General features: G+C 46.8%; 1 protein-coding gene across 1 annotated transcript; it reads right to left on the bottom strand.

Annotated features, from left to right (window-relative positions):
- Positions 1-43,768: 43,768 nt before the first annotated feature.
- On the bottom strand, positions 43,769-70,238 carry LOC141206953 (uncharacterized). Its single transcript, XM_073664319.1, has 7 exons — positions 70,146-70,238; positions 51,866-51,985; positions 51,560-51,736; positions 51,353-51,476; positions 51,172-51,269; positions 50,885-50,975; positions 43,769-46,668 (listed from the first exon to the last, which is right to left on the bottom strand). The coding sequence occupies exons 1-7, from the start codon at positions 70,236-70,238 to the stop codon at positions 45,392-45,394; spliced, it is 1,980 nt and encodes a 659-aa protein (XP_073520420.1). The 3' UTR covers positions 43,769-45,391.
- Positions 70,239-72,089: the final 1,851 nt, after the last annotated feature.

Here is a 72,089-nt window from a genome sequence, read left to right as displayed (position 1 = left end):
GCGGCACCCGACAATTTAGAATAGAAGGAATAGAGCATCACACATGGATTAGATAGATAGAAACATGTCAGTCACATATATAAGAAGTACAGTGATAGTGTTGATTACTGTACTTGTCATTTAGTGTTAAAATAAAGGATTTATTTAAAAAAAAATTGGCGTGGGGTTCCCCGTAATTTTAGGCTCTAGCGGAGGTTAAGCAGACGGCTGGGGCAGATGTTTGAAGCCTGGGAAGGGGGTAATACTCATGGAGCTTCCCAGGCTACTAATATCAGCCCCCAGCTGAATACCTAGCCTTTACTAGCTATTAAAATGGGGGACCCCCCCAAAAAAATGACGTGGGGTCCCCCCTATTTTAATAGCTAGCAAAGGCTAGGCAGACAGCTGGGGGCTGATATTAATAGCCCAGGAAGGATGCCATGAATATTGGCCCCCTCCCAGGCTAGAAACACCAGCCATCAGCCGCCCCAGAAATGGCGCATCCATAGGATGCGCCAATTCTGGCACTTAGCCTCGCTCTTCCCACTGCCCTGTAGCGGTGGCAGTGGGGTAATAGGGCTGGGGTTGATGTCAGCTTATAATGCCAGCTGACATCAAGCCCAGGTTAGTAATGGAGAGGCGTCTATAAGACACCCCCATTACTAACCCCATAGTCAAAGTTAAAAGAAAACACAAACACCCAGAATAAAGTCCTTTAATTGAAATAAAGACACAATCCTTTATTGTTCTAAATTAAACCATACTTACCACCACGCCCATTCCAGCTGAAGCCACCGATCTCCTGCAATAAAAGTAAAATAATAAAGCAACGTCATCCTTACCTTTCCATGGTTCCCACGACAGCTTCAGGTCTGCTACATCGAGATGACAGGCTGGACCGCAGCAGAACGCTGCCATCCAGCCTGTCATCCCGCAGACACTCAGTGTCTCGCTGTGACGGCATCCAGATGAGCCGACAATGAACTCGGCTCACCTCATGCACGTCACTGACAGCGTGGGAGAATTCTCCTGCACTCAGCGCTTCAGCGTGAGAATTTTCCCACGCTGTCAGTGACGTGCATGAGGTGAGCCGAGTTCATTGGACATGAATGAGCTCACCTCATGCACGTCACTGACAGCGTGGGAAAATTCTCACGCTGAAGCGCTGAGTGCAGGAGAATTTTTCCACGCTGTCAGTGACGTGCATGAGGTGAGCTCATTCATGTCCATTGAACTCAGCTGACCTCATGTACGTCACTGACAGCGTGGGAGAATTCTCACACTGAAGCGCTGAGTGCAGGAGAATTCTTCCACGCTGTCAGTGATGTACATGTGGTGAGCTGAGTTCATTGGACATGACCTCGGCTCATCTGGATGCCGTCACAGCCAGACACTGAGGAGCGCAAGCAAGCCTGCGCTTCTCAGTGTCTGCGGGATGACAGGCTGGATGGCAGCGTTCTCCTGCGGTCCAGCCTGTCATCTCGATGTAGCAGAGCTGAAGCTGTCGTGGGAACCATGGAAAGGTAAGGATGAGGTTGCTTTATTATTTTACTTTTATTGCAGGAGATCGTTGGCTTCAGCTGGAATGGGCGTGACGGTAAGTATGGTTTAATTTAGAACAATAAAGAATTGTGTGTTTATTTCAATTAAAGGACTTTTTTTTGGGTGTTGTGTTTTTTTTAAATACTTTACTAGAAATTCATAGTGGTCATGTCTAATATTGGCGTGACCCCATGAATTTCGGGCTTAGGGCCAGCTGATAATGCCAAGCTGGCCCTAACCCCTTTATTACCCAGTGAGCCACCGCACCAAGGCCCTGGATGAGTTGGGTACAGCGCCAGAAGATGGCGCTTCTATGAACGCGCCATTTTCCGGGGTGGCTGCGGACTGCAATTTGCAGCGGGTGGGGCCCAGAAAGCTTGGGCCTCCCTGCGCTGCAGATTCCAGCCCCCAGCTGCCTAGTTGTACCTGGCTGGACACAAAAATAGGGCGAAGCTCCACGTATTTTTTTTTTAAATTATTTCATGAAATTCATGAAATAATTAAGGAAAAAAGGGCTTCCCTATATTGTTGTGTCCGGCCAGGTACAAATAGGCAGCTGGTGGTTGGGGGCAGCCCGTTCCTGCCTGCTGTACCTGGCTGGACACAAATATAGTGCGAAGCCCCACGTCAATTTTTTTTTAAATTATTTCATGAAACTAGATGGTGGCCCAATTCTAACGCATCGGGTATTCTAGAATATGTATGCGGCAGACCCGGCGCAATCAGCAGAGTGGTGTTTAAATTTGGCGCCAAAATCGCTGACTGGTCGCGGCCAGCAACCGCGACCAATCAGCAAAGCGGTGTTGAAATTTGGCGACTATATCACTGATTGGTCACGGCCAATAATGCTGATAGGTTGTGGTCGCGACCAATCAGCAAAGCGGTGTTTAAATTTGGCGCCAATAATGGTGATTGGTCACGACCTCGACCATTCAGCAGAGCGGTGTTTAAATTTGGCGCCAATAATGCTGATTGGTCGCAATCGCCAGCCGCGACCAATCAGCAGAGCGGTGTTTAAATTTGGCATCAAAATCGCTGATTGGTCGCGGAAGGCAACTGTGACCAATCAGCCGAGCAGGGTTTAAATTTGGCGCCAATACTACTGATTGGTCGCGGACGGCGACCGCGATCAATCAGCAGAGGGGTGTTTAAATTTGGCGCCAATAATGCTGATTAGTCGCGGCCGGCATCCGCGACCAATTAGCAGAGCGGGGTTTAAATTTGGCGCCAATCTCGCTGATTGGTCGCGGCTGGAGTCCGCGACCAATCAGCAGAGCGTTGTTTAAATTTGGCGCCAATCTCACTGATTGGACGCGTCTGGCGTCCGCGACCAATCAGCAGAGCGTTGTTTAAATTTGGCGCCAAGCTCGCTGATTGGTCGCGGCCGCTATTTAAATGTGGCGCCCAAATCGGTGATTGGTCGCGGGCAGCGTCGGCGACCAATCAGCAGAGCGGTATTTAACTTTAGCGCCAAGATCACTGATTGGTCGCGTGCGGAGAGCGCGACCAATCAGCTAATCGTATTGGTGAGGACCGGGGAGCGCCGCTGCCTGGTCGGATACTTCCGTTGCGAGAAGCCGGGAGATGAGCGACTGCTCGCAGCAGAAGTATCCCGACCCGCAGCGCCGCTCCCCGGTCCTCCCTTGACACCCTAGCCGCTGATGTCCCCACAGTATCCGCATGGTGTTACAAAGATCCGGACATTTGTGTTAAAAATCGCTGATTGGTCGCTGGCGCTGCCCGCGACCAGTCACCGATTTGGGCGCCAAATTTAAATATCGGCCGCAACCAATCACCAATCTTGGCTCCACATTTAAACACCGCTGTGCTGATTGGTCGCCGACGCTGGGCGCGACCAATCACCGGTTTTGGCGCCACATTTAAATAGCGTCCGCGACCAATCAGTACAGCGGTGTTTAAATGTGGAGCCAAGATGGGTGATTGGTCGCGGAGGATATTTAAATTTGGCGCCCAAATCGGTGATTGGTCGCGGCTGATATTTAAATTTGGCGCCCAAATTGGTGATTGGTCGCGGGCAGCGCCAGCGACCAATCAGCGATTTTTAGCACAAATGTCCGGACCTTTGTAACACCATGCGGATACTGTGGGGACATCAGCGGCTAGGGTATGAAGGGAGGACCGGGGAGCGGCGCTGCGGATCGGGATACTTCTGCTGCGAGCGCCCGCTCATGTCCCGGGTTCTCGCAGCGGAAGTATCCGCACAGGCAGCGCCGCTGACATCCATGCGGCTAGGGTGTGAAGGGAGGACTGGGTAGCGGCGCTGACATCCAATTGGTCGCGGCCGCTATTTAAATGTGCCGCACAAATCGGTGATCTTGCCGCCAAAGTTAAACACTACTGTGCTGATTGGTCGCGGACGCTGCCCGCGACCAATCACAGATTTGTGCGCCAAATTTAAATATCGGCCAAGACCAATCACCGATCTTAGATCCACATTTAAACAACGCTGTGCTGATTGGTCGCGGCCGATATTTAAATGTGGCGCCCAAATCGGTGATTGGTCGCGGTCTTGGCGCGCGACCAATCATTGATCTTGCCGCCAAAGTTAAACACTACTGTGCTGATTGGTCGCGGACGCTGCCCGCGACCAATCACTGATTTGTGCGCCAAATTTAAATATCAGCCTCATGCACGTCACTGACAGCGTGGGAAAATTCTCCTGCACTCAGCGCTTCAGCGTGAGAATTCTCCCACGCTGTCAGTGACGTACATGAGGTGAGCTGAGTTCATTGGACATGACCTCACCTCATGCACGTCACTGACAGCGTGGGAAAATTCTCACGCTGAAGCGCTGAGTGCAGGAGAATTCTCCCACGCTGTCAGTGACGTGCATGAGATGCGCCGAGTTCATTGGACATGAACTAGGCTCATCTTTATGCCGTCACAGCCAGACACTGAGGAGCGCAAGCATGCCTGCGCTTCTCAGTGTCTGCGGGACGACAGGCTGGATGGCAGAGTTCTGCTGCACTCCAGCCTGTCATCTCGATGTAGCAGAGCTGAAGCAGTCGTGGGAACCATGGAAAGGTAAGGATGAGGTTGCTTTATTATTTTTCTTTTATTGCAGGAGATCGTTGGCTTCAGCTGGAATGGGCGTGGTGGTAAGTATGGTTTAATTTAGAACAATAAAAAATTGTGTGTTTATTTCAATTAAAGGATTTTATTCTGGGTGTTGTGTTTTTTTGTAACTTTGATTATGGGGTTAGTAATGGGGGTGTCTTATAGACGCCTCTCCATTACTAACCTGGGCTTGATGTCAGCTGGCATTATAAGCTGACATCAACCCCAGCCCTATTACCCCCTGCCACCGCTACAGGGCAGTGGGAAGAGCGAAGGCTAAGTGCCAGAATTGGCGCATCCTATGGATGCGCCATTTCTGGGGCGGCTGACGGCTGGTGTTTCCAGCCTGGGAGGGGGCCAATATTCATGGTACCCTTCCTGGGCTATTAATATCAGCCCCCAGCTGTCTGCCTAGCCTTTGCTAGCTATTAAAATAGGGGGGACCCCACGTAATTTTTTTGGGGGGTCCCCCATTTTAATAGCTAGTAAAGGCTAGGTATTCAGCTGGGGGCTCATATTAGTAGCCTGGGAAGCTCCGTGGGTATTACCCCCTTCCCAGGCTTCAAACATCTGCCCCAGCCGTCTGCTTAACCTCCGCTAGAGCCTAAAATTACGGGGACCCCCACGCCAATTTTTTTTTTAATAAATCCTTTATTTTAACACTAAATGACAAGTACAGTAATCAACACTGTCACTGTACTTCTTATATATGTGACTGACATGTTTCTATCTATCTAATCTATGTGTGATGCTCTATCTTTCTGTTCTAAATTGTCGGGTACAGATGCTGAATTGCCGGCCGGCTTTTTTAAAGAGACGGTGCATGAAAACACTATTATTTTTTTTAATAAATCCTTTACACTAAATGACAAGTACAGTAAGCAACACTGTCACTGTACTTCATATATATGTGACTCACACGTTTCTATCTATCTAATCTATGTGTGATTCTCTATTCCTTCTATTCTAAATTATCGGGTACAGATACTGAATTGCCGGCCGGCTTTTTTAAAGAGATAGTGCATGAAAACACTATTATTTTTTTTAATAAATCCTTTACACTAAATGACAAGTACAGTAAGCAACACTGTCACTGTACTTCATATATATGTGACTGACATGTTTCTATCTATCTAATCTATGTGTGATTCTCTATTCTTTCTATTCTAAATTATCGGGTACAGATACTGAATTGCCGGCCGGCTTTTTTAAAGAGATGGTGCATGAAAACACTATTATTTTTTTAAATAAATCCTTTACACTAAATGTCAAGTACAGTAACCAACACTGTCACTGTACTTATTATATATGTGATTGGCATGTTTATATCTATCTATGTGTGATGCTCTATCTTTCTGTTATAAATTGGCGGGTACCGCTGCTGAATTGCCAGCCGGCTTTTTTAAAGAGACGGTGCACGAAAACACTATTATTTTTTTAAATAAATCCTTTACACTAAATGACAAGTACAGTAAGCAACACTGTCACTGTGCTTCTTATATGTGTGACTGACATGTTTCTATCTATCTAATCTATGTGTGATGCTCTATTCCTTCTTGTCTAAATTGTCGGGTACCGGTGTATGCCGCTGCTGAATTGCTGGCCGGCTTTTTTAAAGAGAGCATCTTCTAAGCAGTTTGTCAGCTTTTGGACACCTTTGAAGGTGTTTTCTATGTGTTTCTATATGTTTTTGTTTGCCTGCCATTGGTTTTAACGGTGTTCGACGGTGTTCTAAGGTGTTCGACGAACAGTTCGACGAACAGTTCCTCGAACATCCCGGTGTTCGACGAACCGAACCGAACCCGAACACTACGGGGGTGGCTCAACACTAATGAAGACTGATTTCAAAACTGTTTTGTTCACGGATGAGTGCCGTGCAACGCTCGATGGTCCAGATGGTTGGAGTGGAGGATGGCTGGTTGATGGACACCCCACGCAAACACGGCTACAGCGCCAACAAGGAGGAGGTGGAGTAATGTTTTGGGCTGGAATCATGATGAGAGAGATTGTCGGCCCCTTTAGGATCCCTGAAGGGGTAAAGGTGAACTCCATAATGTATGTGGAGTTTCTCAAACAGCACTTCCTGCCATGGTTCAAGAAGAAGAACCGTGTATTCCACAGCAAGATCATTTTCATGCATGATAATACACCGTCTCATGCTGCACATAACACATCTGCATCTCTGGCTGATATGGGCATGAAAGGGGACAAACTTATGGTGTGACTCCCATGCTCCCCTGACCTCTACCCATTCAGAACCTCTGGAGCATCATCAAAAGGAGTGTCTATGATGGCGGGAGGCAGTTCACATCTAAGCAACAGCTCTGGGAGGGTATTCTGTCCTCATGCAAAACAATTGAAGCAGAAACCATCCAAAACCTGACAAATTCAATGGACGAGAGAGTTCATTGTGCAAATGTAACATCACCTAGAATAAAGTTTTGAGTTGAAAACTGTTTGATTTCAGTTTCTAATAACCTGCTAATGCTTATAATTTCAAAAATGACCATTTTTTTGGTCTTTATTAAAATGAAAAGGTTGATCGAAGAGTGTGGGGGATCTAAGAGTGTGGCAACCCAGTAGTCAGGATTACTTCAAATTCTGACAATCTGAGGGTCATGTTGCAGGTAGTGCAGCAAGAAGGCACTTATGTGTCTTGCACATCTCGGAGCCCCAAAATTATTTTCCGGGCTAGATGCAGCTAAAAATTATTATTAATTTTAAATCTGGTGGAGCTTAGTATAGATGGCCTAATAGAATCAGTACTGCACACTGCTACAAAGCCCAAATTATTTTCCAGCCAAGATACAGATAAACATGATTAGTAATTTGAAAGCTTAAAACGGTTGGTGAGGTGATTTTAACCAATCATCAAGCTTTTACTCTCCCCAGGATGACACAGGGGTAGAAAAGTCATTTCGGATCCATGATTTGTTCATCTTTATGAGAGTGAGTCTGTCTACATTATCAGTGGAGAGCCACGTGCGCTTATCTGTCAGAACACCACCAGCAGCGCTGAACACACGTTCAGACAGAACACTGGCTGCGGGGCATGACAAGATCTCCAAGGCGTAAGTGGCTAGCTCCGGCCATTTATCCAGATTGGAAGCCCAAAAAGAGCAAGCGTCCAGTGACACAGTCATGGCTTCAATGTTTACTTGGAGATACTCCTGTACCATCGTCTCTAGGCGTTGACTATGTGTCAGACTTATTGGCTCCTGTGGCCTTGCAAAGGATGGGCTAAAAAAGTGGTGAAATGATTCCGCAAAATTGATGTTACCAGCAGATACTGTGTTTCTGTTACGGTTTGAGTGCTGAACACTCGACGGTCCTACGGTTGGCAAGTTGGAACTGTGAGATTCACTACGTGCACCACTGGTGTTTTGTGGAAAAGCACATGTAAGATTCTGCAACAGTCTCTGCTGATACTCCTGCATGCGTGCATCCCTTTCTATGACAGGAATAATTTCTGCAAATTTACTTTTGTATTGGGGATCTAACAGTGTGGCAACCCAGTAGTCAGGATTATTTCTAATTCTCACAATTCGAGGGTCATGTTGCAGGTAGTGCAGCAAGAAGGCACTCATGTGTCTTGGGCATCCAGGATCACCAAGTCCCTGTTGTGTTGGTGGCGAGGTAACAATCATGCTTCCTTCCTCTTTCCTCTCCCCCCAACCTCGCACAACAGAAATGTGATCAAGGTCTCCCTCATCTGATGAGTCTTCTTTCAGTTCGTCCTCCACTTCTTCCTGGGCTCCTGCACCTTCCTCACTAGTTTGGCTGCTACCATGCGCCCTGGTAAAACCATCTCCCCCACCCTCACATGCCTGCCGCCTTGGTGCTGCCGACCGTCTGGACCTTGCAGATGTTAGCCCTTTCGCATACAACTCCTCCTCCTCTACTTCCTCCACCTCCTCTTGTGCCACCACCTGACTCCAAATTCTGTTTAACATGTGCTCCAGCATGTAAATCACCGGAATAGTCATGCTGATAATGGCATCGTCAGCACTAAACATCTTCGTCGCCATTTCAAAACTGTGCAGAAGGGTGCATAGGTCCCTGATCTGAGACCACTCCTCCAGCGTGATTTGCCCCACCTCTGGATCTCGTTGGCCCAGGCTATACGTCAGAACGTATTGCACCAGGGCTTGTCGGTGCTGCCACAGTTGCTGCAACATGTGCAGAGTTGAATTCCACCGGGTAGGCACATCGCATTTTAGCCGTTGAAGTGGCAGGCCCAACGACTTCTGTAGAGATGTAAGTCGCTGAGCTGCGGGATGCGAACGGCGGAAGTGAGCACACAGCGACCGTGCCCTCTGCAGAAGGCCATCTAGTCCGGGATAGTGGGCTAAAAATTGCTGGACAACAGGTTCAACACGTGAGCCATACAAGGCACGTGTGTGACATTGCCCCGGCGAAGGGCCGCACCCAGGTTTGCAGCATTGTCGCACACGGCCTTCCCTGGTTTCAGGTCCAGTGGAGACAACCATTCATGAAATTGGCTCTCCAGAGCTGACCACAACTCCTCAGCTGTGTGACTCACATTTCCCAGACATTTCAAAGTAAAAACCGCCTGATGACGTTGAGCCCTACTGCCAGCATAGTAAGGAGGTGTGCAGGATCCCTTCTGCGCAGTTAGAAAGCTTGTGGCATGACCAGACAGGCTTTGGGTGCAGGTGGAGGACCGAGAGGAGGTTGAGGAGGCAGAAGCAGTGGAGGAACTTTGAGATAAAGAGGATTGACCCACAACTCGTGGGGACGGCAAGACTTGGACAGCAGCCCCTTGTCCTGCTGTCACCATAGTTACCCAGTGCCCAGTCAGCGACATGTAACGCCCCTGTCCATGCCTACTCGTCCAAGTGTCTGTGGTGAAATGCACCCTGTCACACACAGAGTTTCTCAAAGAAGCGGTGATGTTGTGTGCGACATGCTGGTGGAGCGCATGCACACCTTTCTTTGAGAAGTAGTGCCGACTGGGCATCTGGTACTGGGGCACTGCGACCGACATAAGGTCTCGAAAATCCTCTGTGTCCACCAGGCGGAAAGGCAGCATTTCTGTAGCCAAGAGCTTGCAGATGGTGAAATTCAACCTCTTAGCTTTCTCATGGCTAGGAGGAAATGGCCTTTTACTTGTCCACATCTGAGGGACCGAGGGCTGGCTGTTGTGCTTAGACGGGTTTGATAAGGGTGTCCCCGGCAAACTGCCGGTCAGTGAGGAAGATGCAGGCGGACATGTTAGGTTGCATTGATCCAAAGGTGGTGCTATCGATGTCGGACAGCGCTCAACACCAGCTGGTGTTACCACCTCCAAAGAAAATGATGACCTGCCAATCACGCTGGCTGTTGCGGGTAAAGAGGTGGCAGGTCTGCGTCCCAAAACAGGTGTGACTGCTGTCCCCCCAGTCACAGAGGATGAAGAGGCCGCGGATGCACAAGATGTGGCAGACGGCGGTTGGCCCGGCCGGCTAGGCCGCATTGTAGCACAGTGAGCTTCCCACTGCAACTTATGCTTCATGTCCATGTGCCGGTTCATGCATGAAGTACTCAAACTATGTATTTTTTGGCCTCTACTTAGCTTTTGCTGACAAATGTTACAGATAACACGAGTTGGGTCATCTTTATCGATCTGAAAAAATGCCCAGGCTATGCAAGGCTTAGCACCCATGCGACATGAAGAGCCACCACGACTTGTGGTCAGAGGCAGAGTTGTGTTTGAGGATGCAGTTGTTGACGTGCTTCCAGTACTACGTCTCTGTCCAGGAAGGCGCAACCTGACCTCGTCTTCACTAGCATCCTCCTCCACCTCCTCTGCTGACCTCATCTCTTGGCTGACTGTGGGTTGACAGTAAGTGGTATCTCCAACCTCATCATCATCACCCTGTGTGTTATCACACCCGTCGTCCTCAGAGCCAACCTGTTCCTGCCCTGACAAAAAACTAAAGTTGTCGCTCCAATCAGGTATTTGAGTCTCATCATCGTCTTCCTCATTGTCTCCACCAACAGGAGTTAGTTTGGGAATGAGGGTCTACATTATGGTCAGAACCTTCTGCGTCTGGTCCTGGATCCGACTCATAAAGATTCTGGGCATCAGTGCAGATCATTTCCTCATCTGGATTCACAGAAGCGCTGGAGTCGACCTCTGATTCCCAGGCTATAGTATGAGTAAACAGCTCTGCAGACTCAACCATCTGTTCTACCCCATACTCAGACGGGCAGCTGGATATTTGGGAGCTGTGAGGAAGCAAGTGCGATTGGGGTGACACCTCTGAGGACTGGAGTATTTGTGATGTTGAAGTTGAGGTGGAGGAGAGCCCACTTAAAGGAGCACTTGATATCCGTTGAAGCACCTGCTGTTTTTGTGCCTCATCTGGAATTTGTAGCGATTGGCGTGGCCGTAAGAAAGGGATCTTATCACATTGTCCACTAAAAGAAGTAGACATCTTAGTTTGGCTGGAAGATGGTCTTTCTTCTGCAGATGTTACTGTTGCTTTAACACCTACCCCATGGACACAACCTTTTTTCCCCTTCCCAATACGCCTATTCCCCTTTCCACCAGCAGCAGGCCTTTTTCCACTCATTTTGGTGGTTAACTAATTCACAACTCTGGAGTTGTTTGCACAAAAAAACAATGGATGGGAACCGAGCAGAGCTGAGTGGCCAAACTGTGGTATTAGGCCAAAAGTATTGGCTTGGTTTAATGCAGATAAAAATGATATTGAATTTGCAACCTGATGGAGGTCAGTATAGATGGACTAATAGAATAAGTCCCACACACTGCTACAAGCTGAAATATTTTTTCAGAGCTAGATGCAGAAAAAAATTATATTGAATTTGCAACCTGATGGAGGTCAGTATAGATGGACTAATAGAACAAGTCCCACAAACTGCTACAAGCTGAAATATTTTTTCAGAGCTAGATGCAGATAAAAATTATTTTTAATTTGCAACCTGATGGAGGTCAGTATAGATGGACTAATAGACCAAGTCCCACACACTGCTACAAGCTGAAATATTTTTTCAGAGCTAGATGCAGATAAAAATTATTTTTAATTTGCAACCTGATGGAGGTCAGTATAGATGGACTAATAGACCAAGTCCCACACACTGCTACAAGCTGAAATATTTTTTCAGAGCTAGATGCAGAAAAAATTATATTGAATTTGCAACCTGATGGAGGTCAGTATAGATGGACTAATAGACCAAGTCCCACACACTGCTAGAAGCCCAAATATTTTTTCAGAGCTAAATGCAGAAAAAAATTATATTCAATTTGCAACCTGATGGAGGTCAGTATAGATGGACTAATAGAACAAGTCCCACACACTGCTAGAAGCCCAAATATTTTTTCAGAGCTAGATGCAGATAAAAAAAAAATTTCATTTGCAACCTGATGGAGGTCAGTACAGATGGACTAATGGACCAAGTCCCACACACTGCTAGAAGGCCAAATATTTTTTCAGAGCTAGATGCAGATAAAAATTATATTCAATTTGCAACCTGGTGGAGGTCAGTATAGATGCACTAATAGAACAAGTCCCACACACTGCTAGAAGCCCAAATATTTTTTCAGAGCTAGATGCAGAAAAAAATTATATTCAATTTGCAACCTGGTGGAGGTTAGTATAGATGGACTAATAGAATGATGCTATGCCCAAAAGGTTTTACTTCACTAGGTGCAGTAAAAAAAGTTGGTATTCTATACACAGGTGGTGTAGCTTGCAACACAGATAGGCTACTCCACTGACTAACACATTCTGCAATAGGCCAAAAAGGATTTGCTTTGCTAGATTTAGCCAAATGCTGTGAAAAAAACTTGCACAGCACTGGCACAGACCTGCCTGGCAAAAACTGATAGGAACTGATGTAACTTAGTCCTGAAAAGGACTGCAATTATAATTAGTCTTTATGACTCGCCCCCTGGGCCGTGGGGCACTTGGATCCGGGCAATAGGGGAACGATGGGGGTAGTAGTGGCTACCTGGTTCCGTGGCTCAGGGTGGTCAGACCAGTGGTAGTCTGCGATGCGCTGTTGGTGTGTCCGACTACGCCACCCGTGGATTGCGGTCAGTGCGGACCGCCGCTGCCGGGTAGACCGCTGGGGCTGATGATGTATGCAGCTGGGATAGTGTGACTCCCTACGGGAACAGTGCGGCCCCAGGGCAGTATAATTGAAGATGGGGGTGATGGTGTAGGGCGTCCCAGTACCGTTAGTGCTGGAGGAGCAAGGAGCACACAGACAACAGGTTGCAGTCCAGGGTCTTTACTAGAACAGGTGAACTGACCCACAAACAGTCCCGGCCAGGAGGGGACCTGGATATCTGAGAGCAATTGGGAAATTGGCCCTGGTCAGGGTGAGGGTGTAGGCCTACCGTGCTCTCTGCGCTCCTTCTGGCTATCTCCTCCTGGTAGGGTAACAGCCCACGGTCCCGAGCTCACCGTGTCCTCTCGCCCGTATGGTTTGCAACGTGGGTTCCTTTCTACTCCTGGCCTGGTACGGCTTTGCTGGTCCCTTCTGGTGTGGCGGAACCTCCGGGCTTCTTAGGCCAAGGAACGTGCAGTCCCCTGCGGACTGGTTATCTGCTGTAGGACGTGGAATCCTCACAGCCTCAGACACCAAAGTCTGGTAAATTTGGTTCTTTATCTGCCAGGACAGGCGTACTTCACCTCTTGTCCCTGGCTTGTGGCTCTCCTACTGCCACACGTCCTCTTAGGGTGCAATACAACTGTCCCTCACTGCTCTGGGACACCTCTCAATCCAGAGACAGGTCGTCCAGTTCTCCCTAACCCTGCCCCCAGTTCCAGCTTTTATAGGGGCAGCCTGCTCCCCCTACTGACCTGTGACAGGAGGTATTGTATGCTAATGTTCCCCTGACCAGAGAACCTACCCCTTGCTCTCAGACACAGCTTTATTATATTTGTTGTATCCAGGCCAGGGTGACACATTCCCCCCTAGTAAAATTTAGTACTCCGGGACTAAACAGTAAACAAAGATAATATACATGATCAGGAAAGTGACGCACAGATTGAGTTCTTAAGGTCACAGTGTGGTCTGTGACCGGGTGTCCATATCACCAATACAACGGGGAGCCTTAACCAGGTGGGGGTCTGTCCTAGCCCCAAGTCCTTTACAGTCTTAGTTCATTCCTTGGTTAGGCTCCGAACGCAGTCCATACAAAGTCCCGGTTATTAAAAGTCCATAACCTTCGAGTCCGTACGGTAACTGCAAGAAACTGAAATACACTATTAATAATCATGCAGGTAACTTGGAAAACATTTCAACATTTGGCAACAGGGTTATTTACAATTTTAGTGCACCCTACTTTCTCCAGCGAGCGGGTATCTGCCCCTTTGTGCTCCTGGTTGACCTCCTTAACCCACTGTCTGGTGGTGGACCGACCTGGCTTTCCCCACTAGCGTTAGGGATACAGCTACCAGCTGGACTTACAGGCAGGGCAGGTAGCTGTCTGCGGGTCCTTTGGCTTACCGCAGGCATGGCAGGCTCACTGTCAGCAGAGGGTTGACTCTCCTGGGCTGCTGGTACAGGCTCTTCTGCCTCTGGAACTGCTTGCTCTTCTTCACCTTCCGGCTCTGGTGTAGGTTGTTGCTGAGCCAGTTGCAGGAAATGCAGGACGGGTACCACTATTGCATCGTTTATTCGAGTCCAGGACTGAGGGAACTCTCCGAGAACAGTGCTGATCATTTCTTCCTTGTCCTCTGCGGGTTCAAGGTCACTTTGATCCTCTTCTGCACTACGGAGTTGCTCGAGGGCATCTTTTGAGGTGGTCTCTGGAGACGGTACTAGTGGTTTCTCCTCCATCCTTGGTGATCACGCACACCTTCGGGTTGTCGTGATCAGACTGCAGTACAGTGTAGGGTTCCCTTTCTCATGGTCGTCCAACTTGTGAAGCCTTCTCTTTCGCTTCAGGACCGGCTCACCAGGTTCTAGGGGACCAGCAGGGGCGTGTTGGTTGAAGAGTTTTTCTTGCCTCTCTCTCACCTGGGCCAGGCTCTTCTCCACACTCTCCTGTACCTTCTTGTACTGAAGTTGCCTTTCCGTATCCCAGTCCGCATACGGGGAGGTGTCCTCAGGTGTTAGGACTCCCATCTCCAGGTCTACGGGCAGCTTACCTGGTCTAGCTCGCATCAGGTAAGCCGGGGTGCAGTTTGTAGCATTCACCGGGATATGGTTGTATAAGTCTATTAGATCCGGCAGTTTTTCTGGCCACAGGCTGTGTTCCTCCAGGGGCAACGTCTTCAGGAGATCAAGGACTATATTGTTCATTTTCTCACACATCCCGTTGGTTTGTGGGTGGTAAGGCGTTGTCCGAATTTTCTTACAGCCATAGAGGTTGCAGAACTCTTGGAAGATTTCGGCCTCGAACGCTGGACCCTGGTCTGTCAGAACTTGTTCTGGATACCCGTGTGGACGGCAGAAGTATTGCTGGAAGGCTCTGGCCGCCGTTTGGGCTGTCAAGTCTTTTACTGGGACCACCACTAGAAAACGGGAATAGTGGTCCATGATTGTCAGGGCATAGATGTATCCTGACCGGCTTGGAGCCAATTTGACGTGGTCCAGAGCTACCAGCTCAAGAGGCTGCGTGGTGACGATGGGCCTCAAGGGTGTCTTCTGGCTGGCACGATCCTTCCTCCTTAGGTTACAAGGGCCACAGGCTCTGCACCACTTCTCTACAGCCCCTCTCATGCCGACCCAAAAGAACCGTCCTCTTAGCAGGAACTCCAGTTTCTTCCAACCGAAATGCCCCGCTCTGTTATGGTAAGCCCCCAGGACCATAGCTGCATCCCGCCTTGGGACCACGACTTGCCAGGTCAGCTCGTGCGTCTGGTGGTTGACAAGCCTTCTGCACAGCTTGTCTTCGTAGAGGAACAGCTTGCTCTTCCCTTTCCACAGCTGCTTGGCTTCCTCCGGAGCATCCGGATCTATGCGGGCATCTTCCTGGGTCAGCAGATCTTTCACCAGGCGGATTGCAGGGTCACTCTCTTGGGTCTCGGCCCAGCTGTGGTGAGGTAGGGGATTGATCATAAGGGTGGTAAAATCTTCCTCCTTCACGCGGTGGGAGTATTGAGTGGCTCCGTACCGGTGAAACGCGGGGAGTTCTACCTCCTCCAGCTCTTCTGGGTCTTCGTCACCTTCAGATAAGTGAGGCATTCTTGATAGGACATCAGCGTTGGCATTGGTTTTGCCTGCCCGGTACTTGATCACGAAGTCATAATTGGAGAGACGGGCCATCCACCGCTGTTCCAGGGCACCCAGTCTTGCATTGTCCAGGTGTGTCAACGGGTTGTTGTCCGTGTACACGGTGAACTTTGCGGAGGCCAGGTAATGCTTGAAGCGTTCCGTTACTGCCCACACCACCGCCAAGAATTCTAGCTTAAAGGAGCTGTAATTCTCCGACTTCCTCTCGGTGGGCCTCAGCTTCCGGCTGGCGTACGCGAGTACCCTTTCTCTGCCCTGCTGGTTTTGTGACAGTACGGCTCCCAGTCCCACATTACTGGCGTCTGTGTGGAGAGTAAAAGGCTGGCCATAATCAGGGTAGGCCAGGATCTCATCCCCTGTGAGGGCCATCTTCAACTGGCGGAAGGACTCCTCTTCCGGTTTATCCCACTTGAAGGGTGGCTTTTGACTTCTGGACTTAGACTGTCCTATCAGAAGGTCCTGCATAGGAGCTGCCATCTTAGTGAACCCGGGGATGAACCTTCGGTAGTAGCCTACCAACCCGAGGAACTGCCTTCTTTGATGTTCGAGGGGCTGGGCCAGCTCTTGATTGCCGTGACCTTGTCAGGGTCGGGGGCTACTCCTTCCGCACTTACCACGTGCCCTAGGTACTGGACCTTTGGTTTCAGCAGGTGACACTTCGATGGTTTCACCTTCAGGCCATAGCCTGCCAGGGCTTCGAACACCTCAGCCAGGTGCTTTAGATGATCCTCGTAAGTCTTCGAATAGACGATCACGTCGTCCAGGTAAAGGAGGACAGTCTCGAAGTTTCGGTGCCCTAGATAGCATTCCATCAGCCTCTGGAAGGTCCCTGGCGCGTTGCAGAGCCCGAAGGGCATACAGTTGAACTCACTCAGTCCCATCGGGGTGGTGAAGGCGGTCTTCTCCTTGTCAGCCTCTGCCACAGGAGCCTGCCAGTACCCGCTAGTAAGGTCCAAAGTAGAAAAGAAGTTAGCTGATTTTAGTGCGGCTAAAGACTCCTCTATTCTAGGCAGCGGATATGCGTCTTTGTGGGTGATACGGTTGATTTGTCTATAGTCCACGCACATTCTCATGGTGCCGTCATTCTTTTTTACCAGAACCAGGGGGGCTGCCCAGGGGCTACAGCTATCTCTAATGACCCCAGCTTCTTTCATTTCTCTTAGCATGCCCTTGGCTTTCTGATAATGTGCAGGGGGTACAGGCCTGTGTCTCTCTTTTATCGGTGGGTGGCTCCCCATGGGGATATGGTGTTCTATCCCTTTTACTCTGCCGAAGTCTAGCGGGTGCTTACTAAAAATTCTCTCGTACTCCTGGACCACCCGGTAGACTCCTTGTTTTTGGTGCAGGGGAGTGGAGTCAGCACCCACATGGAGTTTCTGGCACCAGTCCTCCTTTTGTTTCTGGGAGCCATTACCCTCCGCCTGAGGAGATGGAGGCAAGGGCTCCACGGCCCTGATAGCTTTGTGCTCAACAGCAAACAGTTTGGCAAGTGTAGCGTACCTGGGTAAATGTACCTCCCTCTCCCCAATGTTGAGAATGCGAACGGGCACCCTCCCATGATGGACATCAACCACCCCCCGGGCTGTCAAAATGGTGGGCCTGCTGTCTGAGTACACGGGTTCTACCATGGCTTGGTAGTCTCTACCTCTCAACCCGATTGCAGTCCGACACCAGATCATCATTTCACTTTTGGGAGGCATGGAAATGGGGAATGGGTCACTCATTCTTACACTACCGATCTCACCACCAGACAGTTCTACCTGCTGCCGTCTCATCAGGGCTTTTATCTCCTTGTTGGGGACTCTCTGTTGGCTGGAACTAGCATTCACCGCCACCTGTTGTAGAATTACAATTACCTCTGAAAGACAATTTTCAATCACGTTAGTACCCACAGTTATTTTAGGGTGACTTTCACGACGGTCAATGTCCACAATAATCACTCCCTGTGCCGGTAGTTCAACTTTACCAATTTTAATGGTCATCTCCTTGAACCCCATCTGCGGCACGGGCAAGCCATTACTGGTGATGATGCTCAAGTTACTGTCTGGATACCGTGTGATATCAGCATCAGTCCAATACTGCTTAAAAAGTACATAAGGGATAGTGGTTACTTGCGACACAGTATCCAGCCAGGCGCTCATGGGGATACCGTCCAGCACCACGGGTAAAACTGGGCGCCCCCCAACGTACTTATCACGCCAATTATAACGGCCTGGTGATCTTATGCCTGGGGGTCGGTCCTCTGCCCCAGGTTGGACCCGTTTAAATTACAGTACCTGGAAATGTGTCCGGGCTGGTTGCATCGACGGCAAATGGGCTGTCCATCCTCTGCGTAGCGGTCTGTGGGCCTCCCTCTGAGCGACGGGGTCCTCCTCTGTCGACGCCACGGGACATCCTCCGGACTTGAAGCCAACTCGATGGGTCTTGACGGGTCCACTTGTAACGCCTGGACGGTCCTGGTCAACGCCGCGACGCTCCTGGTCAGCTCCTGGACTTGGTGGTGCAGATCTTTCGACGGGGCTTGGTTCAGGGCCTGTGCGTCAGCCCCCACAGAGTCCATAGAGGAGGGTGCCGCCTCCTGGTGGTAGGTGAGAGCAGGGCACCGGGGGTTTATAGCGCCACTTGTTGCGGGTTCATGGAGCACCCTTATGGCCCTGTCCTTAAATTGGGCAAAGGTCAGATCAGGGTTCTGAAAGAACATGAGGCGCAGTTGGGCCCTGTGGGCTTTAGACAGCAGACCTTCTATGAATTGTTCTGTTAGCAGCTTGTCCGTTTCCTGCACGCTGCCAGGGTCAGTTTGTTTGATGGCCCTCAAGGCTTCCTGCAAATTTAGGGCATAGTCTCTGATGCTGTCCTGTGCCCGCTGATTACATCCATAGAACCGCATTTTAATTTCTGCTGAGGTACGGGTATCAAAGGTACCTCGCAGCCGGGCCAGAATGTCCTTCACAGTCCTTTTCTCCTCAGCGGGCCACGGCTTTACCTCCCGCTGGGCTGCGCCAGTTAACTGCCCCGTCAGTATGCTGACCTTCTGTTCCTCTGTCAGGGGGTAAACTTGGAACAAACTGTACAGCCTTTCCTTAAAATCAGTCAGGGCATGGGGCTCCCCTGAGTACTTAGGCAGCCAGGCCGCTCCTGGGATGTAGGGCAGGGAAAATGCCATCACCGCTGCTGCAGCTGCGCTGGTGGTAGTGGGCGCCTCTGTGTCCGACATCTTCCTCCCCCCTAGTTAAGCGTGGCCTACCTTCCGACGATCCTCTTCTGTAGGACGCGGCTCCGCTGATGCTGCTCTGGACGAGGACCTTGTGTCGCGTCCTGGTGACGTCAGCGTCGTTCTCTCTTCCTTCCAGGACCTTGTGCAGCGTCGGTGCGTGGGGCCGAGCTTCGGGTCTCGCGCGGTTTGGACGTCCACGCCCCTCTTCTTCCCGCGCGGCGTCCTGAAGATGGCGTCCGATGGCGGGAAAATGGCTGAAGATGGTGGGAACCGACAGAAGATGGCGGGAGACGGCTGAAAATGGCGGAAAACGGCTCCGGATGGCGGGAAACCTCTTTTCAGGTGCGTGTATAGTCTTTTTCAGGCACGCAATACCCGTTTGTTGCGGGTTGGTTACTATCCTGCCGACTACACCAAAGCTGACTCGCCCCCTGGGCCGTGGGGCACTCGGATCCGGGCAATAGGGGAACGATGGGGGTAGTAGTGGTTACCCGGTTCCGTGGCTCAGGGTGGTCAGACCAGTGGCAGTCTGTGATGCGCTGTTGGTGTGTCCGACTGCGCCACCCGTGGATTGCGGTCAGTGCGGACCGCCGCTGCCAGGTAGACCGCTGGGGCTGATGATGTATGCAGCTGGGATAGTATGACTCCCCACGGGAAGAGTGCGGCCCCAGGGCAGTATAATTGAAGATGGGGGTGATGGTGTAGGGCGTCCCAGTATCGTTAGTGCTGGAGGAGCAAGGAGCACACAGACAACAGGTTGCAGTCCAGGGTCTTTACTAGAACAGGTGAACTGACCCACAAACAGTCCCGGCCAGGAGGGGACCTGGATGTCTGAGAGCAATTGGGAAATTGGCCCTGGTCAGGGTGAGGGTGTAGGCCTACCGTGCTCTCTGCGCTCCTTCTGGCTATCTCCTCCTGGTAGGGTAACAGCCCACAGTCCCGAGCTCACCGTGTCCTCTCGCCCGTATGGTTTGCAACGTGGGTTCCTTTCTACTCCTGGCCTGGTATGGCTTTGCTGGTCCCTTCTGGTGTGGCGGAACCTCCGGGCTTCTTAGGCCAAGGAACGTGCAGTCCCCTGCGGACTGGTTATCTGCTGTAGGACGTGGAATCCTCACAGCCTCAGACACCAAAGTTGGTAAATTTGGTTCTTTATCTGCCAGGACAGGCGTACTTCACCTCTTGTCCCTGGCTTGTGGCTCTCCTACTGCCACACGTCCTCTTAGGGTGCAATACAACTGTCCCTCACTGCTCTGGGACACCTCTCAATCCAGAGACAGGTCGTCCAGTTCTCCCTAACCCTGCCCCCAGTTCCAGCTTTTATAGGGGCAGCCTGCTCCCCCTACTGGCCTGTGACAGGAGGTATTGCATGCTAATGTTCCCCTGACCAGAGAACCTCCCCCTTGCTCTCAGACACAGCTTTATTATATTTGTGGCATCCAGGCCAGGGTGACACATTTACTCCCAACCTATCTATTTAAGAGCACAGACCTGCCTGATAAAAGTCGTAGGAAATGCTGTAACCTAGTCCTTAAAATGACTGCAATCACAACTCTTCCCTACTCAAAAAAGCTATCTGTAGATTTGTGCGAAAATTGGCTTGAAATTAACAAGGTATAGCGCACACAGCAACAGCGGTGCCGTCTAACATGCAGCTGCAGCAGTGAGAAAATGGTGGCGACGGGGAAAATGGCTTGGTCTTATAGGGCAAGGACATGTGACATACACTGCCAATCACACATGCCCTTGCTTGTGTGGAAAAAAGCAGTTCGCTCCGTGTGTGCGCTGCTGATAGGCTGACAGATTGCACCTCCCCACTGTAAATGTGGGAAAGAGAAAAAAAAATGGAGATCTTCATTATTTATGCAGATATCCATCCCCTGCCCCTCCCCCCGCCCCGCTGTACACTCAAACTGTGTATTAACATTAATTTTCAGCATTACTGAGAAAAAATCCAGTTATGATTTTGGTGCACGAACAGTTATCGAACATAACCTCGAACAGCCTAATTTTTTTCAAATCGTTCGTGTTCGCCAAACAGCTCGAACACCGCCCAAAACAGCTCGAATTTGAGATTGGCGAACAGTTCGAGTTGAACACCGCTCATCTCTAATCCTAAACCACAACTCTTTTCAGTATGAGGAAAGACACTACAGGCAGAGATGGGGCACCGCAAAGGACACGCGCTTCGCGCCCAGTTACGCTAATCTGTATGTAGGCATGTGGGAACACCACAATATCTTCACCAATGGTAGTCTACACCCGGACTTGATTTTTTGGCGCCGCTTCATTGATGATATCCTTTTTATTTGGTCTGGTAGCCAGGACTCCCTTAAACAATTTTTGGCTGACCTAAATAATAATGAATTTTATCTTCATTTCACCTCAACAATAAGTACTAATCAGGTAAACTTTCTGGATTTAAATATATATATTAATGAAAGCCAAATATGCACCCGTACTTTTTTCAAACCCACTGACACCAACAGTTTTATACACACAAATAGCTGCCACCTCCCAAGCTGGCTCTTAAATGTACCCAATAGTCAATACAGGAGACTATATCGAAACTGCTCAAAACCAAAGGATTTTGAGGAGGAAGCAAACCTCATGACGGAAAAATTTCTAAATAAAGGTTATGATCCAATACTTCTGGACAATGCCAAGGTCCAGACACGTAAAATTGTCCGAGCAGAACTCCTGGACAACAAAGAAGAAACAACTAATCAAAACACAAATGGTTCCACTATCGATATCCCAATAATAACCACATACAACTCTAATACTTACCTCCTAAGGAAAATTATTCAACGGCACTGGAACATTCTTAGAGACGATAATTTAGTAGGGGACCAGATCCCCCTAAAACCAAGATTCATATTTAGGAAAGCCAGAAACCTTGGCAACCTAGTAGCCCCATCTATTAAAAACCCTCCATCCACCACTCTACCGAAAAGCCTATTTCCAAATCCTGCCGGCTTCTATCCATGCAACAAATATTCAGTCTGCAGGAATTTACATACAAAAAAACAAAATAAAATATCCCATGGTGATATTGAATTCCCGATCAAAGATTTCATCACTTGTACCACCAAGGGGGTAATCTATGGACTAAAATGCCCTTGCGAGAAGTTATATGTGGGACGTACTATGCGTCCCCTAAATAGGAGAGTGGGTGAACATCTAAGGAATATACGGACAAAATTTCCGAAACACCCCCTCTCCAAACACTTTGCGGACAAACATGAAGGCTCAATCAAAGGTATAAAAATCACAGGGATTCAAATTGTCCAGAAACACTGGAGACAAGGTCATTACATCAACCAAATGTCCCGAATTGAAAGTAACTGGATCTTCAAATTAAATTCACTGAGACCAAAAGGTCTTAACAGTGAAATAGAACTCTTTGCGTTCAACTGAACAATGGAACTAATTACAATAATTCACTGATCCCAGACTACAATTAATTAACTACATCTGTTAGGAGACTTTAGCAACACATTGGAACCTCCTAGGGTGTGTTGTATTAACCACAAGTAAATACTGTTTTTTGTCAACAACTAAACAACTACGACAATCAGCTCCACCCTGTATCATCTGTCTCCAATTAAATGTAGCACTAGGAGGACCGAGTACTTACGTATATAAGGAAGCACTCAGCACTGAAGGACCATCCCTGACGAAGGATTCCATGCAATCCGAAACGCGTAGGAAAGGTCCTCAGTGCTACCCGTACCCAATCCACCGCGAGACCCCACGTGACCCTACGTCACGTACACTAGACGTCCCGCAGGTCCTCGCGAACAGGAAGAAGGTATCGCTACCTCTGAGCGCCCGCCACTACCGGAGCCTCCGGCTGGGACTCCGAGTGTGGCGTGACCCTCACACAATCAAGCGCAACAGCTCTCATCTACAGGTCAGTAATATACAGACCTTCACAACGCCGCCAGCGGACTGAACTATCAGAAGGTACGTGCTTGCACTGTCAACTGCCGCCTCAACTGTACGGTCTCCAGCATACGGTATACCACCGCTGACCTCCAGAAGTAGACAGCAACAAGACGCTGGCACCTACTCCTGTCTGGCACTAATTTACAGTGACCACGAAGCAAGAGAGAGTAATTCCTCTTTTGCTCCTCCTGGCACCTGGAGGGGCGTAACTAAGTATCAAGTACGACGCCGTGCACCAGGGAGGAACCGAGCAGAGGGACCAGGTGCTACTCCAGGCCAGACCCCGGACACGGCTTTGGACCCACACCGGGGAATACAGGAACAGGCAGGTTAGGCTGGAACACAGACAGGTGGGTATTGGCAGGCACGGCTGGCATGCAGACGGGTGGGCACTGGCAGGCACGGCTGGAGTGCAGACAGGAGGATACTGGCAGGCACGGCTGGTATGCAGACAGGAGGGTACTGACAAGTACGGCTGGCGTGCTGACGGGGAGGTACTAGCAGGTTGGAGCACAGGCTGGATAGGGTCCAGTACAGACTGGGACTCAGGAACAGAACCGCAGATGCGGTAGACATGCAGAGCAGAAAGGAACCGCCGGAGCGGTGAGCAAGGCAGAGCAGGCAGGAACCGCCGGAGCAGTGAGCAAGGCAGAGCAGGCAGGAACCGCCGGAGCGGTGAGCAAGGCAGAGCAGGCAGGAACCGCCGGAGCGGTGAGCAAGGCAGAGCAGGCAGGCAGCAAACGGAAGTACAGCGACAACGAGTAGGAGTTAGGTGCAGGTTCAGACTCTGCAGAAAAAGGGAAGGTACGGACATAGAGAAAAACAGGTAACAGGCTAGGAGAGTGTACAGACAAGAACTGACACTGCAGCGAGATACAGGAGCGGGTCTAGGTATGTGGCCCCTAGAAGGCGGGACGAACAGGCTAGGAGCGTGTTCAGACTGGCCTGGAAATACAGCCTCCAGGAAGGCGGACAGACAGGCAAGAAAACACAGATAACAGATATAGGTATGCGGCCCCTAGAAGGTGGGACGAACAGGCTAGGAGCGTGTTCAGACTGGCCTGGAAATACAGCCTCCAGGAAGGCGGACAGACAGGCTAGGGTACAGTTCAGACAGGAACTGCTACTGAAAGAGATACAGGAGCCAGTCTGGGAATACAGTCCCCCGAGTGGCGGAAACAGACAAGAACAGAACAGGACCTGGCATATTCAGAGTAAAGGAGCACACTGAATGATAGCGTTGCTCAGGCACCAGCTTCCAGGTGAAGCTGGTTTAAATATCCAGTGACAGACAGCAATAGGCTGAGGACGCATTAGGGGTGCGCCCACAGCAGCTACAAGAAACAGGAAGTAACCGGGCCACTGCCCTAAGCAGTCATAACAGAGACAAACAGACAGCATGAATAGAAGCCAGGCTAGCAGAGTGGACTGAAGATCAAGTTTGCGATCTTGCATAGTGAGAGATGGTGCACCATGCAAGCCCGCCAACAAGTATGTTACACTGTTCACTCTCCCCAGTCCCACAAGCTCGCTGCCTTTGGGTAACGATGGACTCTGATCTCTCCTTCAAACCACATATCCAAGCCCTTTCCACTTCCTGCCGACTCCAACTCAAAAATTTCTCCCGGAACCGTGCATTCCTCAGCAAAGACTCTGCAAAAACACTAGTGCATGCCCTCATCATCTCCCGCCTCGACTACTGCAACCTCCTGCTCTGTGGCCTCCCTTCCAACACTCTTGCTCCCCTCCAATCTATCCTAAACTCTACTGCTCGACTAATCCACCTGTCCCCCCGCTATTCCCCGGCCTCTCCCATCTGTCAATCCCTTCACTGGCTCCCCATTGCCCAGAGAATCCAGTTCAAAACCCTAACCATGGCATACAAAGACATCCACAACCTGTCTTCTCCATACATCTGTGACCTAGTCTCCCGGTACTTACCTGCATGCAACCTCCGATCCTCACAAGATCTCCTTCTCTACTCCCCTCTTATCTCCTCTTCCCACAACCGCATACAAGATTTCTCCCGTGCATCCCCCATCACTCTCCTTCTTGGTCAAACAGCCCTTACACAGCCTGTAGGTGTGTTTGGAGTCATTGTCATGTTGAAAAATAAATGATGGTCCAACTAAACGCAAACCGGATGGAATAGCATGCCACTGCAAGATGCTGTGGAAGCCATGCTGGTTCAGTATGCCTTCAATTTTGAATAAATCCCCAACAGTGTCACCAGCAAAGCACCCCCACACCATCACACCTCCTCCTCCATGCTTCACGGTGGTAACCAGGCATGTAGAGTCCATCTGTTCACCTTTTCTACGTCGCACAAAGACGCGGTGGTTGGAACCAAAGATCTCAAATTTGGACTCATACGACCAAAGCACAGATTTCCGCTGGTCTAATGTCCATTCCTTGTGTTCTTTAGCCCAAACAAGTCTCTTCTGCTTGTTGCCTGTCCTTAGCAGTGGTTTCCTAGCAGCTATTTTACCATGAAGGCCTGCTGCACAAAGTCTCCTCTTAACAGTTGTTGTAGAGATGTGTCTGCTGCTAGAACTCTGTGTGGCATTGACCTGGTCTCTAATCTCAGCTGCTGTTAACCTGCGATTTCTGAGGCTGGTGACTCGGATAAACTTATCCTCAGAAGCAGAGGTGACTCTTGGTCTTCCTTTCCTGGGGCGGTCCTCATGTGAGCCAGTTTGTTTGTAGCGCTTGATGGTTTTTGCAACTGCACTTGGGGACACATTCAAAGTTTGCCCAATTTTTCGGACTGACTGACCTTAATTTCTTAAAGTAATGATGGCCACTCGTTTTTCTTTACTTAGCTGTTTTTTTCTTGCCATAATACAAATTCTAACAGTCTATTCAGTAGGACTATCAGCTGTGTATCCACCTGACTTCTGCACAACACAACTGATGGTCCCAACCCCATTTATAAGGCAAGAAATCCCACTTATTAAACCTGACAGGGCACACCTGTGAAGTGAAAACTATTTCCGGTGACTACCTCTTGAAGCTCATCAAGAGAATGCCAAGAGTGTGCAAAGCAGTCATCAAAGAAAAAGGTGGCTACATTGAAGAACCTAGAATATAAGACATATTTTCAGTTGTTTCACACTTTTTTGTTAAGTATATAATTCCACATGTGTTAATTCATAGTTTTGATGCCTTCAGTGTGAATGTACAATTTTCAAAGTCATGAAAATACAGAAAAATCTTTAAATGAGAAGGTGTGTCCAAACTTTTGGTCTGTACTTTATGTATGTATATATATATATATATATATATATATATATATATATATATATATATATATGTGTGACCTTGTTATTTGTTATTTTTAGGGCTGCGGTGATCAGTGTGACAAGACGAGTCATGGCTGGGAGATGTCGACATGAAGGTCTGACCAGATGGAGAAGAAACAACAGAAACCGGCTCTGATCAGAAGAGACGTCAGCGATCACTGGATGTAAGTATTTATTCTGTATCTGCACTGTATGACTTGGAGTAATACTGTTATTTGTAAAATCACTTAGGCCACATTCTCATTTTTGTGTGAAATGTCCATGAGCTGCCAGATTTTTTTATTAGACGGCACACAGACTCAGAGTTTTATAAATCCATTCACATATCTGTGAAAGTCACAGATCCGAGAATGAGATCTGCGAGACTCAAATCATGTCCTGTTCTGATCCGGTTTTGAAGATCGGAATAGGACTTACTCAGTGGGTCTGTGTGCTGTTTGAAAGAAAAAGAAAATTAAGCAGAACACTGATGCAGAAATGTAGCCTTATTATATATATAGAGCAGTCCCTTAGTGTATAATGTACTCACTTATTATGGATAGCACAGTCCTTAAAGTAGTATTCTAATCTCCAAGTTCCTATTTCAATATGTTGTAGGTATAATAATAGTAACAAATACCTCCAATTAGAAATGTAGTATAGTTCTCCTAATTAGCTATGTCACTTACCCCATGTGCAGGCATTGCAGTAGCTTAGGTATCCATGGTTACAACTACACACATATTGTTAGTCAGCTGTTGGTGGTCGTAACCATAGATACTGTGAGGCAGTGACCGGGATCGTATACGAGGGACGTTATATCTCCCCCAGAATGTGTACAGAGACCTATTAAAACCATTGGAGTGCATTGCAGTCATAGACACAGCTGCAATGCAGGAATGAAGGTGAGCATTGACCTGGTCAGACTACCTGGCTAAGGCAGATTAAGTAAAACCCGGCAGGGCCTTCATTTCTTGGAGGAGGTCACAGGAGGCAGTGGGGCGACCTCCTCCCTCCAACCCGGGTTTTCCAGTGGCTCTTGCCACAGGTCCTTTAAAACCCCTGCCATAAGGATTAGTGTTCTTCTATGTTGGAACCTGCTAGGAGCACAGCAGGGAAGCTCAGCAGGATTGAGGGTGGCTGAACCCACTCCTGGGAAGCCTCTGCATCTGTCAGGCTCTGAGCGGCCCGGCGCGGCCGTTGCCCCCGGCAACCGTTGTTTATGGACTCATGCTAACCCGGCTGCGAACCGGAGGACTTTCTGTTTACCCGTGAGTTGCTGAATAAAAGCTGTTTATGTTGGACTTGCTTGGGTCACTGCCTCAGTTACTGCACAGTGTGAACACCGCTGCCTTACAGCTTGGTGGAGAATGCGGGCATAGTGACTGAGGCATACCCCCACTGGCAGCTGCATGGCCACAATCCGACCTGCCACCTTTCAGTTCCACCCCGTGGACAAAATGGAGGAGCTGTACAAACAGTGGATACTCTCCCGGAGCAGCGTGATCAGCAGCAACAGTTACTGTTGCCATGCAGGAGATGCCGACGGCACCAGCCCCGGAACGTGAGAGGCCGGGACCAGGTTCGCTCAGCGTTGAGGAAGATGGGACCGGAGGGTGACGTGGAAGCCTTCCTGACCATTTTTTTTTTTTGAAGCATCATTTTTATTTGGTTTTTAAACATAAGAAATCATAGAAAAACAAATAAGAACAAATAGAACAGAGCCAGGATGTAGAGAATAATAAACCTGCACACAGATCACGCACCATAAATGATCAACAAGCTCCGGTTACCTGGCTTAACAAATAGACATCTAAACTCAGTATTAGCAAGTTACAGTCATCTACAATCAATGGAATTAATTAAATAACGATACATTGTGATGAATTTCTCCCCTGCTTTAGTTAACACGTAAGAGTCCTAGGTTATTATTTAGATCCTCCAGAATATACCATTCTGTAGAAGTAAATGGTTGGACAATTTTATTCTTTTCAGACATAGAACGGCAAGTTATAATAAACTGCTTCCATTTTGATAGAAATTTGCCAGCTTGCTGTTCCTTGTTACTAAGGGCATCTAATTGCTCCACTCCCATAAAATGTTTCATTTGGATTATTAGCTCTGCTATGGGGGAATGATAGGATCCAGCCAATGTTTAAGTAACTGTTTATTTGCCAGGAGGAGTAGAGTATGAAGCAGTTTTGGGGGGCCTTTTGATTTTTGGTCAGGGTTTTCTGGTTTATCCCAATGATGTAATATTGCTACATATGGAGAGAGATTGTATCCTGGGCCCCAAATAGTCTTTATCACATCTGATACTTGATTCCAGTATACTGTTGAATCAGGGCAGGACCATAGGCCGCACATAAGATCAGAGTATGGGTGATGACATTTAGGGCATGCAATCATCCTATTTGACAAGGGATCTTTTTTCGGTATGTTAAAAGCGTAAATGGCCCCATGTATTATTTTATACTGAGTCTCTCTCCATGATTCGTTTATAATGTATTTTCTACATATATTCCAACCCGATCTGATCTTAGTAGGGATTTCAACATCATCTAAATGTTCTTTCCAATATTTAAAGAAGACATCAGGGTGTATCTTTAATAAATTAGATTTCATAGCCGAGTAAAGACTAGAAATTGAGGGAGTACCAGTTGGAGATAGTAAAATTACATCTAATTCGATTTGAAAGGTCTCGGAGGTGACATCCTTTAAGTTTGACATAATGGATAATCTAATTTGTTCAAATTGGAGGCCATGCTGCAGAGGTAGATCATATTTATCTATACATCCTGGGAACGTCAACCATCTCCGATCGGTTGGGTGGAGTAGGTGGGATATGTTATGAATACCTGCTTGCTGCCATTTCATAAATAATTTATTTTCACTGCCCTGTGGAAATTCCGGATTCCGCCATAGCGGCAGGTGCTTAGAAACTCTGTAAGAAAGGCCATATTTCTTTCTAACTGCTTTCCAAGCGGAAATGGTGTCTTTAAGAGTCACAGATTTTTTGATTGCTGGGGGAAGAGTAGCGAGAGTGTAGAAGAGCAGTTAAATTAAAGGGGTAAGCATAGTCTGATTCCAAAGAGTAATCAGGGTATGTATGTCTTTTGTGGAGCCAGTCAATTATGTAGCGAAAAAGACAAGCCAGGTTATAATTTCTTATACTTGGAAAATTGATGCCTCCATCATCCTTGGACGACATAAGTTTGTCAAGGCTAATCCTAGGAGGTTTTCCTCTCCATATAAAATGACTGAATGCCTTATTAATAGTGTTGAGCATTCCGATACTGAAATATCGGGTATCGGCCGATATTCACTGTATCGGAATTCCGATACTTAATTCCGATACTTTTATAATATCGAATACCGGAATCGGAAGTTCCCATAATGCCTGCGCTCTGCAGTGTCTGTGAAGGATGACTCAGCTGCGATCCAGCCTGTCATCAGAATGCCATCCCAGCGTGGGAGAATTCTCCTGATTGTTTAAAAGCCGGCGGGCGGTAAAAAGCCGCCGGCTTTTAAACAATCACACAGCCCCATACTGCTTCCCCGCAGCCTCCCACCCCGATCCTCCGCTCCCCTCACCACCTCCAATCCCAATCGTAAATTAGGACCGGGCGGGGAGCGGAGCACCAAGGAGTGAAGGACCCGGGCGGGGAAGCCGGCAGTGAAAAGACTTCACCGCCGGCTTTCCCGTTCTGTGCTGCGCTTTCCCGCCGGTTATTTCAAATGAACAGCTGAGGTATCAGGTGATGCCGATCAGCTGTTCATTTGAAGTCGCTGCGGTGCCCTCAGAGGGTTCACGTGAGTTCATGCTTGACTGCATTGCATGAACTCACATGAACTTTCCCACGGCCGCACAGGTCAGCCTCACCTCCCGGACCCGTCATGATTAGTGTGTGTGCGGGGTGTGTGTGCGCGGGGTGTGTGTGTGCGGGGTGTGTGTGTGCGGGGTGTGTGTGTGCGGGGTGTGTGTGCGGGGTGTGTGTGTGCGGGGTGTGTGTGCGTGCAGGCAGACATAGGCCGATGTGACACTACTACTCCCATCGGCCTATGTCTGTCCCCCATCCACTCGTGCCAGCGGGATCAGCTTGATGGGAGCAGTAGTTCCCATCAGCCTGATCCTGCTATTTAAATTGCCCTACTGTGTCCCCAAATAAATGTTAAATACATGTCATTGGTGGCCAGTGGTTACCTAAAAGAAATTAGTTCATACATTACCTGTCCCCGCCGATCGCCACCTAAAATAAAGTGAAAAATAAAAAACTACACCTATACTCACCTAGACACCTAATTCCCCGAAGCCATCGATCTCCTGTAATAAAATATAAAATAATAAACCACAACCTTATCCTTACCCCTCCGTAGTAGTCCACGAGTGTCCCACGAAGATCTCCAGTTTAGAGCAGCCACATAGAATGTGACCGCTCTGAACCGCTGCCGCCGCTAGAATGACGGGGCCGTAAGGGTTCACCGGAGTTCAGGCAGCGCTGCTCCGGTTAGCTCCTTTACGGCACTGCTGTATCGTGAGAAATTCCCACGGTACAGCAGTGCCGTAAAGGAGGTCTCCGGACCTGCGCTGCCTGAATGCACTCCGGTGACCTCAGTCAGTGGCTCCTGCTGCCGGGAGCGGACGTGTTCCCGGCAGCGTGAGCTTACAGCAGCCATGCACAGCTGTCACCTTCTCCAGATGTGACAGCTGTGCATGGGAGATCAGCGCAGGAACGTGGACAGGTAACTATTTTTTTTTAGTAAACTAAGAATTAAATAAAATGGTGTGTTTTATTTCAAATAAATTATTTTTTTCTGGGTGTAGTGTGTTTTTTCTTTTTAACACTTTGTAGGTTAGTAATGGGGGTGTCATATAGACGGCCATCATTACTAACCTGGGCTTCATGGCAGCTGGCGCTGACATGAACCCCACCACTATTACCCCCTGCCACCGCACCAGGGCAGCGTGGAAGAGCGAGGCTAAGTGCCAGAATTGGCGCATCCTATGGATGCGCCATTTCTGGGGCGGCTGACGGCTGGTGTTTCTAGCCTGGGAGGGGGCCAATATTCATGGCACCCTTCCTGAGCTATTAATATCAGCCCCCAGCTGTCTGCCTAGCCTTTGCTAGCTATTAAAATAGGGGGGACCCCACGTCATTTTTTTTGGGGGGGTCCCCCATTTTAATAGCTAGTAAAGGCTAGGTATTCAGCTGGGGGCTGATATTAGTAGCCTGGGAAGCTCCGTGGGTTTTACCACCTTCCCAGGCTTCAAACATCTGCCCCAGCCGTCTGCTTAACCTCCGCTAGAGACTAAAATTATGGGGGATCCCACGCCATTTTTTTTTTAAATAAATCCTTTATTTTAACACTAAATGACATTTGAGGAGTTAATAAAGATGCAGTCCCTAAATTATTATTTATTTTTTAATTAATTTTTCCCAAAAATTTTGACGTGGGCTTTGCCATATTTTTGTATGCCAGCCAGGTACAGCATCCAGCTTCTATGAGCGCGCCATTTTCCGGGGCGGCTGCGGACTGCAATTTGCAGCGGGTGGGGCCCAGAAAGCTTGGGTCTCCCTGCGCTGCAGATTCCATCCCCCAGCTGCCTAGATGTACCTGGCTGGACACAAAAATAGGGAGAAGCCCCACGTATTTTTTTTTTTAATTATTTCATGAAATTCATGAAATAATAAAGAAAAAAAGGGCTTCCCTATATTGTTGTGTCCGGCCAGGTACAAATAGGCAGCTGGTGGTTGGGGGCAGCCCGTTCCTGCCTGCTGTACCTGGCTGGACACAAATATAGTGCGAAGCCCCACGTCAATTTTTTTTTAATTATTTCAGGAAATTCATGAAATAATTAAAAAAAATTGATGTGGGGCTTCGCCCTATATTTGTGTCCAGCCAGGTACAGCAGGCAGGAACGGGCTGCCCCCAACCACCAGCTGCCTATTTGTACCTAGCCGGACACAACAATATAAGGAAGCCCTTTTTTTCTTAATTATTTCAGGAATTTCATGAAATAATTAAAAAAAAAAAATACGTGGGGCTTCGCCCTATTTTTGTGTCCAGCCAGGTACAACTAGGCAGCTGGGGGCTGGAATCTGCAGCGCAGGGAGACCCAAGCTTTCTGGGCCCCACCCGCTGCAAATTGCAGTCCGCAGCCGCCCCGGAAAATGGCGCGTTCATAGAAGCGCCATCTTCTGGCGCTGTACCCAACTCATCCAGGGCCCTGGTGCGGTGGCTCACTGGGTAATAAAGGGGTTAAGGCCAGCTTGGCATTATCAGCTGGCCCTAAGCCCGAAATTCATGGGGTCACGCCAATATTAGACATGACCACCATGAATTTCTAGTAAAGTATTTAAAAAAAACACAACACCCAGAAAAAAGTCCTTTAATTGAAATAAAGACACAATTCTTTATTGTTCTAAATTAAACTATACTTACCATCACGCCCATTCCAGCTGAAGCCAACGATCTCCTGCAATAAAAGAAAAATAATAAACCAACCTCATCCTTACCTTCCCATGGTTCCCAGGACAGCTTCAGCTCTGCTACATCGAGATGACAGGCTGGACCTGCAGAACGCTGCCATCCAGCCTGTCATCCCGCAGACACTGAGAAGCGCAGGCATGCTTGCGCTCCTCAGTGTCTCTCTGTGACGGCATCCAGATGAGCCGAGGTCATGTCCAATGAACTCGGCTCACCTCATGTACGTCACTGACAGCGTGGGAAAATTCTCCTGCACTCAGCGCTTCAGCGTGAGAATTCTCCCACGCTGTCAGTGACGTGCATGAGGTGAGCTGAGTTCATTGGACATGACCTCACCTCATGCACGTCACTGACAGCGTGGGAGAATTCTCCTGCACTCAGCGCTTCAGCGTGAGAATTTTCCCACGCTGTCAGTGACGTGCATGAGGTGAGCTGAGTTCATTGGACATGACCTCACCTCATGCACGTCACTGACAGCGTGGGAGAATTCTCCTGCACTCAGCGCTTCAGCGTGAGAATTCTCCCACGCTGTCAGTGACTTGCATGAGGTGAGCCGAGTTCATTGTCGGCTCATCTGGATGCCGTCACAGAGAGACGCTGAGGAGCGGAAGCATGCCTGCGCTTCTCAGTGTCCGCGGGATGACAGGCTGGATGGCAGCGTTCTGCAGGTCCAGCCTGTCATCTCGATGTAGCAGAGCTGAAGCCATCGTGGGAACCATGGAAAGGTAAGGATGAGGTTGCTTTATTATTTTACTTTTATTGCAGGAGATCGTTGGCTTCAGCTGGAATGGGCGTGATGGTAAGTATGGTTTAATTTAGAACAATAAAGAATTGTGTGTTTATTTCAATTAAAGGACTTTATTCTGGGTGTTTGTGTTTTTTTTTTAACTTTGACTATGGGGTTAGTAATGGGGGTGTCTTATAGACGCCTCTCCATTACTAACCTGGGCTTGATGTCAGCTGGCATTATAAGCTGACATCAACCCCAGCCCTATTACCCCCTGCCACCGCACCAGGGCAGCGTGGAAGAGCGAGGCTAAGTGCCAGAATTGGCGCATCCTATGGATGCGCCATTTCTGGGGCGGCTGACGGCTGGTGTTTCTAGCCTGGGAGGGGGCCAATATTCATGGCTCCCTTCCTGGGCTATTAATATCAGCCCCCAGCTGTCTGCCTAGCCTTTGCTAGCTATTAAATTAGGGGGGACCCCACGTCATTTTTTTTGGGGGGTCCCCCATTTTAATAGCTAGTAAAGGCTAGGTATTCAGCTGGGGGCTGATATTAGTAGCCTGGGAAGCTCCGTGGGTATTAACCCCTTCCCAGGCTTCAAACATCTGCCCCAGCTGTCTGCTTAACCTCCACTAGAGACTAAAATTAAGGGGAACCCCACGCCAATTTTTTTTAAAATAAATCCTTTACACTAAATGACAAGTACAGTAAGCAGCACTGTCACTGTACTTCATATATATGTGACTGACATGTTTCTATCTATCTAATCTATGTATGATTCTCTATTCCTTCTATTCTAAATTGTCGGGTACAGATGCTGAATTGCCGGCCGGCTTTTTTAAAGAGACAGTGCATGAAAACACTATTATATTTTTTAATAAATCCTTTACACTAAATGACAAGTACAGTAACCAACAATGTCACTGTACTTCATATATATGTGACTGACATATTTCTATCTATCTAATCTATGTGTGAAGCTCTATTCTTTCTGTTGTAAATTGTCGGGTACCGGTGTATGCCGCTGATGAAAATGGATGATAGTAATGTTGTTGTTGTATGCCTTATGTTTATGAGTGACAGTTTTCCTGCTATATACCTGCATGTCATAAGAATTTAAATTAAAAAAGGACCATGTTAAATTCAAATCTGTTTTTTTTTAAATTTTTACTGGTGTTTGGTATGCGTTGGAAAAGGGGTAGTCTTATACGGTGAATATATCCTAAACTCTATATTTTAACAGGAAAGTACGGGGGTCGTCTTATACACCAGGTCGTCTTATACGCCGGAATATACGGTATTTATAGACCGCATGGCTGGTCTTAATAATCCTATACTGCTACTTTTTTTTAGGGATCCATATTAAGGCCCACATTTTACATCTAGGGGATTTCCCCATTTCTGGGTACGTCCTAGGAATCCAGGCACCAGGTCAGAGTCAGAGCTGTGTGAAAGCCCCATCCTCTTTCCTTAGTATATATGTATATTGGCTCACTATATGTAATTCCACCTCCCTTAGCGTAGCAAGGGTAATTATTCTGGGACCTCCATTAAATATATTTACACATTCATGTATGAAATCCTTTTTCACATTACACCTTCATAAAGAATATCATTAATCATGTAAACACTGATGCTGGATGAGTCGTCCATTTCACCATCTTTATTCATGGAGGTGCTGATCTACAAGAAAGGGAACAAAATATAATTTAAAAAACGTTCACTGATTTCATCATTTAAAAGAAACAGACACTACTGAATTGTTGGGTTGAATTGTAAGTTATCACTGTAGTATTGAATTCCACATTCAATCCGTTCTGTTTGAGTGTATTTTACCTATATATCCATTCTAATTATTTTTCCTTTAATAGCTTAACTCTATCTCCCCCTCTCCTTTGGGGTAAGACTACATCTATTATCCTGAATTTTAATTGTTTTTTGACATGACCAGCTTCTACAAAATGTTTCGATACCGGGAGGTCCATCCGTTTTTTCCTTATTGTATATCTATGGTGATTGATACGGGTTTTAAAATCACATGTTGTCTCCCCAACATACCAAAGTGAACAAGGGCATTCCAATAGATATATCACGTGATCAGAATCAAATAATGTCTGATGTTATATATAACTCCCATTTTTGGATGAGTAAACTTTTCACCCTTCAGCACTGAGTTACAATTTATACATGAGAGACAGGGGTAACATCCCTTTTTGCCTCTACCTGTAATGAATGTCTGTGTCATAGTTTTTAATGTTCCAATGTCTGAATGGACCAACTTGTCTTTGATATTTTGTGCCCTTTTATAAGAGAATATTGGAGGATTTTTAAATTCTGGTACATTTGTCAGGCAATTTCCTAACATTCTCCAATGATTTTTAATAATTTTAGCTACCTCCCCACTTTCATCACCATATGTTGTGACAAGAGGTATCCTACCCATATACTCCCTCTCCTTTTTTGATTGAATCAAATCCCTCCTTTCAACTTGTTGAACTTTAGCCATTTGTTGTTCCAATAATTTTTTTGGATAACCTCTGTCCTCAAATTTTTTCGTTAATATTTTAAAAAAATCATTTCCAAAAAGAAAATAATTATGATACATTACAAATTTTATTAATTCTATAAAGAACTTCTGGCTCTCACTAGTGTACTCAGTTGTCAGGAACTTGCGTCTGATTGGCTCAATCCCGCTTTCATTATCAATAGATGTGTAAAGGGAAACCACATCAAACGAGGCCAACATCACCTCCCCTTTAAGTTCAACATTTTGTAATTTCAAGATGAAATCCAAAGTGTCTCGTATATATGATACCAAATTTTTTGATAGAGGATTCAAAATTTTATCTAGGTATGTCCTAATTGTACTGCTCAACAAATCCACACCCGACAGTATCAGTCGCCCTGGTGGACTTTGTAAGCACTTATGGATTTTTGGCAACTCATATAGTATGGGTGTGGTCAGATGCTCCATCCATAAATATTCATACAAATCCTTGTTAATTAATTTTTTATCCAATGCTTTAAGCAAGATAATCAAAATATCTCAACATATGCATAAATTCAAACTTGGGATCCCTCTCTATTTTTTGTTATATACCTCCCCATTGCTTAATTGTCTCCTAATTTCATTAATATACTTGCCCTTGTCCATGATGACGACAGCCCCACCTTTATCAGCTGATTTTATTATGATGTCGTCGTCATGGACAAGGGCATTTAGAGCTTTCAATTCCTCTACTCCTAGATGAGGATTTCTTGTATTCCTATTTACATTCTTTTTGAGTACCTCTATATCTCTGTGTACCGCTTCTATAAATGCCTCTATAACCGGCACATTCCCTGGTGGTGTAAAGGTACCCTTTTTAGTTATAAGCGCTTGCTGTAGACTGAGCTCACTATCACATACTTTGGGAACCACAACATTATTGGTAAACCAATTCTTTAACTTAATATTTCTAACGAACTTCTGAAGATCCAGCTCTAACTGAAACCAATTCACGTGTTTGGTTGGACTAAAAGTCAAACCTTTATTCAGAAGCACCATTTGTTGATTCTGATAACTCTTTACTTGATATATTTACCACTAATTAATGTCCTTTTTCCGTGTTGTTATTTGCCTTTGCTGTCGTTGCTTGCTCCTGTCTCTTTTCTCTCTTTTGTTGTTTCCGATGCCGCTTGCCTCACCTTTTTGGTACTTTTTTGTATGCTGTGTTGTATCTGGATCTAGGGAGAATAATATTATGGGTATGGGTAAGTCCTTAAATTATTATGTCTCATTTTTAGATTCTTATGATCATAACCTCTTCTATTCCAAGAGGTATTCCCCTCTTTCTGCCAATTGTATATATGACCATTCTGGTAATCCTCTATATCTCGATTCCACTTGCGTCGCTTTACAGAGTGGCAATTACTGTGAGTAATTTTGAGGGGCTGTGTATTGGTGAGCTGCCACACCAGATTGTGTATAGTTTTGTGTGATTGTAATGTGCTTGACATATGTTTGAGAAGGATTAGCTTGTTGTGATCTTGGCAGAGGCTTGTGAAGTTCAAATTGTTGAGTGTAGGGCTGAGGCTCACAAAATGTTGGCCCACCAGTAGCCTCCAGAGGCATGAGGGTAGTCAGATGTGAATGTTGCTGGTTGTAGGGTGGTGTTGGACGGACAGAAGAAGGGTCAGGCATGTGCTGGTACTGATGGGTGTAGGCTGTGTTTGGCGAAACGGAAGAGGGAGCAGCCATGTGTTGATAATGATGGGTGTATCCGTGGTTTTATGGGGCAGCAGAGGGTGCAGGCATGTGCTGATAGGGTTAAGTTGCAGTTAGATTTACCAGCCCAGAAGACAAGTGTAGCAACATTTTGACCATGTGTACTGGAAGTAGCAGATGACAGCTGAGTTTCATGGTGGCCAGCTCACCATTGTTCAATTGGTGAAAGAACCTGGTTTGGCACCTGTTGTCCCTGGCTAGCATCAATGAGGGTCAGTATTGCAGCCCGTACCCATTCCTGCCATTCCTCTGGAACTTTTGCAAGACATGGAGACAGTGACCTACAAAAGTGATCAACTGATGTTTCTGGTGTGAGGGTATTGATGATCGCAAGAACCCGAGCATCAATCACCTATGGCAGCATACGCAGCTCTTCCAGACGCCTGGTTCTTCTTCCTCGGACATTGGTGGCAATAATCCTTGGACGAATCGGTGTGGATGACTGTGGTTGTAGTGCATTCTGTGTTTGGCCTGATGGTTGCGAACTTTCTTGTGTGCTTACTGGAGCAGGATCAGTGGAGCCTTCAGCAGCATCAGACACTTCTTCAGCCTGTGCTTGTGGATTCTGGTCAGCTGGGGGGGGGTGATCTGTCTCGGATGCTGATGTACATGTTGCGGATGGTTCTGCTCTTGTAGATTCATCTGAGTCATCCAGGTTGTCATCAGTTCTATGAGAAATTACATTGCCAAGATATTATTGTAGGTATAATAGAATGTAGACAAACATAAGTGTTGGCATCTTTAAAATGATAAGAACATATGAAGCTAAAGCGTCAGTGTAAAGGCCTTTACCATTATGAAGATCACAATTTGACTATGTGTACTTCTAACTTAACACATATGTATTTAATTAGGCACTTGATCTGTATGTGTCTTTCTGATCTAGATAATATACATTTTTGAAAATAACAAGTTAACACATCAGATTATGTTCTGCCTAAAATAATAAAATACAAACACAGTCACGTACTGGTTGAGTTCCATTATTGGCTTCAGAAAAGCTAAATTCTTGTAGTAGATATATTGCCTTTTTTGGTGGCACCTGATGTCGTGGGTAGTGGAAGAAATTCTCGTCTGAACTGATCCCTCGCTGAACGCCATCGCCGCTTTCCAAAATCATCTGAAAGACAATAGTGCAAAAAATATGAGTGTACATGTTTAAAGTTGGTTTTAAAAATTGCCTAATATACTATTTTCAATTTTGAAAAAAAAATAGTTTTGCACAGATAATTCAATTGATAAGTGAACAATTAGGCATTTCCAAACAAAAATCAATTTATATTTTAATAGTATTGGAACTTACTACTGTGGGGCCAATTTAAGGGATGATGTCAGCATTAAATTATATTTTGGGATAACATCATAAATGTAAGCATTTGTAATTTTTGTAAAGTGAAAACTTGGTTGAGGGACTCAGGGTAGTTAGGCTAAAATAAAAATAGTGGGTGCAGTAATGCATTATATGTGTGGCCTTGCCAGTGGCAATAAATAGTCAGTGTTTACAGGAACACTGGAGATAACACCCAAAAAACATTCACACAAAGGGGTAGTATTATGTAAACATTGGCATTTACATGGAGAACAATACCAGCCGGCACATGGCCACCTAATGGTTTATACATGTAATTTGGAACAGATCTTACGGCTCCTAAAACCAAAAATGCAAGAAAACTTTCAGTCGCCTTACAACATTCAGTTAAGACATTGGATAATTTATGTGCAAATTTACCCAGAAGGGTTCAAATTGTAAGGCATCAAATCCAATATAAATATGGTGCAATACAATAAGCAGAAAAATCAAAAGTAATGGCAGAAAGTTACAAGGCCATGGAAGGGAATGCCAAACAATATTACACTTTGTAAAATTATAAGGGATTTGGCCAAACACTTCTCCACATATTATGGATTTCCACATTGCAGCTACTTTTGAGACATTTTCTTATATTACCTAACAAATTATTTAATGTGTTGTAGGAAAAGACTGGAAATAACACTGGCCTGATGAGATGCATAAATACAAGCTACAAATCAGGCCACGGACACGCAATGCATGTGTAATACATGCTTACGCTAGGCTGGTTACTAACAACCAAACTTTAAACTAAACAATTGAGAATGAAAAACAGTCCACACAGTAATATATGAATAATTAGGTCTATATGTTATTTTTAACAAAGTAAAAACAATGTACACGTCTGGTAATGTCTGTGTGGTTCAGCCCTTTTAAATTACAAAGCACACAACACAATGAACAGTATATGCATATAAAAATACATTTTGTTATGATAAAGGAACTGCTATGGGATAACTTACCAAACTTTGCCTGCTTGGCTGGTGAATATGTGGCCCATCCTGGTCTTGGGAAGAGCTGTGCGGCTAAAGCGAGCCAAGCCCGCTCTATTCTCCGTCTGTCATGGTATCCCTCTGTTCTGGTGTCCCAAAGCTCAGGATGCTGCTCCACAAGAGATATTAGCCGTGCTGTGTCCACCCTGGGGGCCATTCTGCATCGAATCCTCACCACACTTGCAAAACTCCACCACTCTCATAGTATTCCAACTTCACCTCTCACAAAATGCTGACAAGATTAGGCCAAACTTTTAAAACAATCATGGTCTAAACACCTGGGTGATATTGAAAAATTATTATTATGTTAACCCTATAACCTTTAAAAACGCACACAGATGGCACACGGATGTCATCTGTGTGCAGTACGTGTTTACATGGACCCATTGACTTTAATGTGTCTGTGTGATCGGTGCCGTCATCAAAAAACTGACTTGCCTCCGTGTGGAGCACAGGAACACATGGTCTGTGAAAATACACTGAGGTGTACAAAGACCCATTGATTTGAATGGGTCTGCATGTGTCATTGTCTCCGGTACGTGTGGAAACTGTCACCACTCGTACCAGAGATACTGAAAAGAGAAAGAGTCCTTAAGGAGATAATTGTCAGGAGGAAAGGGTTTGGGTTCATGGAGAACATGGCTGACTTCTCTGTCGGCTACAGGCTCTACGATAGGGACAGGCTGCACCTCAATGGGGAGAACAAAATGAATTAGAGACTCTTAGGTCAGCCACAGATTACGATGTGGTGGGCATTACAGAAACCTGGCTGGATGAAAGCCATGACTGGATGACAAACATAGAGGGTTTCACTACATTCAAACGGATAGGAAAGAAAAATAGGTAGAGGGGTGGGTATTTTCGTTAAAACCAATTTAAGACCTCAAGCTCAATGATGACATGGGGGGGGGGGGGGGGGAGCTTCAACAATGTAGAGCACACATGCCCAAGTCTTGGTGATTATATTTGACCCGCGAAACCAGAACCACCACACCTATGTGGGGCCATTAACCTGCATGAAGGACTTTGTGGGGCCCATTATACTGTATGGAAAGCTATGTGGGACCCATTACACTGTATGGAAAGCTATGTGGGGTCAATCATACTATATGGCGAACTATGTAGGGCCATTATTTTGGAGGACGCAAGCAGAAGATCTCATGATTAGATCTAGAGAAAGAGGGAATAGCCATCGCTCTGTGAAGAAAAGCATTTCACCGAGATAAATATACCACACATCATAAATCCCTCTATAATATAAAACCAGCCAAAGACGACAATACGTTACGGTTCATTACAACATTCCACTCTAAAGCGAAAGAATTATGTGACTGTCTTAACAACTCAGGGCCCATCTTAATGGCTGACCCCATATTGGCAAAATATCTACCACAAGAGACCGCAAATCATCTTCAGAAAAGCAAAAAATTTCTGTGATCATCCTATGAGAAGCCACTATTATCCTACCATTCCCCCTAATTTTTTGAAAAGACCACCTCCAGTAAATGGATGTGTACCATGTGGTAGATGTGTGGCGTGTCCTAATGTCAAACATGCTAACTCTTTCACAGATTCCCAGGGCTCTAGGACCTATTACATCACCAAACCGATAACTTGTACCTCTAAAGCGGTGGACTATTATGCGACATGCCTGTGTCCTAAAATCTATGTAGGGTTCACAACTAGACAACTGAAGACAAGAATACGTGAACACGTCCTAGGTATTGAAGCGGCGGTAAATGAAACCGATATTTCTACGTTAAAAACTATTCCCAAGCATTTTAGAATATACCATAAGTGTGACGCATCTAAACTTAAAGTTCGTGGTATTGACATAATCACCACTAATATTAGGGAAGGTAGAGTGAGCCAACTATTAGCCCAGAAAGAGAGCAGATGGATTTGGACTTTAAAAACACTCCATCCATTGGACTTTAAAAACACTCCATCCATTGGGCTTGAACGAAAATATTAGTTATGCCCCATTTCTCTGATCACCTATATCCACAGTTTTAGCTAGTTTATTTGTCTTACCTTTTTATCTAGTATGGTTGGGTAGTTTTTTGTATTTTAACTTTTTTCTATTTCTTTAGTGTTCCTCCATGAGAGTTCGTCGTCTTTTTCTACCAAATATTCATAAAGGCATTACATGGTGATTGGCATGCTTGTATACGTGATATCTCCATTTATATCTGTGAATGATGTTGATGACTTCCATTCTGCTATTGGATAACATGGACATAATTGCTGGCACTGTATTGTCTCTCAAGCTCTGTAACTTTTTTTCTGTGTGCACATTTTTTGTCCATACAGTTATTATTGTATACCTTTCGCATTTATAGATCGATATTTTGAGAGATATTTTCTTATATTTTATTATGCATTTATACTATGATCTCATATAATCATGTTATACTTCATGCTTTTCTTAAAGATATACTTTATTTGTTTTGTCACGTCCAATTAACTTCTCTGACATATATAATTGGCTATCGCCTATACCCCTTAGATATATATACACATTTGGGCTATGCTATTATGGACCATTTACCCCATTATGCTAGTTTCTTTTTCTCTCCGGTTGTATTTTACTATATGTCTTCGGACTGGGCAGTACGCATGGCTTCACTGTTCTCTGTGGCGTCCTCGTTGGCCGTATTAATATGTGCTCTGTGACGCGCGGTCACGTGGATCACCACATGCTTGCGGCGTCATGGACTACATGAAGCGGTTGCTGTGGTGTAGCGGTGATTGCCATGCGTCATGCAGTGCCCTCCCCACACCCATTGGTGGAGAGACTATATACCCCCTTTTCTATTGGCTCATAGGCCCTTTTTAAACCCTACCCAACTTCATTGATGCCACCCCGACGAAGGCAGCCATGCTAAAATGCGCGTCAGGGTGAGCGGCATTGAGGAGCGTGTTCACATCCACCGTGGCTGTAAGTATTCTATAGGATTCATGATACACTCTTTTCGCTGCCGTTCTTTAATCTTTTTTCCTACTTAGGTGCATTTTCTAGGCTTTAATATGTATTAAGATATACTTTTACCCTGTAGCCTAAGAGGTCAGGGCACTGATACCACTTATAAAGATCTGCTATAAGCAGATATGATAAGCACCTGCACTTTTATTGAATGCTTCACTGCATTTTAACAATATATTCTTATTTTTGGCAGCCCAGTTATGTATTTACATCAGAAAAGAATCATGTTAATTTGTCTCATGCTCCTCATTAGTGTTCCTCCATTGTTTTACTATTAACTGCCTCTGTTTCTGCAATTCATATTTTTTTCCTGTATAAATTATAATTAATACAATGTTGTAATTTTTTCACTATTATATGGGACTCTGACTCAAATTTTTTTCCTCTTGTTTCTTATGTATGGAGGACTATGTGGGGCCCATTATTCTGTATGGAGGACTATGTGGGGCCCATTATAATGTACACTGGTTGTGCGACGACTTTGTCCACGTTTTTCATTTTGTCCCTCTGCATGTTTTGAGTTTTACATCCCTGATGTAAAATCAGTATAGGTAAATGTACATGGAAAAGGCAATAATGGAAAGCTGCTAAGTGGACTTTGCTACAAGCCTCCTAATATAGCTGAACACGTAGAGGATGATATGCTGCAACAAATTAAAAAGACAACAAAAACAAGTCATGGTTAAAAGTGTTGGCTCCCTTGAAATTGTTCCAGCAAATGAAGTAATTCTTCCAGAAAATTATTGAAATTACACGTTTTGTTATACACGTTTATTTCCTTTGCGTGTATTGGAACAACACAAGAAAACAGAAAAAAAAGCAAATTGAACATAATTTCACACAAAATAGGCCAGACAAAATTGTGGGTAAACAACTTTGTTTCAAGCATGTGAAGCTTGTTCAAACGCAATTTTCACAAGTAACAGGTGTGGGCAATATGAAAATCACAACTAAAACCAGATAAAAAAGGGAGAAGTTGATTCAATCTTTGCATTGTGTGCATATGTGTGGCACACTAAGCATGGAGAAAACAGAAAAAGGAGAAGAGAACTGTCTGAGGACTTGAGAACCAAAATTGTTGAAAAATATCAACAATTTCATGGTTATAAGTCCATCTTTAGAGATCCACATGTTCCTTTGTCCAAGGTGCACAGCATAATCAATAAATTTACAACCCATACAGTCAAATATGGTGGAGGTTCAAAGGTGTTTTGGGGTTGCTTTGCAGCCTCTGACAGTGTGCAAGGCATCATGAAATCTGAAGATTAGCAAAGGATTTTCTGTCACAATATAGTGCCTAGTGTCACAAAGCTGGGTTTGCGTCCTAGGTCATGGGTATTCCAGCATGACAATGACCCCAAACATACTTCAAGAAGCACCCAAAAAATCGATGGAAACAAAGTACTGGAGAGTTCTGACCAGCAATGAGTCTGGGTCTAAATCCCATTGAACACCTGTGGCGAGATCTTAAAATTGCTGTATGGAGAAACATCTTAAAATTTGAGAGTCCTCAGTGGCTTATACCATGTTTTCAGTTAGCCATTAGTCAGTAAGCTTTCAAGACTACTCAGGTCTCTTCATCAGACAAAGTATAACACAAAATCTGAAGAGCCACATATTTATACATAACAGGGCACAGGAATAATGCAATAGATAAGACAAGTGATGTGAAGCAGAACCATCAGTTTCGGAAAAGGATAAGCAGTTGTGGCCGTAAAAATGTGTGGCCACAAGTAGATCTATTCTTTTTTTGTGTGGCGATGAGAATTCATCCTTGTTTTAAGTTTTTGCCTTGTCTTCCAGATATACAGACCCCCAGTTGGACATTTGGTACATATAATTAAGTAACTACATTAGTTGTGATGCAGCTGAAAGTACCTGGGATCTTGTGGTCCTGATGCGAGTTGGGAATCTTTATCTTGTCCGTGGTCATTATAAATGGACGGGTTTTACATATACAGTTGGTGAGGATGAATTTTGTAAATTTCACCACAAAGGTGAAACTATCCTCCCAGTCAGTTTGCTTTCCCTCCCAGTACCTTTTAATTCTAATAATGTTAGGTTTCGGGGAGATTATACTTGTTCCTTTTATTTTTAGTTCTCCTCAGCTTGCTTACTTTGCCCTATATGAATGTGTTTTTGTTTCTCATTCAGGTTTTTCGTATTTTACTTCATACTTTCCTTTCCCCTTGTTGACAGTGTGTTGCAGCCTCCCCTCTGGTTCCTCAGGAGGTATGAGAAACTCCTCAACGACTTATTAGGGAGTTAGGTCTGTGGTGGCGTTTTTAGTTATGCAGTTAGGGCCTTTCTTGTCTGTACAGAGACTAGTTGGGTGTAGCTGCGGCATTCTTCCCAGTGTGGGTTCTCCGGTGGTTATCAAAATGCGCTTTCTGGTTAAAACATTTCCCACATTTTGAACATGAAAAAGGCTTCTTCCCTGTGTGAATTCTCAGATGTCTGGTAAGAGTTGATTTTTCTGTAAAACATTTCCCACATTCTGAACATGAAAAAGGCTTCTCCCCTGTGTGAGTTTTGTGATGTTTGATAAGATTTAATTTCGCTGTAAAATATTTCCCACATTCTGAACATGAAAATGGCTTCTCCCCTGTGTGAGTTTTGTGATGTTTGATAAGATTTGATTTCGCTGTAAAATATTTCCCACATTCTGAACATGAAAATGGCTTCTCCCCTGTGTGAGTTTTGTGATGTTTGATAAGATTTGATTTCGCTGTAAAATATTTCCCACATTCTGAACATGAAAATGGCTTCTCTCCTGTGTGAGTTCTCTGATGGTTGATAAGAGAAGATTTCTGTGTAAAACATTTTCCACATTCTGAACATGGAAAAGGCTTGTCCCCTGTGTGAGTTCTCTGATGTATATTAAGATGTGATTTCTGTACAAAACATTTCCCACAATCTGAACATGAAAAAGGCTTCTCCACTGTGTGGATTCTCTGATGTTTGATAAGAGTAGATTTCTCTGTAAAACATTTCCCACATTTTGAACATGGAAAAGGCTTCTCTCCTGTGTGAGTTATCTGATGGTTGATCAGGGTTGATTTCTTTGCAAAACATTTCCCACATTCTGAACATGAATATGGCTTCTCTCCTGTGTGAGTTCTCTGATGGTTGATAACAGTTGATTTCTGTGTAAAATATTTTCCACATTCTGAACATGGAAAAGGCTTCTCTCCTGTGTGAGTTCTCTGATGTATAACAAGACTTGTTTTCTGATTAAAACATCTCCCACACTTGGAGCAAGAAAATCTATTCTTCGCTGTGTGAATTTTTTGATGTTTAAGAAAAGACTTTTTGAGAGGAAAACTATTTCCATATTCTGAATGTGAAAATGGCTTCTTTGCTTTAGGAGCAATTTGTTTTTTAATGCTTATTTTGTGACTTTGATTTTCCTTAGTAGTTGGTAATGAATCAGAAGACAGGACCTGTTTCAAAGGATCAGATGACAGATCTTTGCTGTGAAGGGATGATGGTAAATCTGGAGAAATGTCATTCATTTCAATTGTATCCTGTGGGATCTGAAAATGATCTGATTTGAAAATTGAAGATGTCAGCTGTCCCTCTGATCTCCTGGTACAGACATCTGCCAAGAATAAAACCAATTATTATTTTTTAATAAAAAATCCTTGAATTTTATATTTTTGAACATTTCTACTTAAATTGTCTGTAAAAAAGGCAAGTTATATAAAAAAAATTCACTTATTCACCAGGACAATGACCATCAAATAGAAAACCACATAGGATGGAGCAGTAGAGCGTGGTGTTCAACTGTTTGTTCATTCTGCCTCCCAAATATGGAGTTAAAGGAGCAGGCTCTGTCCAGCCACTAAGATTAGGGTTGCTGGGACCAGTAGTACCATCCAGTCTGGCAGTATGGGTGTGTGTGCTGTCCAGCTGGAGTAATCTGCTCCCTGCTTCAGCCATTTGGAAAGCACCGCGCCCTACTAAAGCTGGAAGCATATTCCCGGAAGCTGCCAGATACAGCCTTGTTCTCCTCTGGTTCAGTCCTCTGTGCTCAGCTCCCGGCTTGTGTATTTGTTTCTTGTTGTGACCTCGGACCGTTTACTGACTACTCTTGTGTCTTCTGATTTTGTACTTTCTCTGCCCTCCTGCCTCTGACCCGGCTACCTGACTATTCTTCTTCCCATCTCACTCCACAGAACAGCAGGTAACACCGTGGCCCAAGCCTAGGGGTCTCTGTGTAAGTTCAGATCCATGTAGATGGGTTAAAGGATGATGAGCAAAGTAATTTGTGAAATCTGTAAACAGGATAGATAGCGCCAAGCCTGTTCGTGGTGGCCATCTTTTAAGCCTCCAGATGACCAAGACCAGTGTCCCCAATACATTGTGTCTGCGGACTGTTCCAGCAAAATCGGCATTCTTAATAGCTTAATGGCGCTTTTTCCCTTCTTAACCTGCCATGTGCCCAGACAGAAGTGTACAACCATATATAGGGGATTGTCAGATTCAAAAGAAGTTGGAAAATAATTTGCAAGGTCCATTTGTTTCCTATTATTTTTTTGTGAAGAATTCCAAAGTTATCACCACATAAAGTGACACACGTCAGATTTGCAAAATGGGGCCTGATTAGAAACATAAATCTGGCTGTGGGAAGAGGTTAAATCAGAGCATTTTGAGCACTAACTACTGAAGTCAAAAACTGTGACTATAGACAATAAAACATCTACTGAAATGATCAAACTCAACAGTCTTCATCAGAGAAAAATGAGTAACTAGTGGTGAAACCTCTCTGGGGTAATTAGAGTATGGAGCTCGGTGGCTCTTGGCAATCTAAACTATCGTAAGGGACAATATTTTCTATGAGATGAGTGTCAAGAAGAAATATTAGACATTTAAAGTGAACTTTTTTATAATAGTGCAGAGCTGAGGTGTCTTAAATTTAGATCTCGAGCATTTGGAAGAGGCAATGGAGATCTTTTTGAAAGACTACCAGGGAGTTACAGAGTCACATAAGTGAGGCAGGCCGATCCCACCACAATGAAACTATCATAGTCAACTTGTAAAAAAAGAAAGAATATACAAACATGTAACATCCCCAGCAACAACGTATGTATGAGGGGAGAAATCCAACACTAAACTGGAGTTGCACTCATTTATGGTTGACCATTGGAGCCACTATGAGTTCTGACCAGAAGAGTAAAGAAAGTATCAGTGCCCCCCTTTTCAGGAGAGATTGTGCAGTTATCTGAATTTCTTAGGCTTGAAAACATAATGGAATTTATGATTAGTGTTAAGTGAATTTGTTCAGCATTTCACATTCGGGTTCGTGTTCGGGCGCGTCCGATTTTTTGGCGCGAACAAGCCGGAAACCCAAACACGAACCCGAATTTGAAATGCCGAACAAATTCGCTCAATACTATTTATGATGTGAAGTGAATCCATGAAACCAGGGCTGGAGCCAACACATCTCCTGCAGGCGGGAATAAATGTACAGTTATATGAAAAAGTTTGGGCACCCCTATTAATCTTAAGCTTAATGTTTTATAAAAATTGGTGTTTTTGCAACAGCTATTTCAGTTTGATATATGTAATAACTGTTGGACACAGTAATGTTTCTGCCTTGAAATGAGGTTTATTGTACTAACAGAAAATGTGCAATCTGCATTCAAACAAAATTTGACAGGTGCATAAGTATGGGCACCTCACCAGAAAAGTGACATTAATATTTAGTAGATCCTCCTTTTGCAAAAATAACAGCCTCTAGTCGATTCCTGTAGCTTTTAATGAGTTCCTGGATCCTGGATGAAGGTATTTTTGACCATTTCTCTTTACAAAACAATTCCAGTTCAGTTAAGTTTGATGGTCGCCGAGCATGGACAGCCCTCTTCAAATGATCCCACAGATGTTCAATGATATTCAGGTCTGGGGACTGGGATGGCCATTCCAGAACATTGTAATTGTTCCTCTGCATGAATGCCTGAGTAGATTTGGAGCGGTGTTTTGGATCATTGTCTTGCTGAAAGATCCATCCCCTGCGTAACTTCAACTTTATCACTGATTCTTGAACATTATTGTCAAGAATCTGCTGATACTGAGTGGAATCCATGCGTCCCTCAACTTTAACAAGATTCCCGGTGCCGGCATTGGCCACACAGCCCCAAAGCATGATGGAACCTCCACCAAATTTTACTGTGGGTAGCAAGTGTTTTTCTTGGAATGCTGTGTTTTTTTGCCGCCGTGCATAATGACTTTTTGTATGACCAAACAACTCAATCTTGGTTTCATCAGTCCACAGGACCTTCTTCCAAAAAGAAATTGGCTTCCCCAAATGTGCTTTTGCACACCTCAGCCGACTCTGTTTGTGGCGTGCTTGCAGAAACGGCTTCTTTCGCATCACTCTCCCATACAGCTTCTCCTTGTGCAATGTGCGTTGTATAGTTGACTGATGCACAGTGACACCATCTGCAGCAAGTTGATGCTGCAGCTCTCTGGAGGTGGTCTGAGGATTGTCCTTGACTGATCTCACCATTCTTCTTCTCTGCCTTTCTGATGTTTTTCTTGGCCTGCCACTTCTGGCCTTAACAAGAACTGTCCCTGTGTTCTTCCATTTCCTTACTATGTTCCTCACAGTGGAAACTGGCAGGTTAAATCTCTGAGAAAGCTTTTTGTATCCTTCCCCTGAACAACTATGTTGAATAATCTTTGTTTTCAGATCATTTGACAGTTGTTTTGAGGAGCCCATGATGCCACTCTTTAGAGGAGATTCAAACAGGAGAACAACTTGCAAGTGGCCACTTTAAGTAGCTTTTCTCATGATTGCATACACCTGGCTATGAAGTTCAAAGCTCAATGAGGTTACAAAACCCAAAAAAGTGCTTTAGTAAGTCAGTAAAAAGTAGGTAGGAGTATTTAAAACAAGAAAATGATAAGGGTGCCCATACTTATGCACCTGTCAAATTTTGTTTGAATGCAGATTGCACATTTTCTGTTAGTACAATAAACCTCATTTCAAGGCAGAAACATTACTGTGTCCAACAGTTATTACATATATCAAACTGAAATAGCTGTTGCAAAAACACCAATTTTTATAAAACATTAAGCTTAAGATTAATAGGGGTGCTCAAACTTTTTCATATAACTGTATATTACAGCCATCAGCCACGCACAGCTTAGAGATATATCATGGCTCAGGTGTAATGTTTTCTGTATAGTTTATCACAATTCTATTTGAAGTTAGTTGGTTTTAAAAGAAATTGTAAAGTCAGGATAAAGGGAAACTCTGGTGTTATTGTACAGAAATTCACACTTGGCCTCACTGCAGATTTAATGTTATCGATCAAAAAAGTGAAGTTTGGCCAGAAAGACTGGACCTGGTCTTGTAGGAACCATATGAGGACATTCAGCAGCACAGAAGGGAGAGAAGGTAGATTCATCCAATAAGATATCAGGGTTCTAGGAAGCCAACAGCATCATTACCCTCCACTTTCTCTTACAGACCCATTATAATATTATTCTTCAAGTGATTTTCTCACTTGTCAGCACATTCTACGTACGCTGTCATTTGGCTTTGTAGTTTACAGATCTGGGCAGGTGACGGTCAGCATCTACTAATCCCAGGCGGTAGGTGGATCCTCCAGGATGTAAGTTCTATTGAAAAGGGCTTTCACAATTACACAAAGTAATTTGAATATTTTCGGACGAAGGAGAATTTTGTGGTCTAGCGGCAAAATGGTGATCACACAATTGTGATACGGCTGGACTACACCACCGATAAAGCAGCCACAGCCGGTGACTGAGAAGAATCTGTGACTTCTCTGCATTTAGTGGTTACTACTCACCTGGGTAGTCATATGTAGGAATCTCCTCTTTACACCGCTCATCACCCCTCACATATGTCTCTGAAGTATTAATATGGGTCAGATCTTCACCCTGAGACAAATATTATAAAAGTCACAGACAGATGGAGAAGTCACATCTATGATCAGCTCTAATCCTGCCATCTCCACCGTTCTCATAACACAAATATAAAACATAGTAATGATGGATAAAACAAGACTGAACACAAGACCTTTACAGCCATCTACACATCATAGGGGAGATCTCATGACACCTTCCCTCCATCTACCTGATGATCCTGAGGAACATTGGGATCTTCTTGTTTACAGTCTTGTGGAAGAAGAGGACGGGGACATTTCTCTGGTGTTGTCCTCTTACTGGATAGATCTGGAGGAAACACATACAGGGACTGAATTCATTCTTTACATACAGATAATTATAGACTGTGTGTATTTAGTCCTGTCTATTACCTGGTGATGTGAGGGGCTGGGGAACCTCCATCATGATGTCCTTGTACAGATCTTTGTGTCTTTTTAAATACTCCCACTCCCCCATGGAAAAATAGACAGCGACATCCTGACACCTTATAGGAACCTGACACATAGAATGATACCATCATCCCCCCGATCCCTCCATAGCGTTACTGTACAATGTCCCAGCATTCCCAGCAGTGTCACCTCTCCAGTCAGCAGCTCAATCATCTTGTAGGTGAGTTCTAGGATCTTCTGGTCATTAATGTCCTCATGTATCAGGGTGTGAGATGGAGGTCCTGTGATTGGGCTCAGGGTTCTTCCCCATCCCTCAGACACAGGGTCCTGACAGCGCTCACTAGAGGTCTTCACTAATATGTAATCCTGGTTATGGAAAGACATATAAATAAATCTCACTACAGACATTTCCAGAGTCCTCACCTCTCCAGTTCTGTCCATCTATTATTCCCATAGATAAGAATGATGTAATGTGACGTCATCAGAATCTCTCACCTCTCCAGTAAGCCGGAAGAGGATCTCTAGGGTGAGGTGGAATATCCTCTCCACCATCTTGTCCATCATTTTCCTGGATAAATCACGATCTTCACTGAGATTATCCGGTATTTTAGAGATCTGAATAAGAAAAAGATAAGCTGATAGAACATCATAAAAATCCTGTGTAATAATACAATTGTTGGAGATACTAAAGGGAAATGTGGCGCCCCTGAGGGTTCGGTCGCCACAGAGGTACTGCATCTCAACCAGAGGTGTGGTACCTCACTCTCAGGTAAGGAAGGAGTACGGCTCAGGACCCTAACACCTGCATCCAACACACACCACTCCAAGCAGCAAAGGGGGGCAAGATGCCTCTGAATCCTTGCTGAGCCCTCCTCCTGGCTGGAGTGGGGGGAACCAAGAGAGGGGAGGAACCAAGTAGTGGGTGTAGGTGGAGGAAGCAGTTCAGGGGAGCACTTTCATAGGAGTATATAGAGGGAAGCCATCCTAGAGTAGAGAGTTGTTGGAGAGGAGAAGTGAAAGGAGCAGGGGCTCTGTAGGAGCTCTGCTCCAGAGGTGGGCCTAGCCTGTGAGGCCCAGGACAGAAGGAGAGAGGAGAGAGAGCGGGAGGCTCCAGGCACAGAGAAGAAAGGATCCCAGGGGTACAGGCAGTGCTGGAGGCCACCCGTACGCCGGCGTCTACCAGGAGGTGGAGGGGTCAGGCCATTAAAAGGGAACCGGTCCATCAACTAGTAAAAGAATCCTAGTCTTAACTAGAAACCGGAGGCTTCTGTACTTTCAAGGTGCAGTCGCCACAAGTCCACATCAGTCTCACCGAGTAGTTAGCCACATAGGACCCAGGGGACGGAACAGACTTCACCCGCCAAGGCCTGAGGGTACCGGATTGGAGTCACTAGATGTGAGGTGCAGGGAAAAGGCCAGAGAAGTGAACACACCGAAGGGGGGCCTGCTAAGTACTCTGGAGCTACCTGGGGGTAGATCGAGCCCCTCACTGAGTAAACACAGGACGACGTGGGAAGTTATGATCTGCAGCTGTAACTTGGAGTGCAATAACCGTGAGTAAAGACCCTGGGACAGCACCACACTGGCTCTGTGTTTATTACTGCGCCATCAATCCCTGCACTATAACCCCGAACATCAACTGTTCACCAACACTGCCCTGAAGCTAACTCTACCTGTGGAGAGTCACACCATCCCTGCTGCTACAACATCAGCTTCAGAGGACTGTTTCGCAGCGGCGGCTCCCCTTAGCCACATTCTACAGGTGGCGTCACGAACTCTAATAATAAACTATAAAACCCCTATAAATACCCCTTTTATCAACCGCCCTGGGTCACGGACCAGGTCACCGCCACTGTGACATCACCCGCAGCATCTACCGGCCCAGCACCGAGTACCCCATGGCCCAGGGGGCGCGTCGCAGAAACATATGAGGAGATTTATTATTTTACAGTATTTAGTTTTTTCTTTACATCTAATAATAAAACCTTTATATTTTAGGCCACAGACAACAAGCAGTTTCTTCCTCGGAGTCTGTAGCTGAACACGTTTCTCATAGACTCATCTTCCATAAAGCTAATTCTCGTCTCATTTTCCGACACTGGAATTGGAATTAGCAATACTGCAGGAGATATTCATTACACGTGACATGAGAAATAACTACTTCATGATGAGGCAATATCTTCTACTACGGATCTAAAACCATATTTGGCCACAGTTCGTCACTGACTACATCACCGCCGGTCGTCTATATGAATGTTTCTCGTCTTCCCCAGACTGTAATCTTCTATCAAGTTAGTTTTGTTTGCACAAACACTGCAGACAGAAATTATTTGATACTAAAGTCTCCATGTATAGTGTATTATGGGGTTTATTTCTGGCCTTAGGCTTTCCTATATTACAAGAAAAAGCAGATATTAAAATGTTTCAAAAGAAAATGGTCACCAACAATTCTTGTAAAAAGAAAAAACATGCAAAAAGCAGAAGATATGAATAAAGAGAAAATTTCAGCATTCCATGTTACCTTTTAACGCCTCCATAAACATTAGACTAAAGTTGCATGGAAGCACTGATTTTCATCGACTATATAATGTATTTGGGGGCCTCCCTACAGATGCAGTCAGTCATACAAATCACAGGAAAGCTGGAATATTTGTGTATGGGGGAGTCTGGAGAGATAGCCGTCTGCCAAATGACGGTTCAGCCAACACTTATCTCATGTGTATGGGGCCGTTAGTATTACACTGACAGGCAGTGATAATAGACGGCACTACAGTAGTACAGTGCATCACCTGGGCAATCAGAGGCTTCTGTGTTTATAAAAAAGGTTTAAAAAAAAAAAGCTTTAAAGTGAAAATATCAGTTTTAGCACAAATAAATATTCGTCACTATAGGGAAAACATGCATACAATGGTAAAATGGAGAGGGAGGTCAGCTCACTGTTTATTCAATGCACCTTGTCTGAAGATCACCGCATGGAGCCGCCCTGGTCAAGGACTGTGAAGACCCAGGGTCTTCCGTGGGCGTAACGTTACTCAAACACAGGGTGAGGGTAAAACAGCGTGCAATACTTTATTATCCACAAAGCAGACAATAAACACGCAGAACAGTCCCAGCAAATACCCAAGATGGTACAACATTACACAGTCTCACCCTTCATTCTCCACCCACCTGGGACAGAACAGCTGCGACTTTGGAAGTCTTCCAGGGCCGACTACCTCCACCAGTGGCCCCCCACTTCTGGCGGGTCCCCACAGGGAGAAGGTAGCGGCAAGCTTAGGAAGCCAACAGTCCATCAAGGTACAAGACCAGGAGACCCGATGGTCCCATCCTGGCCTCTTCGAGAGTTTTCATGGGGCCAGGCGACCAGAGGGTCCCTCCTGGCAACTCCAAATGTCTCCATGGGTTCTAGGCGACAGGTGGGTCCCTCCTAGCAACCCCAAAACAACATATCCATGAGGCCAAGTGACTTTTTCGTCCCCTCCTGGACTCCCCAAAAGTATCCATGGTCTCTCTGATGGTTAATGGAGCAGATCTGAATCTTTTCAGTCAGGGCCAATACCCTTAGACTAGAATCATGTAGAATACAAATCTGTGTCTCTTTAGATGCCATACAATCTATCTACTTTCCTGAAGGATGTCTCCCATTCTCCTTACAAAGTCCTTCTGATGTTTCTTGATTCTCTGTCCCAAGTCTCATTCTGTCTACAGCACTACAGACATCCTTGTTTATATTTACATCTGTGTAAGGTCATCAGGCCCAGGTAAAAGAGGAAAAGGTGCAGGGATCACCTATCATTGTTTGAGCTAACCTATTTACATAGTTGGTATCACAGGGGCTGTTGTAACTAAACTTTCAGCTGACTTAGTAATTTGTCATTAGCATAGTAAACATAATTGTTTCCAAACGAATAGAATTCAGCATTCAGGGTTATACAAATACTGTGACCTTATTGATCAGCAAGAGAAATACAAATACATTTGTAAGTCAACACAACACGATAGTGTATTTCTCTTGACTTAACAAATCTAATAGTCTGGCTTATTAAGATTTTACTCTGTATCGTCACAGGGACATTTCAAGGTTCAAGTAGAGAAAGGAGGAGAGATGGATTCTCCAGCATTGTCTATATTGTTAAAACCTCACATTTATTGTGAATTCATAAAACCTGTTGTGATGGCATACCACCAAGTGCCCACATACCAAACCAATGCTTATTCCTGATTTACAACATGTGAGTCTCTGTGATACTTTTATATTTTTCCCTTTGGAACGCCTGAGTTTCTGTTGATTACAGAGTACTTCAGACAATTTAACCCGGTATTGTATGGAAGAAAATGGTAAAACATGTAATGAGCTGCCCACTTACTAAAGATTATGATACTTTTCCAGAACGGACGACCATTTTCATCAATATTATTATTGTGTGTTATTAGTGATTTACTTGTTATGTTTTATATAGTTCTGCATACTTGTCAGTATGTAAGATTCACTTGTAAAATGTTCAGCATTCCACTAATCTCATCTTTATCTCAAGAGTCCATTGTTTCAACAGCCAATAATCTCATTAGGTGAGTGTAGATTGTAGACACAGTGGAGCTGTCACCACAGGGGGTCTTACAAGCAGTCTCAGATGAAGGCTTCTAGGATATTCTTCATTGCTTTAGCGAACAGTAAATGCTTAAGGGAAAGGGTGTCATCACTTCCGAGCTGGGAAGGGGCAGACCCCAGAGAAGGAGAGGAGACATGTTTTAGCTTTGGGAGTTGGTGGAAGGATGTAAGAGGGTTAGGATCTGTGGCTCTGGAGCTGGTGGATGGATGGCTTATGGAGTGTTGAAGATTTGTTATCAACTAAAGTGGATAAACGTGCTTCAGTTGTGGATATGTCATTTGGATTTAACCTCTATTGAAGGACTGCTGCTACTGGATATCTGTGTTTTCATCTGTCGTCTAGAGGATCATGGATTGTGGCTACAGACTATACTGGCTGGAGATACGAAATCTGTGGGCCAACCAAAAGATGGGAGACAGTGGGCATCACCTGATACAAAGCCAGGGGAACTACTGATACCAGGTTGAGAACTTAAGGACTGAGAGAACTGTATTGTGGGCCATTTACCTGGAATTGCTGCATTACCATGGAGGTGATTAATAAAATATTGTTGCATCGTTAACCTGCCTAGGTGATTACTTACAACCCACAATCTCAGATCTCTACAATACACAAATACAACTCAAGCATGAGACATTCAATAAAATCACTGGAAGTCAAAGACAAATACAATTAATTGCACTGTAATATTAATCCTGTCTGATGTTCATTCCCTGTGGGGCTCTAGTGTGTAATTTAAATATCCAATATGACTTTCTATTTAAGATTTTTCTTTTCATATCTCCACCTCTTAATGGTTTATAAGACTTTTCTATTCCTAATATCTGAAGGATCTGATATCCCCTTTATGTTTTTGTGAAAAGCGTCTTGAAACCACAGACAGGTTTAATGCTGTGGGATTGATTGCGTCAGATAAATGTCTTCTAATACATGTTTATAGCGGATCTGACGTGCATCCCACGTATTGTAGTTAACTCTCTATTAAATAGATGACCCCTATAGTGGTACAATTGATGAAATTGTATATTGCAAATTGCTGTCCCATTAGGTTTTCTTCAAATGTGTCGGCTTTCTTAACATAGTTGCATGTTTTACAGGATGTATGTGCACATTTAAAAAAATCCTTAGGCAGCGTAAACGCTTGCAAAACGCTTGGTAATCCGTGCCCCATGATCCCTAATGAAAATCTGCATGTTCTGTGCCCATGCTGTGGAATTTTCCACAGTGGATTTTCCTTGCGGGCTAATCCGCAGCATGTCCATTATTTGTGCGTTACTGGTTGCAGATTTGATGTCCCAACGCACTTGAAAAACGCAAGTCAAATCCGCATGTAAAAACTCTGCAAAAATGCGTGTAAAATCAGCAAGCATTTTTGACTGCCAAGACCATGCAGAAATGCTGCAGAAATTTTCTGCTTCATTTCTGCATCGTGGGCACATACCCTTTGGCTATGTGCCCACGATGCAGAAAAGCTCCAGATTTTTCCTAAGCGTTTCCGCATCTCCCTGGCAGAAAAAACGTATTCGTATTTTACATGTGTTTTTCCGGCCAGGGACAAGCGGTAGTGAAGCATTTTTGCATGCATTTCCGCATGCGGGTTATCAAGCGCTTTCCAAGCAATTTCAGCATCACTTGGAAAGTGCTTGACAACTTGCAACCGGCATGGTTTTATATAGTGTGACAGTAAAAGAATGGTAAAAAATAAATATTATACTTACCTTCTGATGGCCCCCGGTCTCCTTATCCGATCCGTCTTGACTTGCCGGCAGCTCACGGTGGACTAAAAGGACCTGCCATGACGTCATTTAGTCATGTGACGGGTCACGCGTCTGCCGATGTCACATGACTAAATGACGTCATGGCAGGTACTTTTTAGACCATCGCGAGCTGCCAGCAAACCAGGACAGATTGCTATGGAGACAGGGGGCCATCAGAAGGTAAATATAATGTATATTTGTTATTTTATTCTTTTTTTTACAGGTACTATGGTACCCGGGTCTGGAGAAGAGTCTCCTCTTCTCCAGACCCGGGTACCATCCGCACATTGAACCGCATGGTATCCGCATCCGCAGATGCAGTGATGCGGATGTCATGCGGTCCAATGTAAGTCAATGGCGGCGAAAACGCAGCGATTCCGCAAAATAATTGGTAGTGCTGCGGATTTTTCCGCAATGATAATCCGCAGCGGAAATTTCCGCAGCATGTGCACAGCACATGCGGATTATCTTCGGGGAACATGGCAGACCACTTTTTTAAGCGTTTCTGCAGCGGAATTGCCGCTACGGAAACGCTAAAAATGGGCATAGTGGGCACATAGCCTTATAAGATAACCAAGTTACATTGCGTTTGATATTTGTTTCTTGAAAAAAACTCAGTGAAAGTTTTCCGCCCAGTGTAGAAGACTTTTGGGATACAAAACTCAAACAAAATATGCAAAAAAAATCAAAAAAACTAAAGTTTGAAAGATATCAAAGAATACGAGTCAAATTCAATTTACACATGGAAATGAAACAAACCAAGAGCTACTGTTCTGAAATACAAGTCACACAATAAATTCAAAGGAAATAGAGGAGAGCGGAGGTCAGCTTCACAAATCCTAATGTGTCCATGGGTTCCTCTAATTATAATTCTCTGAGGACTTATCTGATGCATCAGTGGGATCAACTAAAGACAGATGGAACAAAAAGAAATTCTCAAGTATTCCCCACAATTCAGCACAAAACAACAGGCCGGAAGAAAGCTCAAACGTGCCCGGACATGTGTGTTCCATGCCGGAGTGCATCACGGTCTCCTATCTGCGAATGCGCATGTCCGGAAGCATGCGTTCCACGCCGGAGAGCATAATGGTTTTGGATTGCATACCACCAACATAGAAAAATCTTATCTCTGAGATCAGCGTCATGGGAGACTAAAAACAAGTATTGCACATCCTCCCATCATACAATAGGCATGTAGATCTACTTTATCACTACATAAGATATGGGATGATGGCGCACAGTATATTCCTAAATGGTCAAATTTGACCTCTATTGCACAATTAGAGATACAAAAGCATTACCACACTTGTTAATTATGAAATAGTATAAGTGGAATATAATTGATAAGTAATAATTCTGATATAGAAGCTCAGACACAATATGTAAACCCCATTCACAGGGAACTGACTAGCAATGAGTAGAGTATACAATCTAAAATTATAATCCAGAATGGGACTGTATTCACACTAAACAGGTATAGGAAATTTGAATCCAGCCTAAAAATCCACTTACTTTCTTTTTTGAGGATACATCTATTGCGATCACCTCCTCTCACATTGGATTTAACCACCACAATGATACAAAAGGAGATGTCTCCAGTTTCACCGCAATATACACTGTTCTTGTATCTCACTAATGGGATCTACCGACCATGGCGTATATCGCCCAAATGCTCCCCTACTCTCCTCTTAGACACCCTCTTGATCTTGTCTATATATTCTAGGGGGCGGATGCATGTGGCTATATCTACTAGTCCTGGGGTTTTACAGTTGTAATAATCCCACTGGAAAAAAATTTTAACCATGGAGGAACTTGAGAAAGATTTACATGGTCTCATCCAATTATATGTACAACGTTCTCCAGATCTAAAGAAACCACAGATTCTTCTCACTAGCCAAATCCACTTTGGTGCAAGTGCAGTAGAAACGATGCACTAAATGGTTCCTAATTGACCGACCCTTTCTGAAATTTATTGTGGGAGTAGATCCCACAGCACCCCTCAGGTCCAAGTCGACCACAAGTATATCCCAGTGTTTTCTGAGGATAAGAGGATATAAAAGATACAGTCACTCTGATTGTCGTAAGTTTTTCTTATTCATGTTGTCCAAACTTCTTCTTGGTCTCTTGGATTGGTATGGAGGAGTGTCTCTCTCTCTCCCATTTTTCTGCAAATGATGATGCGGAATCCAAAATGTACCATGAGTACCCTTCATCCCTCAGGTCTATTGCCTGTATATTAAAATCTGTGACATTCGAGCAGTACCTTCTCAACCGTAAAAATTGGCCCTTAGGTTTTCCTCTTTTTATGGGGATGGGGTGGTGGTTATCCCACTTCAATAGTTTATTAGTGCTTGAAGGTTTTTTGTAGATGAGTGTCCCTAGGGTCCCATTACAATCTTTCTTGATCAGTACATACAGGAAAGGCAACTGGTAATAATTGGTGTTGGTCTGCTCCTTTAAATAAAATGTACTTTTCAGGTTATATCCTCAGTACCCTCACTTATCTTCCCTTCTTTTGAGGCCCACACAGTCATACTCTACTGGCCCTTCTCCCCGCGAGTGGCGGTTGTGTATCGCCCTCCGGCCCCTCCCGTCAGTTTGTGGATCACTTTGCCACTTGGCTTCCAAACTTTCTATCCTATGACATCCCCACCCTCATCATGGGAGACTTTAACATCCCAATAGGCGATTACCTCTCCCCATCTGCCGCTCATCTTTTATCGCTTAACTTCCTCCTTCGGCCTTTCACAGCTTACTAATTCTACTACACATGAAGATGGAAATACTCTTTGACTTGATATGCACCCGGCTCTGTTCAATACATGACTTTATTAACTCTCCTCTTCCGCTCTCTGATCACAACCTTCTTTCATTCTCTGTCAAGAACTGTCACCCTGCTCAAGACACCCCCACTTTCCACACTTATAGAAATATACATGCCATTAACACCCAGAAATTTATGAAAACGTTGCAATCATCATTGGCCCCAATCTCCTCCTTCTCATGCCCTGACTCTGCACTGAAGCATTATAACGAAACACTGCAATGCGCCCTGGGTGAAGGTGCACCTCCTACACAGAGAACAACTCGGCACAGACGGCGACAACCCTGGAACACGCTGCAAACATGTTTTCTCCAGCGGTGCTCCAGGTGTGCCGAACGCCTATGGACAAAATCTAATCTGGCCGAAAATTTCCTCCATTATAAATTTACGCTTAAAACCTATAACTCCGCTCTTCACCTCTCCAAACAAACCTACTTTAACAACCTCATCATTTCACGGTCCAATAATCCTAAACACCTGTTTGACACTTTTTACTCTCTCCTTAATCAAACAGCACAGGCCCCAACCACCGACCTCAGCGCTGATGATCTGGCCAATTATTGACCATATCTGACAGGAAATTTTCTCTCAATCCCCAAATGTTATGCATGCTCCTCCCTCCCACAATGCATCTTGCTCATTTTCTGACTTCGAACCAGTCATGGAAGAAGTGACAAGGCTCCTTGCTTCCTCTCGCTCTACCACCTGCACCAGTGACCCTATTCTCTCATATCTCCTTCAGTCCCTTTCTCCAGCTGTCACCACTCACCTAACTAAAATATTCAACCTCTACCTCTCATCTTGTATTTTTCTCTCTTTTTTTAAACACGCCAGCATACATCCATTACTTAAAAAAACATTCCTCGACCAGAACTGTGCTGCTAACTACAGACCTGTTTCCAATCTTCCCTTTATCTCTAAACTCCTGGAACAACTGGTCCACTCCTGTCTAATCCGCTATCTCTCAGATAACTCCCTTCTTGACCCTTTACAATCTGGTTTCCGCTCTTTACATTCTACTGAAACTGCACTCACTAAAGTTTCTAATGATCAACTAACAGCCAAATCTAATGGTCACTACTCCCTGCTGATTCTCCTGGATCTCTCTGCAGCATTCGACACTGTGGATCTACCTCTCTGACCGCTCCTTCACTGTGTCTTTTGCTGGCTCCTCCTCTTCTCCCCTCCCCCTTATTGTCGGGTTCCTCAAGGATCAGTTCTAGACGCCCTTCTTTTCTACTTATATACCGCTTCTATTGGACAAACAATCAGCAGATTCGGTTTTCAGTACCATCTCTATGCTGATGACACCCAATTATACACCTCTTCTCCGGACATCACCCCTGCATTATTACAAAATACCAGTGATTGTCTTTCCGCTGTCTCTAAGACTATGTCCTCCCTCTATCTAAAATTGAATCGGTCAAAAACTGAACTACACGTATTTCCTCCCTCCACTAACCTACCAATGCCCGATATTGCCATCTCAGTTTGTGGCACCACCATTACTCCCCAGCAACATGCCCGCTGTCTGGGGGTCATACTCGATTCAGATCTTTCCTTCACTCGTCACATCAAATCACTTGCTCGCTCGTGTCATCTACACCTCAAAAACATCTCTAGAATCAGAACTTTTCTTACCTTTGACTCTGTAAAAACTCTTACTGTAGCTTTTATTCATTCTCGTCTGGACTATTGCAACTCTTTACTTATCAGTCTCCCTCTTTCTAAACTTTCCCCTCTCCAATCCGTCCTGAACGCAGCTGTCAGGGTCATATTCCTCACCTACCGATACAACCATGCCTCTTCCCTGTGCCAGTCATTGCACTGATTGCTCATCCAATACAGAGTTCAATATAAACTTATTGCTCTTACCCACAAAGCTATCCACGATTCAGCACCACTCTACATCTCCTCCCTCGTCTCAGTCTACCACCCTACCCGTGCCCTTCGTTCTGCTAATGACTTAAAACTAAAATCCTCCGTAATCCGAATCTCCCACTCCCGTCTCCAAGATTTCTCGCATGCTGCACCAATTCTTTGGAATGCACTACCCAGGACAATTGATTAATTCCCAATACTCACAGTTTTAAGCGTGCCCTAAAAACCTATTTCTTTAGACTGACCTATCACCTCAACACACTTATCTAACTGTCCCAGTTTTGGCCCATATTAAAATTTTCTTCAAAATCATGCTCATACCATCCATGCACTGATTAGCCTATGCCTGTACTGTACACATACTGGCTGGCGACCAGTTCTTGTAGTATTATGTACTTACCCTATTTAGTATATTAAGGCTGTATTATACAATATATGTACATTTTACCTTTTGTGTCTCCCCTATTTCCTTATAGACTGTAAGCTTGTGAACAGGACCCTCACTCTTTTTAATATCTGAGTTATGCTTATTCTGTAAAGTCTGTATAAGTCCCCCCTAAAATTGTAAAGTGCTGTGGAATATGTTGGCGCTATAAAAATTATTATAATTAAATTCAGATGTAAATCTAAGGCCCACTCTATTGATGTTGAGTTCCCCGTCTAATTCAAAAGATTGTTCACTCGTCCCTGACCAGATGATAAAAATGTCATCAATATATTTGTACCATACCCCAATATATGGATGCCATCACTTATGATCATCCCTGAATATTGTGGATTCCTCCCACCAGTCCAGGAATAAAAGTTAGCATATCAGGGGGCACAGGGTCTCCCCATCGCAGTACCCCTGAGCTGTAGGAAGTACTTCCTATCAAAAAGAAAGAAGTTATGAGTAAGAGTGAATTTTAGAAGATCCTCCATGAAGTCATTATATCTGCTACACTCTATTGATCTCAATTTCAAGAAACGTCTTACTCCTCTGATATCATCCTCATGCGGAATATTACTGTACAAAGCCTCTATATCTAGTAAGGCCTGCTCCCCTACATGCATGTGACTCGCCCCCTGGGCCGTGGGGCACGCGGAACCGGGCGATAGGGAGACATTGGGGGTAGTAGTGGCGGCCCGGTCCCGCGGCTCAGGGTGGTCAGACCAATGGTAGTCTGCTACGTGCTTCAGACAATGTCCGACTACGCCACCCGTGGATTGCGGTTATTAGGAACCGCCGCTGCAAGGCAGTCCGCTGGGGCTGATGGTGTGTGCAGCTGGGATGGTGTGACTCCCCACGGGAAGAGTGCGACCCCAGGGCAGTGTAGCGGATGGTGGGGGTGATGGTAGTGCGAGTCCCGGTGCTAATAGTGCTGGAGGCGCGAATGAGCACACAGACGACAAGTTACAGTCCAGGGTCTTTACTCACAGTTCGTTTGTTCCAGGTCACTTCGGCCAGCAGTGACCGCCCGAGCCGTGCTGCGTCCACCAGGTGAGGGGCTCGGTCAACCCCCAGGCAGTTCAGGAGCATGGCACAGGACCCCCTTTTATCCTTTCTCTGGCCTGCCTCACCAGTGACCCACTTTTGTCCAGCTGCCGCGGACCTGTGCGGTTAAACGTGGGCCCCGTTCTCCGCTGTCCTATATGGTGCCTTCCTAGCAGGTTTGATGAGGTGTCGCACCAATATATGATCACGACGACCGGTCTTTGGCTGAGGGTAGTTTCTCCTCCACCAACTTGGGATCCGGTACCCTTAATCTGCCTGACCCTTCACCCTGGATTCTCGTGGGTTTCTAGGGTCCCTTCCACCTTCTTGTTCCTGAGCCCTTCTGTTTCTCTCTTCTCCTTCTTTCCTCTCCTGTCTTCTCCTCCTTCCCTTGGCCTCTTCTCCAGGCCCACTTCTCCTTCTCCTCTCAGGCTCCGGCCTCTTCTCTAGGCCTGCCTCTGGAGCAGCACTCAGCCTGAGCTGCTGCTCCCTGTCTTCTTCTCTGACTGAACACTGTTCTAAGATGGTGCCCACCTTTTATACCTCCTTCTAGCCATGAGCCCAGGTGACCAGCAACCAATGAGCTCCTTCCTACGCTCAGGAACCAACCCCTATCTGCCCCTACAGCACTGGGTGTTCCACCCCTCCCTCCCCACTCCAGCAGGGACATGGTCGGTCGTGCCGGCACTTCTGTCTAGTGGGAGCACCGTTGAACTGTCCCTGGGAAATGGGGTGTGTGTGCTGCATGCAGCTAACTGAGCCCTGGTCCATACTCCATCCTTACCTGGGAGTGGAATATCACACCTCTGGTCTGAGGTGCAATACCCCTGTAGCGGCCGAACCCTCGGGGCGCTACATTCCCCCCTGGTAAAGCACAGCACGTCCTCGGGCTGGAAAAGAGCAAAAACAGGTAATTACAGGACATGCAAACTTTTTAAAACTTTTCACATCAGGAAACAGGTAACTTGGTTCAATTCCCTTTATGGGAAACACTCTCCTTTTCTTGTTACACTATTATAAAACACGTACTAATACTTCTGGAACTCTTTTGACATATCACACTATAGAAAACATTCACATCAATATCTAGCAGCATATAAAAACTTTTCATATAAAACACTTTTAATTAAAGCACATTCTTGTATTCCTGGTTCACGGTCGCGGTGCAACTTGCGACCAGGTGCTCTTTCTTTTTAAAGGTGCAACAGTCCATTTTTAACTTTGAGGTAGACGTTGCGGTTCTTGTATAAAACCAGTAGGGGGCGCTTTAAGAAGCGCAACTATATACATGGAATTGGCCGTTTCCAGTCCTCGGCCGGTGGGGATAGGGGAATGGCTGCTCACAGTCCTCAGCCTGTTAGGGGAAGAGGGACGGCTGCTCTCAGTCCTCAGCCAGATTACTTAGGGGATAGGGGCACACAGGTAACAGTTCGATACTTGTCCCAACGGGGACCACACTTTCAAGACGGGAACAGTCCCAAAAACGATTCGGATGTCCTGACGGGTAACTATGTACACAGGTACTTTGCTACTTACTAGTAGCGGTGTCCTCCATAGGCTCCTTCTTCCTCCTCATATGGCTCTTCAGACCCGTCCGGGTCCTCTTGGCTCTCCTCATAGCCGCGGTGTTGTAGCTCCTCCTCAGTGAGCCGATGGACATGTAGGGCATATGGTCCTTTTGCACCTACGTGGCGGGTGAAGGTGACCACATCACCAGGGTACAAGTCACGGCCACGATGCCCCTCAGGTAGATGACTTTCGACGTCCCTGCGGGTCACAAAGACGTCGCCTGCGGTTTCTGGGCCCCTGATGAAACCCCAGCCGTTCTCCATGTGAAACTTGACTATGGTCCCGGTGATTCGGGGACCACGGGCTGCTTGGGGGTCTTGGCGGGCCTTGCGTTTCTGTTCGGCACTCTGGGCTTGGAGCCGTTCCACTCTGACGCGTCTCTCTCGTCGCTCCCGCTCAAAGGTCGCCAGTTGCTGATGACAGGCCTCCAGACGACGGACCGCGTCTGCCCGAGTCTCTTGGGAGAACCCCATCAAGTTCTCGCCGGTGGGGTCCCACGCAAATTGGACGTCCTCCAGTGGGGGTAGGGGGACCTCCACGGGTTCTGGAGCCGGTATCAGAGGCTCGCGCGGGGGCTGGGCCTTCCATGGCTGATTGCTGATGACTTCGGCCGGCCACTCCAGGGGCAGTCCATCCGGACCGGTATGATGGGCAATCAAGTCCACACCCAGTCGTGATATGGTAGAGGGACTTGATCTGGGGGCAGCGCCCGGGGGCACTCGGCCTTGCGACCAGGCCAGGGGTCTCTCGGTCGCGCTAGGTGGCAGTCCCGTCCGGGACAGGGGCGCAGGCTTAGAGATGGCGCCCGGGTCATCCAGGTCTTGCGACCGGGCCGATGACGCTTCTCGCTTTACGGCGCCCGGGGTCAAGGGGCGTGGCGACGGGAGGGGCGTGGCCGCGGCGCTCACCGCTTGAGGCCTAGCTGGAAGTAGTGGCGGCGTGGCAACAGGTGCGGTGAGTGGGGCTTCGGATGCCGCGACTGGGGGCTGGGGCAGGCTTGCGGTTGCTGGGCTTGGGGTGGTGACGTCCCCTTCACTTGCCTCAGTCCTCGTGGCTCCCTCCGCGGCGTCGCTTCCGGTCCTCTCTCCTCTTGCGCCGTCCTCCGAGGCAGGCAAACCGCGGGGTGCGGCTGAAGCCTGTCGCTGGTGGGTCTCGGCCTGCCGGGTCAGTTCTTTTCTCCACTCTGTGAGTGCATCTTGCTGCGCCCGGACCATCCTCCGCTCCAGGTCCTCCAGTGCAGCTTGCGCACGCTCCGGATCTCTGGGGAGCTGCGCCAGGACTTCTGCTAGGCTGCAGAGCGGTTCGGCCTGCAGCAGGCTTCGGGCCAGGAGACTGGTGCTGCTCAGGGCGTCCATTCCCGGGTGCGGTCTGTCTGGACTGATCCAGACCACCCCCTGTCCCGCAGTTTTCTTCTCTTCCCACCCCCATTGGGGGCGGCCCCGGGGCAACTTGGTGACAATCACTTTCAGGGGCAGCCCCCCCATGTTGATGGACATCTCCACTGCTGCATTCATGGCTGGTGGGGGCGGGCTCCTTCTTTGGCGCCACTCTGGGACCTGGCCCACGATGGGAGGTGGCTTCCTGCTGTCTTTTGGTGCACACATAATGGCGTCCGCTCTGCCAGGACGGGAAAAACAGATGAAGATGGCGGGAAACGGTCCAAGATGGCGTCTGATGGCGGGAATTGGCTCCGGATGGCGGGAAACGACTCCGGACGGCGGGAAACTTCTTTTTAAGGTACATGTGCAATTTTCTTCAGGCACGCAATACCCGTTTGTGGCGGGTTGGTCACGATCCTGCCGACTACGCCAAAGCTGACTCGCCCCCTGGGCCGTGGGGCACGCGGAACCGGGCGATAGGGAGACGTTGGGGGTAGTAGTGGCGGCCCGGTCCCGCGGCTCAGGGTGGTCAGACCAATGGTAGTCTGCTACGTGCTTCAGACAATGTCCGACTACGCCACCCGTGGATTGCGGTTATTAGGAACCGCCGCTGCAAGGCAGTCCGCTGGGGCTGATGGTGTGTGCAGCTGGGATGGTGTGACTCCCCACGGGAAGAGTGCGACCCCAGGGCAGTGTAGCGGATGGTGGGGGTGATGGTAGTGCAAGTCCCGGTGCCAATAGTGCTGGAGGCGCGAATGAGCACACAGACGACAAGTTACAGTCCAGGGTCTTTACTCACAGTTCGTTTGTTCCAGGTCACTTCGGCCAGCAGTGACCGCCCGAGCCGTGCTGCGTCCACCAGGTGAGGGGCTCGGTCAACCCCCAGGCAGTTCAGGAGCATGGCACAGGACCCCCTTTTATCCTTTCTCTGGCCTGCCTCACCAGTGACCCACTTTTGTCCAGCTGCCGCGGACCTGTGCGGTTAAACGTGGGCCCCGTTCTCCGCTGTCCTATATGGTGCCTTCCTAGCAGGTTTGATGAGGTGTCGCACCAATATATGATCACGACGACCGGTCTTTGGCTGAGGGTAGTTTCTCCTCCACCAACTTGGGATCCGGTACCTTTAATCTGCCTGACCCTTCACCCTGGATTCTCGTGGGTTCTTAGGGTCCCTTCCACCTTCTTGTTCCTGAGCCCTTCTGTTTCTCTCTTCTCCTTCTTTCCTGTCCTGTCTTCTCCTCCTTCCCTTGGCCTCTTCTCCAGGCCCACTTCTCCTTCTCCTCTCAGGCTCCGGCCTCTTCTCTAGGCCTGCCTCTGGAGCAGCACTCAGCCTGAGTTGCTGCTCCCTGTCTTCTTCTCTGACTGAACACTGTTCTAAGATGGTGCCCACCTTTTATACCTCCTTCTAGCCATGAGCCCAGGTGACCAGCAACCAATGAGCTCCTCCCTACGCTCAGGAACCAACCCCTATCTGCCCCTACAGCACTGGGTGTTCCACCCCTCCCTCCCCACTCCAGCAGGGACATGGTCGGTCGTGCCTGCACTTCTGTCTAGTGGGAGCACCGTTGAGCTGTCCCTGGCAAATGGGGTGTGTGTGCTGCATGCAGCTAACTGAGCCCTGGTCCATACTCCATCCTTACCTGGGAGTGGAATATCACACCTCTGGTCTGAGGTGCAATACCCCTGTAGCGGCCGAACCCTCGGGGCGCTACACATGTATACATGCTCGGGGGTATACATGGAGGGGAGCAGGCAAAGGGAAACCAACTCCAGAGGGATTATTCCAACTGCAAGACCTCAGGCGGTACTATGGGGACATTACACTGTGTGGGGGCATCATACATCCTGCATTAGGGGCATAATGGGAGCATTACCCTGTGTGGGGGCATCATACATACTGCATAAGGGGCATTACACTGTGTGGGGGCATCCTACATCCTGCATAAGGGGCATAATGGGGGCATTACACTGTGTGGGGGCATCATACATTCTGCATAAGGGGCATAATGGGGGCATTACACTGTGTGGGGGCATCATACATCCTGCATAAGGGGTATAATGGGGGCATTACACTGTTGGGGCATCATACATCCTGCATAAGGGGCATAATTAGGGCTATTACACTGTGGGGGCATCATACATACTGCATAAGGGGCATAATCGGGGGCATTACACTGTGTGGGAGCATCATACATCCTGCATAAGGGGCATAATGGGGGCATTACACTGTGTGGGGGCATCATACATCCTGTATAAGGGGTATAATGGGGGCATTACACTGTGTGGGGGCATCATACATCCTGCTTAAGGGGCATAATGGGGGCATTACACTGTGTGGCGGCATCATACATCCTGCATAAGGGGCATAATGGGGGCATTACACTGTGGGGGCATCATACATACTGCATAAGGGGCATTACACTGTGTGAAGGGATCATACATACTACATAAGGGGCATAATGGGGGCATTACAATGTGGGGGCATCATACATCCTGCATAATGGGGGCATTATACTGTGTGGGGGGCATCACACATTCAGCATAAGGGGCATAATGGGGGCATTACACTGTGGGGGCATCACATATCCTGCATAAGGGGCATAATGGGGGCATTACACTGTGTGGGGCATCATACATCCTGCATAATGGGGGCATCATACATCCTGCATGAGGGGCATAATGGGGGCATCATACATTCTGCATAAGGGGCATTACACTGTGTGGGGCATCATACATCCTGCATAAGGGGCATAATGGGGCATTACACTGTGGGGGCATCATACATCCTGCATAAGGGGCATAATGGGGGCATTACACTGTGTGGGGGCATCATACATCCTGCATAAGGGGCATAATGGGGGCATTACACTGTGTGGGGGCATCATACATCCTGCATAAGGGGCATAATGGGGGCATTACACTGTGTGGGGCATCATACATCCTGCATAAGGGGCATAATGGGGGCATTACACTGTGTGGGGGCATCATACATCCTGCATAAGGGGCATAATGGGGGCATTACACTGTGTGGGGGCATCATACATCCTGTATAAGGGGCATAATGGGGGCATTACACTGTGGGGTCAGTAAAGGGGCCCTGTACTATGAGAACAATACGTTTCCTCCCTTCCTGTCTCCATAGTTGGGTCGTATGTATCTATTACAGGAAACAGAACAAAAACCTTATGATTCTTATAAAGGGGCAACACAAGACCCCAAAAGAGTCTCCGTGCTGAAGGGGTTAATGCCCCCTGCGCCCAGTAATGGGGGTCTCCACATACCTCCACGTGCAGCGCCGGCACGGTAAACGCTAGAATGTATGGGCTCCGTCCAGGTATGACGTCATTTCCGGGGGGCGTGTCCTGGCTGTGCATTACGGCCGTGTTCTAGTTTAGCAGCAGACGCCTTATTCTCATGCACAGGGACTGGGAGACAAGCTGCTGGTGAAGCTGCAGGAGGAGGTCAGTGCTGCGGGCTTGTGGTGGCTATGTGGGGCATGCTGCGGGCTCTGGAGACATGCTGGGTACTCTGTGGGGATGCTCTGGGGCATGCTGCGGGCTAGTGGTGGCTCTGGGGGTATGCTGCGGATTTGTGGGGGCTGGTGGTGGCTATGTAGGGGATCCTGTTGGCTCTGGGGACATGCTGCGTGCTCTGGGGGGCATGCTGCGGGCTTGTGGGGGCTCTGGGTGGATGCTGGGGGCCTATGATGGCTCTGGGTGCATGCTGGGGGTCTCTGGGTGGATGCTGGGGGTCTCTGGGTGGATGCTGTGGGCTTGTGGTGGCTCTGGGTGGATGCTGCGGGCTTGGTGGTGGCTCTGGGGGCATGCTGGGGCTCTGGGTGGATGCTGCGGGCTTGTGGTGGCTCTGGGGGCATGCTGGGGGCTCTGGGTGGATGCTGCGGGCTTGTGGTGGCTCTGGGGGCATGCTGGGGGCTGTGGGTGGATGCTGAGGGCTTGTGGCATGCTGGGGGCTCTGGGTGGATGCTGCGGGCTTGTGGTGGCTCTGGGTGGATGCTGCGGGCTTGTGGTGGCTCTGGGTGGATGCTGCGGGCTTGTGGTGGCTCTGGGTGGATGCTGAGGGCTGTGGGTGGATGCTGAGGGCTTGTGGTGGCATGCTGGGGGCTCTGGGTGGATGCTGCAGGCTTGTGGTGGCTCTGGGTGGATGCTGCAGGCTTGTGGTGGCTCTGGGTGGATGCTGCAGGCTTGTGGTGGCTCTGGGTGGATGCTGCAGGCTTGTGGTGGCTCTGGGTGGATGCTGCAGGCTTGTGGGGGCTCTGGGTGCATGCTGAGGGCTTGTGGTGGCATGCTGGGGGCTCTGGGTGGATGCTGCAGGCTTGTGGGTGGCTCTGGGGCATGCTGCGAGCTTGTGATGGCTCTGGGTGGATGCTGCAGGCTTGTGGGGGCTCTGGGAGCATGCTGGGGCTCTGGGAGCATGCTGCGGGCTTGTGGTGGCTCTGGGGCATGCTGGGGGCTCTGGGTGGATGCTGCGGGCTTGTGGTGGCTCTGGGGGCATGCTGGTGGCTCTGCGTGGATGCCGCGGGCTTGTGGTGGCTCTGCGTGGATGCCGCGGGCTTGTGGTGGCTCTGCGTGGATGCCGCGGGCTTGTGGTGCTCTGCGTGGATGCCGCGGGCTTGTGGTGGCTCTGCGTGGATGCCGCGGGCTTGTGGTGGCTCTGCGTGGATGCCGCGGGCTTGTGGTGGCTCTGCGTGGATGCCGCGGGGCTTGTGGTGCTCTGCGTGGATGCCGCGGCTTGTGGTGGCTCTGCGTGGATGCCGCGGGCTTGTGGTGGCTCTGCGTGGATGCCGCGGCTTGTGGTGGCTCTGCGTGGATGCTGCGGGCTTTGGGACGATGGTGCACGCCTGTGGGGGCTCTGGGGAAGGGGGTGCGGGACGATGGTGCACGCCTGTGGGGCTCTGGGGAAGGGGGTGCGGGACGATGGTGCACGCCTGTGGGGGCTCTGGGGAAGGGGGTGCGGGACGATGGTGCACGCCTGTGGGGGCTCTGGGGAAGGGGGTGCGGGACGATGGTGCACGCCTGTGGGGCTCAGGGGAAGGTGGGGTGCGGGACGATGGTGCACGCCTGTGGGGAAGGGGGGGCGGGATGATGGTGCACGCCTGTGGGAAGGGGGGGCGGGATGATGGTGCACGCCTGTGGGGAAGTGGGGGCGGGATGATGGTGCATGCCTGTGGGGGCTGTGGGGAAGGGGGGGGGCGGGATGATGGTGCA

Source organism: Phyllobates terribilis, unplaced genomic scaffold, assembly GCF_046119375.1.
Source record: "Phyllobates terribilis strain yellow unplaced genomic scaffold, ASM4611937v1 Scaffold_153__1_contigs__length_4458050, whole genome shotgun sequence".
NCBI classification, from domain to species: Eukaryota; Metazoa; Chordata; class Amphibia; order Anura; family Dendrobatidae; genus Phyllobates; species Phyllobates terribilis.
The sequence above is the reverse complement of the archived record's forward strand: the minus strand, read 5'-3'. Positions and strand labels throughout refer to the sequence as shown.

Coding starts and splice junctions, on each gene's coding strand:
- LOC141206953 (XM_073664319.1), bottom strand. CDS start 70,238: ATGCACAGCCAGGACACGCCCCCCGGAAATGACGTCATACCTGGACGG. Junction 50,976..51,171: donor ATGTTCCTCAGGATCATCAG/GTAGATGGAGGG, acceptor TATTTGTCTCAG/GGTGAAGATCTGACCCATAT. Junction 46,669..50,884: donor TCCTACATATGACTACCCAG/GTGAGTAGTAAC, acceptor TATTCTTGGCAG/ATGTCTGTACCAGGAGATCA.